The 72,089-nt window shown below is 35.0% G+C and overlaps 1 long non-coding RNA gene across 1 annotated transcript; it reads left to right on the forward strand.

Annotated features, from left to right (window-relative positions):
- Window positions 1–27,346: 27,346 nt before the first annotated feature.
- Window positions 27,347–49,696, forward strand: LOC108395397 (uncharacterized). The gene is made up of 3 exons (XR_001852653.3): window positions 27,347–27,583; window positions 45,110–45,187; window positions 45,798–49,696. It is a non-coding gene; the product is annotated as an uncharacterized lncRNA (long non-coding RNA).
- The last annotated feature ends 22,393 nt before the right edge of the window (window positions 49,697–72,089 follow it).

Consider the following 72,089-nt stretch of genomic DNA (forward strand, 5'->3'; position numbering starts at 1 on the left):
AAATGCTCAGAAACATTATGCTTTGAATACAAGAGTTAAAAGCTTTAAACACTAGGCTATGGTAACTTAGGTGATGAACACAGAAATATAGTAGCAGTGCTATATGTAATGTTGATGGATGATCTTGTGAATCAAAATATTTTGCTAACAAATATATTACATAAAATCCTATTTTAAGAATCTACTACTACATATCCAGCAAAGGACAGGAAATAAACAAATGCATGTGATAAGGCTATTTTCAACTTCATTACTCATTTGATGCCATCACTTGTGTCAGCTGTAATGTCACCACATACATTTGTAAAAATATATTTCAGTATTTTGTTGGTCTCCCATTATCTAGACAGTATCAAAGAAAGAAAGAATTATAGATAAAATTACATTTTCTCATCCAAACACTGATAACTAATAATGTATCTTTGGAGGGAAGAGACAAAATTCTGATGAAAAGCAATAGTGTTAAGCCTGTTTGATTCTAGAGTAGAGACTAAAGGAATGAAATGTCAAGCACTACTTTCATAGGTTCATGACAGCCTGTTTCTTAAACTCACCAATGTGTACTTTAAGCTGAGTTAGGAAAATGCCACACTAAGGTACCAAGTGATAGTAATAACTTGCTATTAATGACATGTGAGGTCAACATTATATTTAGAATTACAAGAGTTGTGGTATTTGATAAATATATTTTAACATAAATGATATCCTCCTACTAGGAGATACAAATAGGATGTATCCAAATCAGTAGTAGCATCAAATATTCATATAATGAATGAAGCAGTGGGGATGTGCTGGTCCTGTCTTCAGGAAATTCAGAATACATTTGGAAAGAAGGCATGCATTCATGGAAAAATAAATCACATATAATAAGCAAAAAAATACAAGTATTCAAGTAGAGGACAGCAAATGATTCAAAACAGATATATTTTGATACAAGAATAAACTTTGTAATTACTTTATAACTAATGAAATTAGAAGAGGTCAGTTCAGAAAAAGGGTGATGACATAAACAAAAGTATAAATGCCAATATACATCAGAAAGTAAGCTATCACAATATGTTTACATAACTTCGCTTTGTTAATATGAAAAATTGTCAAGTAGATGTTTTAAATAGCTAATAGATATTACATTGCATCCAAGAGGTAAATGATAATTAGGGTAAGTAAATATTGTATAAGCCAAGGGAATAAGGAATGTCAGGAGGAGGATAAGAACGAGGATACAGTCATGGAGCTGAGTTCAGACATACTCGGTCTCTCTAACTCCAAGAGACACTAGCTGTGTAATCGTGATGTTTGTGGATATCTAATTTTACATATTTATAAGTATGTATCATATGACTATTATATATAATATGTAACATCACTTTGAATGCAAAGTTTTATTGGGATAAAAAGTATTTTATTGAACTATTTATACTGAAGATGTTTACTTAATGAAACATTATCTCAGAAGCTGATGATCATTGTATAAAGAATACAGTTAAAAGGTCGACACTACACAATTCTTCCTTTGACACTGATGCAGAGAAAGATAAATAGTTTGAAGTGCATAAATACAATTATATTCTAGTAAAAAGAAAAACGTGTTGTATTATGTCAACTCTCTCAGGATTGTGGAAAACAAGATCATCACCTCAATGTACAGGTCTATAGTGCAAACAACTTTGGCTGTTCTGTGAAACAAATATTCCCAACATGTCAGTGGCTTAAAACCACAAAATTTCCTTTCTTGTTCAGAAAAATGTGATCTGCTCACTCTCCATGTCAGCTGGCCTCTGTGCCTCTTTGACAATTCAGGCTGATGGAAGTGCACCACCTTGGAGCTTCATGTTTTGAGGAACTCAGAATCCATTTACACTCAGAACCCTCTAGCCCTACCTAACATATAGGAGGTGGAGGAGTAAAACCATCCTTGTGGGAGAGAACTGAACCACATGAACCAAATGTGAGCTATGCACTAGGAGTCAACCACAGAGCATAAAGTGGGGTCTTACATTTGTTAAGAATGGTACATGTATGACACTGTTACTGGGAAATACGAAAGAGTCATGAGAAGTCTAATAAAAGCATGGTCGAGTCATACTGAAGGTCCAATCAGAGATTCCAGATTTACGATAGTTTCAGTCCTCACGCTACTGATTTTTGCAGTGTACAAGGATAAAGATTATGGATTGACATAGTTGGGACTTAAGTGGTAAAAATCACACTGCACTCATAGGGAGAATTTAAATAATTTTCTCATACAATATCAAGTCTGGGCTCAAAGTTATGTGAAGCCAGAAGGGGCTAAAAGCCTGGGCCAAAAAGATTTCAGTGGTGTCTCTTAATGTAGGTGCCTAGACATATGAGTGGGTAAATTACAGTTACACAATCAGAAGAGCCATTTTCAGCATCAGCATCTTTTCTGACCAAGGGTCGGTAGCATCTCTGAACTCTTAAATTTAGAAATAAAATTGTCCCATGGGATGAATGGGCAGTGATAAAGAAGCTGTGTACTCATTGCCTATCCATATGAGCCTAAAAATGACCTTTGGCCTAAACTGCCTCTCTTGAGTAATGCCTTACTTTTTGCATGACAGGCTACTTCAGATCCCACTGCTAAAGCTCGTCATATCAGGGATGAATTTGTGGTAGTATTTCACAGGCCACTAAAAAGGAACAGATCACACTAGAAGTAGATATTTATACGAACAGAGTATTGTGCCAGAAAATGCATCTTCTAAATTAATGAAAATAGCAGAACTTCTAGGACCATTTTCTGCTACTTGTATGTTAGCCTCTGATGTGTAAAAAAAAAAATCACCATCATCATATAAGAAAGGAAGAAAAAGAGAAAAACTTGATAGCCTCATAGTCATGATGAGGATGGTAGGGAATATTCATTAGTATCAGTGATGTTGCTCTTTTGCCTCCATTTTGTCGAAAAGAATGACGTCCATTTATTAACCTGAATTATGATCTTAGAGTTAATCACATAAAACCACATACAATATTGGCTGCCATTGTCAGTTGACAATCACTGCCATTTGTGGACAAATATTAATATGTACTCACTAAAAATACTGATTTAAGTGTTCGATTATATGTTCAGATTAAACTACTCAAAGTCAATTATCATCAAAAGTGTACCTTTGTGATTTCTTAAGTCAAAAGCATTTAATCTTGGGTGTTCAAGCTATGATTATGTATCCCTACCCATCTTGAAACTTTCCCAACAGATGCCTAATCAGTGTCCATCTCAACATATAAACAGCTCTGTCTATTGTAACCATGTTTGGATCTGATATCTAATTTCATTATTAGTTATTCAGTGATTTAAACCAAATTCAAAGTCAGTAATTGGCGAGTGTACCTGTTTGATCCTTAAACTGTCCTCAGTCTGTTCAATATTTGTAATAATAAAAACCTACAGAAGCCTCTGGATCATATGTACAAAATATTACATTATTACAAAAAATAACAAACTAATAAAATTAATATAGTTGTCATTAAAACTGAACTGAAAGTAAATTCATTTATGATTTAATCTTTAGAAAAATACATTGAAGGATGCAAAACTTTCCATTTAACATTTGACTAAAGAGTCTGCAGTGAATGGATGCTCTAAAGGATGAGTGAACAACTGGGCTACGTATGTCTTTCTGTCCTGTTTCCTTATAGGGGCTGAAAATGTACCCTGTTTCTCTACCTCTCTAGCCCTTATAATGCAATTGATACTAAATAAATGTTGGTTAAATAACCTATCACATTAATTACACAATTCTGCTAGACATCTTTCTACATATTAGTAACCAAAAGGCAATTTAAGTATTAAATTTATACTGTAAAACATTTTCTTTTCATTCCATATTTTAGTGTACTCTTATAACACAGTACATTCTTTCTGCTTCTACCATAATTTATACAACATATTCAATGGATTTGTATTAAACTACTATTATTGAGATTTTTTAAAAATCAAAGACTTGGCCACCTTGCTTTCCTTTCATATACATTGAGATCTTATTGTGAACCTTGTTTTCCTTTATATTTTTAATATCTAGCACACTTAACCCATAATATATATGATACATGTTTGTTTAATGAAAAAAGTGAATGAATACATAAATTTACTAATTGGTCATCTGAAGCAGTCGCAAATAGGAGGAGGCATTTAGGACTTGGGAATTTTGGATTGAAATGCATTGCTAAGGAGGGAGTAATACAAATGTCATATAGCCTTTCATGCGTATAGTAATCCTTGAACATGTTAGGGTCACAAGAAAAATATTTAACAAACATTCCCCATTGAGTAATCAATTATTTTCAGATGACTTGTATGAGTAAATGGGTTGTTAACAACTTAATCCCTCTTTATTACATGTGATGTTAGTTGATTTCAAATTTTAACAATAGGTTGTGCTCTTGCATTCATTCTTAAATAAAAATGAGACTAATAAAAAATAAAAATTTAAAAACATAATTTACCTTAAATAAATGAAACAAAGAATTTTATAAATGTTTCCAAAGATTTTGGCTACCTAGAAAGGCTATCTCTATGAAAATAATGAAGACATTTGAAAGAGACAATTCACGTTTTGAGGAAATGCACGCAGTGTGAGCCTGAGTCCCAAACACGCGGCCACAGGAGAGGGACTGCTGCGCGGTTCTCAGGAGGGCGTCGCCGCAGACTCTTCAGCACAGGACGCCAACGCTGTGCTATGCTCTCAGGGTCCCTTCAGCCAAAAGATCACTCACACTAGGATGTTACATAAACACTGGCTTCATTTTGGATTTTATATCCTTTCAGGTAAAAATCTTCCCCCCAAGTTTTTACGTTCCTGTATGTTTTGTTTGTTTGTTTGTTTAAGCCTCTGAGGCTGCTTGAAAAAACTCCCTGAGGACTGTTCAAACTATAATGTTTCTTTAAGAAAAATAAATTAAACGCTAAGTTCCCCCTACAGACACAGACACACATACACTAATTAGAAAACTTGGGGATTTCTTTTAGCTTATTTTTCTATAAGTAAGTATTCCCTTATTTGCATTTGTAAGACATCAAAAAACTTTACATATGACAAGATCTAAGTTTAGATTCTAAATATAACAGATCATTTGGCGACTCAATATTTAGACATTGATACTGATATTGTGAACGCAGCATAATTGATCTTGACTAAAACTACAAAATATGCAATAGCTTTACATGTTAACGTGTATAATATGCAGAGCATTAAGAGTTAACAGCTTAAACCAGGTCTAAGTCAGTATTACGTTCACACATCTTCTCTTTTTCCAAAATCAATATCTGCAAATAATAAATGAGATCCCAGAGGGTTGAGTTAAGCTCCAGCCACCACAGAGCAGCTCCGCAATTGGTCATTGACTCAATAATGCAGGTGAGTGCCACACTGTAGAACATCTTTAGCACACCATAATAGAAAATTAATAGCTTTCAAATCAGCGCTAGGGTTACCCTAAGGATTACCTAATAGCTTGGGTTAGAACAATCACCGAACTCCAAGAAGTATAAAATGCCATAAAACTGAGAAAGATATGAGAGCTCAGACATTATGCTTAATTTGTTCCATGTACACTGTATTCGGCCCAGACAACAAAAGGCTGATGATTTAAAAGTGTCTTGTTGAAAACAATGTGCTAATAAGCCGCACTGCAGTGATGTCCACGGTGTCACTGTGAAGTTCACGTATCACTGTACAGGGATTTACCTATCAGAATCGGGAGCCTGTGCATTGTGAACATTCTTCCTCAAAATTACTAATAAATTAAACATTCCACATGTGTCCTCATACAACCTTAACACTTAGAGTTAAAAGATTCCCCCTGAGAAGCAAAAGCTGTCATGTGATCTTTCTTTCACCCATGGGATAGAGAACGATGATGACCTGACTAGATTCTCAAACAAAATTCAGGAAGGCGACCATAAGAAATAAACAAAGGGTAATTTACTTGTTTATACAGACAATGGTTTACAGACCTGAAAACCGAAGGCACCAATGACTAATAAGCACTCACAGTCAAGAACTTGAATTGCTACCACCCAAAAGCGATGTCAGAAAACTCATGAGCTGCACAGCATAAAACATCCTTCTGTAAGGAGACAATAGCATGTGATAGAATATCAATTATTCATTTATCCATTTTTTAGTGCCAGAGAAATCTGTGGATACAGAAGGGCCCCAAAATACAATTAGGAGGGTTTACATTTCCACAATGAAGATGTTGAAGACAGGCAGAGAGTAAACAAAGTGTTTCTAAAGCTTTATAAAGTTATTCTGTTTCCTTCCATTACTTGACATTTTGAGAACAGATCAGTTCACATCTTTTCCAAACATTTCTTTTCACCTCAAAGAAAAGCCACAAAAAAAGTCAGATTGTTAAGGGAGCAGATACATCTCCCAATGCTTTTTATGAAATAAGGTATGTGGCTTCAATGCATATTTTTAAGTATTGGATATGGAATCCAATTATCATACCTATTTTTCAAAGTCTAAAATGAGCAATTAGACTTAAGTAATAAACCCAAACCAAATCCGACAGAAAAAAACATAATATTCCTGAGAAAGCATAGATGCTAAAAGATAGCAGAGACTTACCCACAGGCTGCCAATATCCAGTCATTTGCTAAAGCTAAAAAAGCATATGGCATTTTCTCACAGGCTACTTGTCTTTTACTTTTCAAAGGAGTTTCATCACCTAATTTAGCACTATCTGCAGAGATTGGGGAAAGCAAGTAAAATCTTCCTTCCTGGTTTTTTCCTTCTAGTTCTTTCTCTTAGTGGTTTGTGCCACGCACACAAAATGGCACCTTTCTTTCAATGCAGAAGCAAGCTTTATATACCAGGCATGTGTGAGTATGCCACAAACCCGATTCCTTAGCATGCGCTTGTTAGCTTGTCCAATCTATGGCAATCACTTCAGTCCCAGGGGTGGAAAGACACAAGATGCAGGGAAAAAGGGAAGCAAAAGCTGAAGAAAGATCAATACTGCACTGTGAAACAAGAAGTGTAGGCTATTTACTTTTCATTGATCTGATGATGCAGGAGAAACACCTCAAACTGGCATTAAATTGAAGGAATACATCTTCTGTGTTTTTTTACCTCAAGGTCAGAAAGGAGCAGAAAAGAAATTAGAGCAAACAGAAACTAATCACAAGAGTACGATAAAACTATTAATCCACATTACAAACCCATAAAGTAACATAATTAAATTTCAGATTGAATGAGATTCACAAAATACAGAGACTATTACTGGATGTTTTGTTTTTCTGTGTTGTTTTAACTTGTACCTGGGACAATTAACAAAACAATGGCACATGAGGACTGAATCAGACCAACTTTTAATTCCTGGCTAGAGGCCCAGTACTATTTTGCAATAATCCCAAAGCAAAATAAATACCAAGAAAATAATTAGAAATTGACTCTATTACAGCCAGAGAAAAGTACTGAACTTTAAGTCCTAAGTTTTAAAGTAAAGCTTGTCTTAAAAGATCACAATGGCTTTCAGAAGAGTTTATCTTAGAATTCTGTGCCATTTTTCCCTCGGGTTAGAAAACCCCAATATATTTAGATATTTAAATGTACGCAAATAAGCAATAGACTTAAAACACCTGAAGCTGCTATACTGATATGGTGTGACCGGATTAAGAAATTGGACATACTCTTTGACAATATTATGTAAAGAAAATTCTGAGTTCCATTCATTTATTTGTTCATTCATATGAGTTTCTGTCACTGAATGCACATATACAGACACAAACACAATTTTTTACTAGAATTCCTAAGAATAACCTGATTTCATCTGGCTCAAAACTTCAGAAGTAAAGAAACCAAGGTATTGAAATTAAATTTTAAAGTTTATCTTTTATGTATCTAGTATGGGTTTTTCCTTTGTGATTACCTTGAGGCTTACATAAAACATTCTTACTGTTGCTATTTTAAGCTGATAACTTTGATCACATCCAAAAATCTACACTTTTACTCCCATCTCTTACATTTTGTTATCACAATTTACATTTTTTTAATATTGTGTATTCATTAACAAATTATTGTAACTAGAGTTATTTGTAATGCTTTTGTCTTTTAACCTTCATACTAGAGTAAAGTGATATGCCCACCATTACAGTATTATTCTTTATTTGGCTATATATTTGCCTTTACCAGTGTGTCTTATATTTTCATATTACTAGTTAGCATTTCATTTCATTTCAACTTGAAGACCTCACATTAGTATTTTATGAAAAGTAGGTGTAGTGGTGATGTACTCCCTTACCTTTATTTGGCTAGAAAAGACTTTATCTTTCCTTCATTACTGAAGGACAGTTTTGCCAGATAAGGTATTATTGGTTGACAGTTTTTTTCTTTCTGCACTTTGAATATATCAACCCACTCTCTCCAGGTCTACAGAGTTTCTGCTGGGAAATCTGATCGTCTTCTGGGGTTCTCTTGTATGAAATGAGGTTTCATTTCTTTTCTCCTGATGCTTTCAAATTTTTCTGTCTTTTATTTTTGATAGTTGATTATAGAATCCCTGCAAAACTATGAGTTTTGTATACCTGAATGTCCACATCTCCCACCAGACTTGGGAAGTTCTTAGTATAGTAAATATTTCACAATGTATATCAAGAAATAGGTTGTACAGTAAAAATTTATGGAACTGTATTTGTGATTTATGCCTCAATAAAGCTGTGGGGGGGGGGAAGGATAAAAAAAACCATCTAGTGATAGAATAAAACAAAGTTTATCAAGTTCACCTAGAATCATCCAATAGGGATATTTGTTCTGTGTGCTCTGAATTCATGTACTTCAGTATTTAATCACAATTATGACTCATATACCCTCTGAAAAAAATATCTTGCTTTGAATTTGCTTAGTGAGGATCTTGGCCATTTTCGAAGAAATCAATGACAAGAACACAGGGCCAGCTGTGACAACTATAAAATTCCATGCACAAGACAAAGGCATCATTCTTACCTACTCTAACAGCACTGCTTCATTCTCATCAAGTTTGCCACCATTATTTTTAAGGCAAAAATTCCTCAATACAAGTATGATTCCTTTTCCTATGATCCACAGCCAGAGATAATACATTCCTTAAAATTAAGTGAAATTATAGTGAACATTCCTTTTTCTAAAATGTCGCCCTAGGTTTCCTTTAAAGTGCTAAAACATATAGTATTTTCTCCTTAACATATCTTAACCCTAAGGCTTAAATTTTATATCTAGAAATATTAATGACATTCATTTTATTAACTCCCAAAGTAATCATTTCTAGAGATTCTAGTATTTGTCCCTATTTTAAACAAACTGAATTTTTAAATTTGAAATAATTTCTGCCATTGCTAAGTTTTCAAAAAATGAACAAGTATAGAGACAAATGAAGATACTTTTTTTGAAAGCTATAAATAAGTTTTAGAAACTAATGGCTTATATGCAATGGACATCTCAAGCATTCTTTTAATATTTTAAATCATTTTTGTAAAGATACTTTGTGTTCTTATAACATCTTAATTTTGTACCTACTCTACTACAAGGACATTGAAGAGATTTCTCATATATTGCCTCTCTCCCTCCCTTCACTGTTACCTGCTTGTATTTTAATACTTTGAAAAGTTAACACTCTTTAAACTGCCCATCATTTAAACTTTCATTTAAATGTTCTTGAATTATCAAAATTTAGAGTAGTAATTGAATAAATCCAAAGGTAAAGTTTTATGAAGCTCTTTTACTGAAGACATGGGAATTATTACTTTTAAAGCTCAGATTACTTAGAAACTAATTATGGATTGATCTTTTAAAAAACAAAAATTTTTGTATAAACACACAACTTCACTTTAAATTGAATGGTTTCATGGATATGTCACTATTTTGCCCATTTGGCAGAAGTCTAGAAAGCTTCTCTGCTAGATCAATCTGCTAAGAGCATTCTTGGCCAAGAAGCAACTCTTCTTGGTAAGGAACAAACTTGATGTAGTAAGAACAAAAAGGATGGTACTGTCAACTGCAGCCCAGCCCAGCCTCATTCTCAGAAACTAAGGGCTAATCATGGCTGTCAGAAACGCCAAGTGGCTGTACAGCATGATGATGATTTCTTAGGTAGAATGTGAGGGGCAGCAGTTGTTTCACCATAGGTTATACCTCTTATTATAATTCAGTTGGAGGGGTAATAACTGACGAGGTTACATAATCAAAACTAACAATCAGAAACTGTTCAGTGTTTGCATTTGGGGAGAAGTGAAGGAGAAAGTTCCATTCCATCTATGCAATCTAGATTATTCAGTTCCATCTTTGTTTCTGAAATAGTAGTCCTACAGATTTGAAGAGTTTTAAAGAATCTGCATAACTTTTGTAATTGCAGTTTTCCTATAAAACATTTTAAAAGTTGAAGCATGTTAATTTTTAAAACTATGTTAATCTGTTATTTAAAAATGATCTAAGATTCACTTATAATACTGAATGAATCTAAAGGTATAAAAATATTTTAGATTGTTTATTATTCTCAATCTTCACATACTTTTTAAATTTCTTGATTAAAGATGACCTGTTTTAAGCATACTTAAGTATTAAAATACTTATAAGAATATAATGATTTCTTTTAACAAAATTTCCAGGAAATAAGAATCAAAATTTATTATAGATTAGCATTTTAGGCTAAGATGAGGATCATTTCTATGTTATATTTCCTAACATTACATAGACTATGATACCAAGTCTTAGTCATATTTAATCACCTAATTGAAGCATGATATATATTGATTAATTTCACCATCAATTGCAGGATCTTTAGACAGTAGGAGTTATTGCAGATCATTTTGCTTATGGTCAGACTCTTCAGGCAATAAGAAATAAGGAGGCTTCTTCAAGAAAAGATTAGAAAGTAACTTTTTAAATTTAACATTTCACATAATAGCATGTGTTATTATTATTATTGCCGTCATTTAAAATGGTAACAAACAAAAATTTTAGTGGAGAATGTTTGTATACATTCATACCTTTTTTCCCTTAACACCTACGCTTCTAAACTCCCTAACTCTGGTCTACATCTACTATAACCATGTCATAAACTGCTGTCAAAACCACGTTTATTAACCAAATGTTTATTAACTAGAATTACACTATTTGCATTTTTAAAGAAGCAAAAGAGAAATTCTAGGGCCTTAAAATGTGTAATGACATCGTGGAACAAAGAAGACATGTTTCTGAAAAAGGGTAAAAGACAAAGAAATCTAGATAGCTACCAAAAAAAATTAAATGTTAAGTAATTATTCATTATCTATTATATAGTTTTCAAAGATTTTATCATCTCTTCATTAAACCCATTCATCAGCTCATCCCAATCCAGCAGGCAGATTGTTGAGCAAGGGGGAAACAGCCCTAATAACTCATCACTGGATTGCTGCTCAAAGTTCTGGGGAAATTGCTCATTATCTTTCATTGCCTAAAATCTCTGTAAAGAATAAAGACACACTTTTTGTAATTTAGCATTTCCATGATATTTTCTATTTAAATGGTGACATGTATCTTTTTGAGGGGACTCATCTTGACATGCCTGTCAAGCTTGCCTTTTCCATTTTTAATAGGGTGAATAATAGGTGATAAAGGTTGATTAAAATGAACCTCGAGATGCATTTCATTAAAGTTTTGCTTCCTTTTATATAAAGCATGGAATGTAACTTCTTACCACTAAAAAAGTCGCATGAAAGGAAAATATTGCTTCTTTAGAATATATATTAAGACATGTTACATTAGATCAAATATAAGATGATCTTGAAAGTAAGGTGGTCTTTTTGTAAAGTAAATATATATTGAAAATAGTAAAATTAATCTGTCAGTAATTTCTTGCTTTGCAATTAGGAAATAGATTTTTCCATTGAGATTGAAAGTCTTACTTCGGATTGTTCCGATATAATAAAGCAAGCAAGCATTTATGAGCCTTAAAAACTCTTTCCATTTACATGACTTCAGAATTTTAGAATTTATTTATATTTCTTGGTTATCAGTAAGATCCCAGATATTTGATAAATATATTTAAGTATTTTTAAAAACGGAATTTTGTAAGTAGATCAGTGAAATCTGACCCTTCCTCCTACAAGCTTTTTCTCTGATTCTTTAACTGAAACATTGTTACTTCTGGAAGCAGAGTCTATGTGATGTCCTCTTTAGTACCTAAGTGGAAGGCAGTAATTTCAACTCCAGAAGAAATCTGTCTTTATCCTGGCATAAATTAAATTATGGAACTCTACTTTCATTCCCAGAGAATGGGGAATAATATGGCCCTAAATTTGGAGTTAGATGCTGCATAGGCTAACTGTACTGGACAAGAAAATAAAAGACTTAAGAATGTTCTTGCTCCTAAGTGAGAAGGGCAGCAATGAGCAAGGAGATACTAGAACTATGGTAAATAACAGGATAAAGAGCAGGAAAAGGAGAAGACCAAAGAACTGTTTATTAAAAGTGTTTTTCTTAACAGAGATGACTGACCAAATTTTAGTTTGTATTGTTGCCCAATGTGTCCCCAAACTCTCAGTAAATTCTGCCATTTATATAGGTACATAGAATGAGAGTATCTATATGTTTATAAATCCTGCAAAGAGAAGATATTCCACATAACGTTCAAGAGTGAAGAAGAATAGCCACATGAAACAAAAGGATATATTCATAAAGAAATTCTACTGCAGCACAGTTTAGAGTGAGTAGGCATTAGATTTCAAGTTTATTTTATGTAGACCTTAACAGGCTGACAGCAACTATTATCTGGAATAAAGAGACAATATAAATCTCTACTGTCATTAGCCATGAATAACCTGACGGTATTAGATCTTAATTTTATTCATATAAGAACATACAGTGATACCTCTGCCCCTACTTTCATAGGATAAGAAGCAGAAATCTGCAAAGGGAGGGGGACCTGAGTGTGATATAGATTTCTAGCAACCATTCACATCTGAGTATTTTCTCCTTCTGAGCGCAAAAGAAGATTGCACTTGCTTTCTCCCCTGCAGACGGTCAGAGCTATGTGACAAGGGGTAAGTTCTGGCTGTGGGACTGTGAAAGGAAGATTTCTTTGCACCTTCTATGGGTAGAAGCATTTCATTGTAATGTGAGACTTTTCAGCTCTCTTTTTCCTTCTCATGACAAACTTTGAGGTTAAATGTTCCAGATGGTGGAATGAAAGAATAGTGGGGACTCTGGTTATCCTCAATTACTTAACTGCTGCATGTAAGACAGTTTCCTTGGAAACTCGCCCAGGCCTGCAGTGGACCCTGCAGAAACAAGAAATAGATTTTTGTCGTCTTAAGCTGTAAGATTTTAGGGCTATTTGTAATTATAACATTTCATTTTGTCCTACTGTAGAAATTAATCCCAGAAGTTGACAGCCTCTGAAACAAATAATTAAAATATGGGTCTTTGCTTTACTGACAAGGTAGAGACACTGAATATTACCATTTGGAAAGTTGGGGATCTTTCTATTGTTTGTGATGACAAAGCATGATTTAGATCCTAGACCATGGACCTAATGAATTTGTAGACCTAGGAAAAGAAATTGGAAAAGTACATGTTACTCATATAATTGCAGTTATCTGCTTTTGACATTGCATTAAAAAATTGGTAAACTCAGTTAAGAATTTGGAGGTTAACATGAAAGAAAATGAAGAAATAAGGAATTTTGGAATTTGCAATGTGGGGCAAACCAACTGCTCTGAGATCATGAACACAGGAGGTAAAACCAAGCAAGTGTTTAAGTGATCAAGAATTAAAACAGCTTTTTCAATGAAGAAGGAAATATGGATCTGGCTTTCATACCTACTATTAAAGTTTCTCAAAAATTAAAGAAGCTCAGAACAAGGTTATATTACAGATGTGGTAAATATGAAGTTTTTCCTGGATATAATAACTCAGAGGAAATATCCTGCTAAGGGCCAATAGTCATTAAATAGGAAGCCTACTAGGTTTTTGAGAGAGCTGGATCAACAAAGGAACCACAAAGCCAGACTGGAATTGCCAAGGCTCGCAATACAGCTTGGCTCCCCAAACTGCACTGGGTAGGAACAGTACAGAGCTGCTCAGCCCCAAAAAGGACATGTTCTTGATCTCCCACTTGAAGATGTGACTTAAAAGAACTATGGACAAGGAAAATGTCTGAGAGAGAGGAGCTAACAACCATACAAAAAATAAATGAAGGAATGAGGGAGTCCCTCGCTAAGAACACAAATGCACTAGTAACAATTTATTAAAATATCTTAATCAAACACTAAGTCAAAATTAGAGAGAAAAGCAGGTATATAAAATCACTGGTTTTGTGACTTAAGAAGTGTTCAGCCCCAGTCTTTGTCTAGGGAACATCTCGAAGAGGATTGAATTATCTGAGAGAGTGGTTATTTGGCTGTAATGAGAAAGACCAAGACAGGAAAGGAGGAGAGAAGAGATGCAAAGAGAAGAGATCCTAGCAATGCGAAGGACATGATTGTCTTGAGTGGGATCTGACTTCATCCACACCCTCCTCCCCAGCCTAACCTCTCCATTCCTGTAGAATCCATAGGTAGTCACCTAGGTAACTGGTAATGAACATAAAAGGTTCAGATAAAAGTGGACAACTTGAAGGGGAGGTAACCAAAGAGGTTATGGAGATAGGCAGCATATAGGAGAAGGGAAGAAAAGGAAATACACAGTGACAGTTCAATCTATTTCAGATTTTAAAAAGCAACTAGGCAGTGAAGTTTGGTTGAGTGAAATGAACAAAAATGCTCTGGATCCCTAACTCCACGAGTATTCTGCAGGTTAGAAGACGTGGCTTGAATAAGAAGCAATTGGCCTGTAGCATATTTTAGGTTTCTTGAGGGCCCTTAATCAGATGTTATAATTAAGGGGTTTTAGTAGTACATTATACAGTTAATTTTACAATTTAAGGCAAAATACTTGAGTTCCAAATTTAAAAAGGAGGAGAGGAAGAAGAAAGGCATTTGTAATGTGATTTGGAAATTTAAGGAGGTAGATTAAATGAAAAATGAAGCTCCTGACTGGAAATCATGAAATAGTAATGTTTTTAAGGGTTGTTTTAGCATTAAAGAAATTAAGGTTATGGAAGGATGGGGAAACTGGATATTTTAACTTTTTTTCATATTCTGTATTAAATATAGAGGCCATATTCTTATTCCAAACTCACATAAACTATGTATTTCCTAATTTGTTATTCCAGCTTCCCACTCTGTTATTTAATCTAGCTATTTATCTGACTATAATCTTTTAAAGAAACTATTTCCTACACTAAGTCCTAATAAGATTCATATTTACTAGCTTTGATATCCAAAAATAAAGGAGTTAAAATGTATTTAAAATAAGGTTATTTACTTTATTCTCACAAAGATTTGGCACCGCTGTTTTATCTTGTTAACAGTCAAATTTCAATTTGTTCAATTTGTTCCAATGTGTTCAACTGGCAAAATCACAAAGTTTCCATAATGAAGCTTATCTAAATAGTATTTATTGCATTCACCATAATTCTCTATGTTCTTCCCTATATTTTCTATTGCACTTGTAGACACACTAAGTTCTCTCTCTCCTTGTCTCCCTCTCTCTAGTCTAGCTTTGCACCTGGCAAACTGTGGTCACTTTGCTAGCCTTTGTTATTTTTAAAGTAATAAAATGCTAAATTCACAGATAGGATCTCTGCCATATAACTTCAGTTTGGTTCCAGACCACAATGTTGGTCAGCTAACTTATTATGCTGTAACACATGAGAAAGAGAAATTAATCAATTTAAAATAGTTAAAAGACAATTAGCAGTATATATTCTACTATTAGTGATAATAGACTACTTCAGTATTCAAATCTTGATAAGCTAGAGAGTTACTTACTAGTCTGTTTGTTGTATTTTTTTCTATATTCAGTATTAGAAATAGGAGACTTTAAAACTAATACTACTGCTAGTTATATATTTTCTTCTTAGGAAATTTTGAGGCAACTCAAATTAAAAATCAAAGCACAAGACGAACATCTGACAGGGAATGAATTGGTAGAGCAGAATTAGTTATGTTCATCAGATCACTTGCCCATTCAGGTGCTTTGGGTTAGTGCTTTGAGTTAGTATTATTAGCTAATTTAGTATACATTTATAAAAGAAAAATCACATGTTTATTTTTTAAGAAATAAGTTAATAAAAGTGAACTAGACTGGATATTTGTGAAAGCCCTCCACTTTTAAAATGTGACTAATTCTACAGATGATATATGAACCTATCACCATTAATCAATTAATGAATCTACTACTTTGCTTGATTATGAGATGCAATTAAAGGAACACAGATTCCAAAGTTTCCCCATATTTGTCTTCATCTTGATGACTGGGCAGCCATAAAACAAAGAGGCTGGGACTATAACTTTGAGTTTAAATTTATCATGAGGATGGGATGAACACACACAGAATGATAAACTCATTTCAAATGTGGTTCAGACTGGAATATAATTATCTCTAGCCCTAGAAGGCAGGAATTGAGTTAGAAGCTTTGCAGCAGATAAAACTATGTAGAAAAACAAAGCTCAAAGCTTTAAGAGAATTTTAAGACAGGCTTAAAGAACACCAAGGTGACAGATATAGATAGTTGCCTATATAACATACATTCTAAAATGCTTTAGTAATAAATCCACAATTTTATTTGGAGAAGCTCTATGCCTAGTTCAATAATACTTGCTTCTCCAGATTGCTTCTAGAGTATCCATGTAATAGATTTTTGGATTCTGCAACAGGCATTTCCCCTTCATATCCCTTTCTACATGATCTAAATTCTACAAAATCTACAAATCTAAATTTGATTTCTACATGGCTTATGGATGGAATGCCCGGACATGAAGCAGCCATCTTGTGCCTATCCTAACAGAGGGCCCAGCAGACAGACAGTATCAACCAACAAATGTGTGAGTAAAGAGACCTTCAGATGAAGGTGGCACTCAGCCTAAGAGTCGTCCAGCTGGGGCCCCCACGTATTATAAAGCAGAAGTAAATTATATCTTCTATGTCTTATCTGATTTCCTGATTCACGGAAGTCATTATCATAATAATAGATATTTTGCACTATTAGATTTGGGATAAATTCTACACAGCCACAGTAAGTCACTGAATATACAAATTAAGTTAATAGAAATCATATAGGTCCAGAAGAAATCAATAAACAAATATTTAATATGTCTTAAGAAAACTTGTTCACAAGGGTTCTTGTCCAGATTAGAAGTTCTTGTCCATATCTGGAAGCTTTATATTAATGTATTTGAAACATTGTTGCACATGTACATAAATTTTCTTGAATATGTAGTATTTAACTGGACTTAAAACCTACAATTTCAAAGAGGAGGCCAATTTCATTAAATGGCCTTATCATTTAGAAGTTCTTGTCCATATCTGGAAGCTTTATATTAATGTATTTGAAACATTGTTGCACATGTACATAAATTTTCTTGAATATGTAGTATTTAACTGGACTTAAAACCTACAATTTCAAAGAGGAGGCCAATTTCATTAAATGGTGCTTCCAGTTAGTGATCACTCATTTGAACACATTTCTGGAACCAAATAAAGAATCTGAAGGACTGTGCAGATAAATAAAACCTATTAAACAGGTCCATAAAATATATTTTCAGTATTTTGGGAAAAAGAGAAACAAAATTTTTGTGGCATGGGAAGTTTGGGAATAAATCTACATATGAGATTTCACTAAACACAGTTGTACAGGAAAATGGATCAAACACACAGCTTTGTAGAATGTACTATCTCTACACCGAATGCCACCCCAAATTAAGACTCATGCAGAAAAGAAGACTGATACATGAAAGCTGTTCCTGTATATGTGCTTCCTCCCTATGGACATTAATTTCTATCCTTCTGTCCTAGAGAACCCTTTCCTTCTAGCTAGTAGCCAAGTGCATCTACCGAAGATACCTCTTTTTCACCTCTATTATATAATTGCTGAATTAAACTTTAAAAATTTTCCCATGCAAGAGGGGAAATAGTCCTTAAACAAGGGGAAAAGTATAAACTTTGCAAATACTCACTTTAAAGCAGATTATTTTGATTTACCTTTTTGTTATAGAAATCTAAACAGGGCAACAACAAAGACATTGCAGAAAAAGAGGAAGCATAAAAGTTGTGCTACTTTTAAACAAATCTGTGAATGACACAAATTCACAACAAAAAATAGAATCAGAATTGTCTAATTTAATGACCAAATATGATTGGGACTATTTGTTAGTAAAGACCACTTTGTATAATAATAAAGAAACAAAAATTATTTTCCCATTATGCTTATATATAAAACATTACATAAACTCGATAAAAAATACTTTAACTTGAAGAAATATATCTTCTGCTTAATTTTGCTCTCACCTAATCAATAATAGATGTAAATAGTTGACAAGGTTTAGTCTGAAGAGTTTGTTTTTGTCCTCTACTCTGCCTTCACTATTAGAGTTGAAATCTGAAAAATAAGGATAATCTAACCTTCTAATAATAGATAAGCTCCTCTGTTCTATATTTCTTATAAATGAACACTAACATGGTGTCTTGAAAATCTTATTGCCAATGCCAACAGCCATGTTTAAATAGTTAAGCACTGAAAAACAAAGGTAAGTGGACTGCATTTGGTAAGGCAGCACTGTAATTCTGACCTTCAAATGAAAGCTGGAATTCACAGGATTTGGAAATGCAGATAATTATCTTTGCAGTAACTTTTAGCTGCAGATGAAAAAAGAGAAGAGCTCAGTAACTTTGACTTCTGTAACATTCAATTTCATTAATTTGATTGATGCAGATACAAGTCAGAATCACTGTGGATTTCTCGAAAATAAATCACTCTGTATGAGAAATGTTTGTTGAAATGGAAATCAATGAACAACATATTGAAGATAGGGAACAAAGTTTCTTCTTTCAGAGAAATAACATAAAAAGTCAGAGTAATAAAAGAACAGATAAAAATAATCACAGTAAGTTAAACTAAGTATTACTTTGTCCTCCAAAAAGTATCCGAAATAAATACTATCTACGAAAATTTGGGCAGAAATAAAATAAGCCAAACACCTTCATCAGCCAGAATTTTAGTTGGCAAGATAACAATTGAAAACTAGAGGTAAAAATGTCCTTCCATTAACTCTGAGGTGATCGTGACAAAAGAGCCAGTGATACAGAATCTGTACATACAACAAAGAGGCAGCAATGGTCTGCTGGCAGTGAAAATGACTGAGGTGAATACTGGCTGTTTTCAGCTGCATTTAAATCTTACCTCAACTCCAGCAATCTCTTCTTGGTCGCAGTACTGGATATGGGCTGCGAGTACATGGAATAGGAGCAATTTGAAAGTCTCGATCATATGTTCCTATAATCAGATTCATTCAAATGAGGAATAAAACTGGAAGTCATCCACTGTGCACAATTAATTGGATGAAGATACTCTGGCAACTTTGGTTAAAAGTCCTTGTGATTCCAGTTGGAATGGCTAATGCAGAAGGATTTAGAAGCTTTGTCCAGGTGGAAATGAAATTAGTTACAACTGATACAAGAAAATCTACCTGGAATACACATTGGAGGAAGTACAATTTAGAAAGTATATTTCTTAGTCAAAGTCACCTACTTGAACAAAAATTGTGAGGTCTTTTATTCATACTTCAGTGCATTAGTTGACTAATGAACTCATTCTATCTTTTGTTTCATTAAAAAATGTAGTTTTGATACTTCTGGTTTCCAGCCTGTCATGTAAGTGGGGTAGGAGTTGCCACTCGATTCTATGACAAACATGGGGGAGGGATAAACAAATCTTAGATCTATTGGACAAGTGACGTCACAAGGCAAACTGATGTATTCAAAATTGGACAGACAGAACAGAGAGAAACAAAACTTAGTGGAGAAGAAACTCTCAACAGAAACCTCTGCAGAAACCAGCACGAGGAGAGGAAAACCTAAGCTGTAATTGACAAGTTCCTGGAGGCTCAATGTGGAAAAGTTAGAGTTAAAAATCAGGAGAGGGCACAGTCATAGAAATGTCTCCATATTATTGTGAATTTTACCTCCAGGAACTTTACCAGATTCTTATAGTGAATATCAGAAAAATTCCCTTATACTTCCCTAGGGGAAGGGGAAAAAATAACCATTTTGAAATATGCCATAGAATTCTGTTCCTTTTAACCAGGACTATCCTCAGGAGACCTATTGTACCAGAGCCTAACATGCCAGGGCTTTAACAGAGCCTGACCTACCTGGGGTAAGGGAAACACAGGCGCACCTCAGAGATATGGCAGGTTGTGTTCCAGACCATGGCAATAAAGTGCATGTCACAATAAAGTGAGTCAAATGAATCTTTTAATTTCCTAGTGCATATAAAAGTTATGTTTACACAATACTGTAGTCTATTAGTGTGCAATAGCATTATGTGTAAAAAATGTATATACTTAATTTAAAAATAGTTTGTTAAAAATTCTAACCATTGTCTGAGTTTTCAATAAATCAATCTTCTCTCTGGTGAAAGATCTTCCTTGACATAAATAGCTGTTGACTAATCAGGATGGTGGCTAATAAAGGCTGGGGTGGCTGTGGCAATTTCTTAAAATAAGACAACACTCATCCAGGCTTTGTTGTCCCATTTATAGAGCACAGGTGGAATAGATTTAAAATCCTTGAGGGATTAAGGGATTTTGGAATGGCCAATTAACATTAGCTTCAACTTAAAGTCACCAGCTATATTTGCCCCTAACAGGAGAGTCAACCTGTCCTTTGAAGATTTGAAGCCAGGAGTTCACTTTCTCCCTATGAAGGTGCAAGATGACATCTCAATAGAAGACTGTTTCATTTACACCAAAAATCTGTTGTTTAGTATAGCCATCTCCATGAATTATCCCTTCTAGATCTTCTAGATCACTTGTTGTAATTTCTACATCAGCAATTGTTGCTTCATTTTGTACTTTTATGTTATGGAGATGCTTCAGAAAGTTTAAGGAAAGAAGCCAACCTCTGTTAACTTCAAACTTTTCTTCTGCAGCTTCCTCACCTGTCTTAGCCTTTATATAATTGATAAAAGTTAGGGTCTTGCTCTGGCTTAGGCTTTGGCTTAAGGGAATGCTGTGGTTTGTTTGCTCTTCTATTTAGGCCACTACAACATAAAAAATTGCTTTAAACATCAATGGTCTAGTAGAGTAGTCCCTACTTATCTATAGGGGATATGTTCCAAGACTCCAGTGGATGCCTGAAGCTGCATATACCAAAAAACCCTATATATACTGAGTTTTTACCTATACAGATATGTCTATGGTAAAATATAATAAATTAGGCACAGTAAGAGATTAATAGTAACTAACAATAAAATAGGACAATTATAATATACTATAATAAAAGTTGTTAATGAGGTCTCTCAAAATACCTTATTGTACTATATTCACCTTTTGTGCTGATATGAGATGATAAAATTCTCATGTCACGAGATGAAGTGAGGTGAATAATGTAGGTGAATGACTGTGACATAAGGTTAGGATACTATATTGTCCTTCTGGTGATATAGCAGAAGGCAGATCATCTGCTTCCACACAGTTGACCTTGGGTAGCTGAAACAGATACCACCTGTGCAACAATTTAAAGACAATGACAGGGTCGATCAAAACACAAGACCCAAATATATGTTGCCTATAAGAAACTCACTTTAAGGCACCTATATACAAAAACATATAGATTAAAAGTAACAGCATAAAGATACACTATACTAACACTAATCAAAACAAAAGGGGAGTAGCTATATTCATTTAAGGCAAAACAGAATACAGAGCAAAGTAAGTTATCAGAGATAAAGGTGGCCATTACATAATGACACATTCAACACTCCAAGAAGATGTAACAATCCTTAATATACATGCACTATCAACAAAGCAAACTACATGACAAAACCTAACAGATTGCCAAGGAGAAATAGCTGAATCAACACTATTACAGTTGGAGACTTGGATATCCCTCTATGAGGAATGTACAGACCCAGAAGGCAGAAAATTAGTAAGTATATACTTGAACTGAATACACCAATCAGATAAAATTAACACTTACAGAATACTTCATCTAACAGAAGAATATTGTTCTCAATCTTTTATGAACTAGTCACCAACACAGACCATATTCTGTGCCAAAAAAACACATCTTAATAAATTTAAAAGCATAGAAATCATATCAAATCTGCTTTTATACCATAATGGAATCAAACTAGAAATCATTAACAAATAGTTAGAAGATCCAAAATATTGGGAGAGTAAACAACATGCTTCTAAGTAGCAAATGTCAAAAAAAGATGTTTTAACATATTTTGTGCTAAATGAAAATTAAAAAACAACTCATCAAAATTTGTGGAACATGAGCAAGATGAAGATGGCTAAATAGGAGGATCCCACTTATATCCTCTATTAGCAATACTAATTTAGCAGTCATCCACAGACAAAAATGCCTTTTTGAGAGCTTTGGGATCAAGGTAGGAGCTTGTAAAAACCCCAGGGGAGCCTGAGATAGCAAAGGGCCATTTTGCATTTTGAGCCCAGATGGCAGGCCTTCACCAACTGTAGTCTTGACTATAAACCTAGAAATAGCCCCATCTCCTGTAAGAGTTAGCTACAACCCTATTTGGCCTTGATTCTGCCACCAGAAAGATCTGCCAAGGGACAAAGGAGGAGTCTCATTCACTGATACTTTGAGTAACAGGTCCAACAACCTTGATTCTTACTGTATATCCTGTAGGAGCCTGTGAACTAGCATCCCCTCTGAGCTGTGGCTTGAGAGCAGGCCTGCCCATCCAGGGAACCAAGCAAGAAATCTCTGTCTCTGCCCCCAGAGGCAAGCATGCAGACCGCAGTCCCATCTGTGGGCCCTGAAAAAGCCCTAGGACTTGGTCCTGGCCTCACCCGGCCACATTGCTGGGCCAGTCCTGACTGCCCATTAACCCACCCAGTGACCTAGTAGGAGCCCTCCCAGGGAACTGGCAGAAACCACACCCATCCATGTACCTAGTAAAAGGCTAGCCATCTGCAAAGCCAACTGCAGATCCTGAAGTGAGCCTTCATCCCAGCACCAGCCCTACTGACCAAAGTACTGGAGGCAGTTCCATATGCCCAGAGGCCTGACAGGATCCATGCCTACCCAAGCCCCCTGGTAACAGGTCCAACAGTGATAGACTCTGATGTGGGAGGAACAGTATCCATGTGACTAGATGCCACCCACCATTTGAGCAGGACACCAGAGACAATCTCATCAGCTCAGGAACCTCATAGGAGAAGTTCCTTACCTGCCCAAACCAGTCTGTGAGGATTATAAGAGGTAGACAAATGCACAGGCACCACTGCAAGGCTACAGTGAATGTGGAGAACCAGGCAAACCAGCACCACCAGAAGAAATTAATAAAGCTCTGATACCTGACTCCAAAGAAATGGGATCTGACGAAGAAATCCAATGTGATGCAAGAGAACACAGGCAACTAAATGAAATCAGAAAACAATCTATGGATACAATAATGTTTAATTTTTAAAAAACAGAAATTTTTTAAAAAGAGCCAAACAAATTCTGGAGCTGGAGAATACAATGAAACTGAAAAAATCTAGTTAGCTTCAACAGAAGACTCAGTCATAAAAGGCTGGCCATCTGCAAAGCCAACTGTTGGCTATTCTGTGTCTTTTGCCTCTCCGTATAAAATTTATAATTTTTGTCAATAATCACAAAATAACTTGTTGGGATTTTGATTAGGATTGCATTAAGTCAAGGTGGAATAACTGTCTTTGTATAAAGACTGCTTGCTTTCCTCCAAAGATGCTTTCAGTTTCCTCATCCAAATGGAGGTCTAATGTTGGTTCCTAGTTGCACCTACATTGAGGGATATTGGGAGTATCACACATATGGATTCTGTTTCCCACCAAGCAGTAGTGTACCTCAGGGCTGTCTGCAGCTGTACTCTGAGCCCAGCACACTGAAGCTTCAGCCCTAGTGTTGTTGGGCAGCTGCATCTGGGGAAGTCTCTCCCTGTGCACTAGGTGAAACCTCAACCTGGACAGGAAAGGATTCTCAACTCTGTTGGAGAAAAAATTCTCAACCAGGTTGGATGAGTGTAGGTAAGGAAGGAATTCATTAAAGCAAGAATAGCAGTGAATGGCAGCAGCTGTGCAGGCAGTAGAGCACAAGGACAAGCAGAGGGAGGAAAGGGAAGTTCACTGAACTGCCTGGCATAGGGCAGATCCCTTGCCAACTACTAAAGCCAGGATCACCTGGCAGCCAGAGTCTGCTTGAATCTGCACAACATGGGAACTAAGTCATTACCACCCCAGGATTTGGGGGAGTCACAGAGCACTGGATGGAGTGAGGTTATGTTCAAAAAACTTCTACTTCCTTACCCATCTGAAAATAAAACAGGCAGAGAGAAAAGAATTGTGTTAAGACTAGAAAGCTGCATGAAATAGCAAAATGACAAAGACATTTACCACCAGAGGCAGAGGTTGGAGAGTTCTTGTCTTTATCACGGAGAAGAACTCAAAGACAAGTGCAATAGGCTTATGCAACAAGAAAGTTTATTTGATATAAGACAGTACACAGTCAGATGGAAGTGAGGGCAAGCTCAGAGTGGAGAAGGTATGCTTAAGGGTTTAGGATTTGGAGTTTTATAGGGCCTTTTGGGTAGGGGTCAGCATAAGGAGTAATGTATACAGGTGATTCATAATTCTTTTGAAGTTTTGTCTTAAGAATAGGGTTAGGTTATTAGGTGACAGTGTTGATGCAGATCTCTGCATTCTTTACCTACATTGGTTCATTTACACTTCAGAGGTCTAGCTCTTACCCTGGTTACAAAGTTACTTAATTAAGGAGCTGGAAGAAGAGGAAGAACAGCATATAGAGTAAATTAAAGAATAAACTGAGCCTTTTTCCCTGGCTATGTAGCTTTTACAATGACATGACCCTTGTTCCATTTTCCTGCTCTACCTCACTAACAGTCACAGTAGGCCTTCTATTTGATCCACAGAAATTCTTATTTTTGAGAAAAGTTATCACTTTTTAATTGTATATTTTATATGATTTACCATTGTTATGAGTTTGACATTGTGGAGTGGCTTCAGATTTGGACATTATCAATATTTTTTTGTAATGGAAGATTCCAGAAAATGGAATATGTATGCATCTGTTCATACATGTAAATTAGGAAAGCTGTCATTTAGAAGTTAGGTTGAAACTGAGAAGTGGCTGCTCCTTTTGCATATTTGATTACTCATGAGTGTAAGCTGAGATGGAAATGTTTTCTTGTACTATATGTGGGAGTCACAAAAACAGGTACTGAAAGTAGACAATTTCAGGTGTAGCTAAGTCACAATGGACAAATGCCATCTCAATGCAGAGATCCAGGCAAGGGGCTATACACACCCACACCAAATGAAGACCTAACCAGAAACCCAGCTAGGCAGTGTATGTGGTCAAGGACAGGCAGGCACACTATTAAACACACTGCTTTGTATTGATTGCTTTTCATTTAAAATGAGTAAAGGAAGAACATGTGGAAGGAAGGTGGAAAGGTAGGAAATAAAGGACACAAATATAAGGCTACCGTATGCAAATTGATTGCAAACAAGCAAGGAAGTTTTTCTCTATGATCTAGAAGGAGAAAAGATCTCTGAACATTGTTACCATTGCAAAGAAGGTTTTAGAAAATGCTTTGAGGCTTCAGGATTTAATTGGTAGGGGTAACCTATCTCTGTAATATTGTTCCTACCAGTAACCAATTAAAGTATTCATGAAGATTCAACAGTAACCTAGAGTGAACTTAAAAAATGCTGTAGGCCTAAATCCAGGTAGATGTCTGCTTAATAAATCATGACCCATTCTTGTGCTAGAAATGTCCACATTTTGGACCAAAATAAATCCCCCAAAAAAGACTGGACACAAAAAATCAGAACAGCCCTACGTCCAACACATACTGGCTTCACTCCCTCTTATATCTAAGTAGAATTATGTTGATCCAAATGTTATACTCAAAAGTATAGAATGCAAGACAGCAAGGAGCAGTATTAGGCAAGAAGTAAAGATATAGCATTTCATATTCAAAGAAGAATTCCAACAGTAAGTGAATATTGGAACAGGAAAATCATAGCATTGAAGCAGATAATGGAGGATCCGTTTACAGAACTACATTACAAATTGCAAATCAAGCTTAGGGTGGTACTTCAGGCTGAGATATGAGAAGATAAACCACCTACCATTCAAGTAAATAGTGACAGGAGTTGTGAAAAGTGGCATCTACCCTGAGGGCAACCACTTTACCCAGTTAAGACAAAAATACATCTATGAATTACTGCCCCAACTTGAAGAAAAAGGAAATTATACTTAATAATCACAGGGAAAAAAAATTGAAAATAATCTTCACAAGTGAAATATATATGTGTACTTTTTTTTTTTTAAGCAAGCAGAAGCTTGTCTCAAAATAATACAGGAGGAAATGAGTTATAGGAAGCAAAAACAAGAAGTCTTAAAGATAAAACCGACTGAATTAAGATGGAAAAGGAGGCTGGCAGGTAGTCATAATTGGATTTAACTACAAAAAACCAAGTCAGTGTTATGGGGGGGAAATCTGAGAAATCTGTCCAGAATGCAGATAGAGATTAAAAATTAAATAAGATAATATATAAAAAGTATAAAAATCCGGTCTAAGAATTATAAGTTAGTTTTCCAGAAGAAGCAAAAGCATCACTATTCATAATGATGTAGTCAGAATTGTTTGATTAAACCTGCCCCCCCAAAAAAACCAATGTTTATATAAATAAGCTCATTAAATTGAGGGTGTGCTACAGTTCCCCTTTGACAGGCATTTATTTGGTATCCAATTATTTTGCTTTTGAAAATAACCTATATGAAAAACTTTGTGCATATTTTGCTTCATATTTATTTAGATTTACCTTAAGGATGGATTCCAGTCAGTGGAATTCCTCAGACTAAGGGAAAATCCATGTTATTTTTTTGATAGTGCCAAATAGTCATCCTCTAATGAATTTGTGTAATTTTTCATGCATGTAGGTAAAACTGCAATATTTCCAGAATCTCTCGTGCAGCTTTAGTGTATCTCCATACAATGGGTATTTCCAGGGAATGGAGAGGAGTAGTCCATCTCCATATCAATAGGTAATTACTGTAAGGTTGAAGGTACTGGTGGGAGGGGTGAGCACGTCAGACACTGATGACGTGCCAAAGTCCCCGGCTGCTGCCCCCTCCCAACCTGAAAAATGTGCCTTAGGCTAGCCAATCCTCACGCTGCTGTAAATCTAAGCTCTGCCTCCCACTGCCTTTAAAAACTCACTGCCTGTCTACTTCTATGTGACTTCCCCAGTCTGTGACAGCCAGGCTGAGGAACCTCGCCTGGGGCATTCAAATAAATTACTTGGCCCTTTGTTGCCTCTCTTTGCCTGCTTATTTCGGCTAGAATTTATCTTACATTTGGTGCCAAAATTCCAGAAAGGAGCGTGACCGCGGGGCCCCGACCGGCCATCAGTGGCCCTGCCCCCTCCTTCCCCAACCGGGAAACTCAGCCTGCTCTCTGCTGCGTGGACTATTTTCCGGTGAGTCCCTCAGTTTCTCCCGGTCTGCTTCCCTTCCTAACTCCATTTTACCTGGTCCATTATAAATCGTGCATACGTCCAGGTCTGGGCATTCAGCCCATCTGTTGCGAGTATCCAGGATACCTGCCCCTGGCCCTACAGTGGGGGAGACGTCCCTCACTCAGGCTCCCAGGCTGTCTCCCCTGACTTGGTGCTCTTGGGACACTGGGCATTCCTCTCAGTGGGATTAGTTGGGAAGTGGCGCAGACATGAGGAACCAGCCCTCAAAAGCAGAGGCTCAGACCCCGCTGCAGTGTCTAATTTCTAATTTGGCTGTAGGCAAAGGAAGTGTCCCGGGAAGTTTGCAAACGGAAGCTAGTCTTTGCTCTGAGGCCGGGCCTCAGTATTGCTTGGACAACAATCTTGCTGGCTCCCTGAGGGAACTTTCGATTTTGGCCTCCTCACCGACTTAACTAATTATTGCCACCAGAGCGGAGAGTAGAGTGACATCCCATATGTGCAGGCTTTTTGGACTTTGCACTCCTGCCCAGACCTTTATGTTAACTGTTCAATGACTCAGTTTCTCCTGGCCCAATCTCCAGTTAAAGATTGTCAGCCTCTTACTCTGCCCAGTCCTTCCTTTTCAGACCTGCCAGAAAACCTCAGTCACCTGCCTCCCTCAGCTCGTGATCCCCTCCCCCTCTCTCCACCACCATCTTTAAGTCCTTTGTTTTTACACGTGTCACCGCCATCTTAAAGTCCTACATTCTCAACCATTCCATTGTCCTGCTCTCCTCTTCCGGTGGCTGCACCACCCCCTCCCCCTCTCCATCCACCTTCACCGCCCTCTTCCCCCACCAGAACATGCTCCTCCCACCCTCTAGTTCCAGAAGCCACAAACAAGAAGCTGAAGAAAAACAATTAGATATCAGTAACTCAAGTCTTTATATCAATTTGTGTATCTGTGTATATGTTTTTATGTAAAAAGTGTTGCTGACTGTAGTCGTTGTGTCTCAGGTTTGTATGTTTGTGTGTCTAGGTGTGTAAATGAGAAATATTTTCCTACCTCTGGATGCTATTAATAAAAATTGATTTAAAAACAAGCACTTGTGAAAATTAGGCATTCTAAAACTTCCAGAAAATCTGATAAAAAATGTTAAGCATTAATGCTAATTTAAGTTTAGCTGAGGTGGGCATGTCCTTGTTATCAGCTGCCTAAGTTTACCTAATGTCATTTAAGTTGATGTTATCTGCTAAATCTTTTAAGAATAAATGCCTAAAGGCTTGGCTTTGTCTAATATTCAGTAAAGGTCTTATAAATAACCTAGCATAGTTAAAAATAAGTGAACTAAATAAGTGTAGCAAATAAATTTCAGTATCAAGTACACAGCAAAATTAAAATTTTGTTTTCAGTTAAAAAGACAAAGTTTTCTTAACTGTTAATATGCTCTTAATATTAAAAAATTGCAATGAGTTCTCTAATTGTTTTATCAAAGCAATTTCTCAAGCTTAAAGTCTCAATAAGTTGTCAGAATATTTAAGAAAAATGAGATCTTAATATTAAAAGGACTAAAAGCTAAAATTTGCTAACAACTGTGTAACCTTCTTTATTTTCCTTTGAGGTATTTTATTGTCATTCTGGTTAAATAGATAAGTATTGCTTCATAGCAACCTATAATCCTATTTAAGCAAGTGCCTTAAAACTTTTAACAGCTTCCCAAAATCAAATTCAAAAAAGTACTTTTTACCTCTAGTTCACTCTATTTTCCAAAGGACCCCTAGAACATGTCAGAAAAATTTCTTCTCATTGAGGAAAATATTTGGCTAATTTGGCTTATTTACCTGCTTAATTACCTAGAAGGCACTGTCACAGAGAATGATGCTAAACTTTGTTACTGAATGTTTTGTATTACAAAAATATCCAAATTTCCTTATGACAACTGTCTTACAGTAAGCTCTCATCAGATCTTTAACCATTGTCATTTGTAAGTCTTTCGTCATCTATACTCAGTTTCATTACTCCTAAACTAGTAAAAAACTAGATTTCAGCAGAACAAGTATTAGTTACATAAAATTGAGTAAACTAAAGAAAATGATTTTGTGACTTTTTGTTTCAAATGTTCTTGATAAAGTGTTTAAGCTTTTTCTCTTAAACTGACAACAGTTTAGTAAATGACTGCCTTTATAAGCAGAATTGAAACTTTATCTTTCTCTCTACCTGATCCCTCCAGAATTTAAAAACTCTCAGTGACTATTTTTATATTTCATGGCAGTATATTTATTTGTACAAGTTCAATAAGAATCTGCTTTTCTTGTAAGAGGATCAATTAAAAACACTACTTATATTACCAAAGCTTTGACTGGAATGTCATACCTGAGAAACACGTGTGTAAACTCATATATGAATAGACAGCTTTAAGGAACTAAGATTGACTTTATAAAGTCAACAAAGCCCCTTAGAAGAACTAGCCTGGTACCTTGCTTACAGAGTTCCCAGCAGCCTTACCAGGTGAGTAAAGAAGGTCACTTCCTGGCAAGTATAGGAACCTCAGGAATGTCTTGGGAACCTCAAGAAGAAAAGAGTTCACCCAAATCTACAGGTACTGCAGGCACAACCTGATGGCAAGTTTTACTTGGCTTTCTGGCCTCGAGAGGCCTTTACAAGTTCAATCTGAAATTCCTTACAAAAAGTTCCAGCAAAGCACATTTAAAAGAGCCTATGTAATCAATTGCTCTTCTTGCTGCACTTATGCAAATAATAAAGCCAAGTGTTAATTATTTTCTTAATCTAGTTACTTCTAATAAAAATAAGGGTAATTTTAGAGAAAAGTATTGTTTCAATAATGCAGTCTTATCTATACTAAATCCTAATACAAGTCATTGAGATGTAAACTCAATCCAAAATTTTAATTTCCCCATAATACCTGGCTATAATTCTCAATTAAACTCTTCATATTTCTAATTCTCATATTCAGCCATGCATTCTTAATCTCATCAAATTTGTCCTTCCAGAATCAAAGTGCCAACTTTCTGAAGCCCTCTCAACTGACCAGTGATAAAAAAACTAGCTGCACCCTTTACTGCACCCCTTCTCAGCATGAAGCAGCCAGAGCGGTCGTTGCCCCTTTTCCCTGACAGCAGCTAGAATCTCTATCTGTAGAAGAGAAAGTGAAACAGAAACCATAAGCGTAGACCGGGTGAAATGAAAGCCTCTAAAGAAAGCAGGGTGAGATGTTTGCTGTCAGAGCAATGTAACTACTTGCTATGAAACTTCGCCCCAGCAATGCCCCTTGTCAGCCAGAAGTAGCCAGATCAAGTTGTTGCCCATTATGACCAAAAGGCTGAAATGTAAGGTTGAAGGCATTGGGGGTAGGGGTGAGCACGTCAGACACTGAAGACATGCCAAAATACCGAGCTGCTGCCCCTCCCAACCTGAAAAATATGCCTTAGGCTAGCCAATCCTCATGCCGCTGTAAATCTAAGCTCTGCCTCCCCCTACCTTTAAAAACTTGCTGCCTGTCTATTTTCGTGTGACTTCCCCAGCCTGTGACAGCCAGGCTGCGGAACCTCACCCGGAGCCATTTAAATAAATTACCTGGCCCTTTGTTGCCTCTCTTTGCCTGCTTATTTCGGCTAGAATTTATCTTACAATTACTAGGGCAAGTGAGGGCTTATCTGGACCTCAAGGTTGGGTGGGGGCTGCTTCTGCAGCCTGGTCACCAGAAACACAGAGGAAGTGGACGACTGCTTATAAGAAATAAACTTTATTTCTCTCTTTGACTGATTTCAGTTCAAAGGTATTTTCCTGGGATTTTACCCACAAAGTTACAATGCATATCAACAATACATGAGAATGGTTGCTCTCCAAAGCTTTGCCAACTAAGTGTATGGTCAAACTTTTGGATCTTTGCCAATGTTGTAATAGTAAGTGGTATTTCATTGTAATTGACATATCTCTCTTCACATAAGTGACACTGAGCATGTGTTCATATTTTTATGGATCATTTTCTTATTTTCAAATTGATCCTCATTTATCACCCTGTTATCTATGAATATATGGTCTTCTCAAATTTTAAGAGCTATTTGGAGACATCCCTTTAGGAAAAAATATTTTTATGGGTCATTTTCTTATCTTTGAATTGATCCTCATTTATCTCCCTGTTATCTATGAATATATAGTCTTCTCAAATTTTAAGAGCTATTTGGAGACATCCCTTTGGGAAAAAAACTGGAAATATTTTCTTCTAGTTCATCATTTTGATTTTGCTTACAGAGCTTCTCTTAAATATTCACATAGACTTTTTAAAAATTGTATTTAAATTTATCAGTCTGATCTGTTACTAATTCTGAATTCTGAATCATATTAGAAAGAGTTTCCAATGTTCCAAAGACATTAAACCTTGTTTTACACTAGTAAATCTAGGGCTTCATTTATTTTAAATACTTATTTCTGACCCATTTGTATACCCAGTTACATTTTTAAAAAGTAAAATGTACCATCCCATGCTTATTTTAGAAGCCAATTTTGTCAAGCACTATATTTTATATTTTAGGATTTCTAGATTCCCAATATATTTCACTGATCTATCTATTCATGTGCCAAATATGCACTGTTTTAAATAAAAAATATTTGAGATTTTATATATTATGTTGTAATATCTGGCAGAGTTATTCCTTACCTCTCCTACTTTTCCAAGGTTTTCTTTTCTATTCATGATTTATTTTTCTATAGAAACTTTTTATTGGGATTGCATTTAATTTACATGCTAACTTGAGAGCTATATCTTTATGATGCTGGATTATCCTAAGAACACAAAAATCTATTTATTACAATCAATTTTTGTGGTATTGAGGTATTAGGCAGGAAAATAGATATGAGCAGGGTGAAGAGGGAATTAAAGCCAGTAAAGCCCACTACAAGGGACTCAAAGAATTAACCAGTAAAAACTAGAGAGCCAGAAAAGACTCACAGAGTTAATGAGCTAATCAGTTAAAGCTCAAAAGGCCAGGAACAACTTGGCCAGGAAATGTTTGAATATTCCCTAGATAAAGGAGGGTATCTCAGCATAGCCCATGTCTTTATTGTGTTAATCATACAGACCCAGCTTATTTTTTAACTTTGTCTATATGCTGTTTTTCCTCCTTCAGCCCGAATCAAGTAATTTGCAGCCTGGGCAACTAATTTAGCATGCAGGCATAGCTGTAAACAACACAAAAAAAGGCAGGAAGGATTCCACCTTAAAGACAAGATTGCATTTTAAAATCCAGGAAGAAGTAAGATTCTTAACTTACTCTTTAGCAAACAGACAATAACTCAGCCCACCTTGGGGGCTGGGCAGGCAGCTTTGTTTGATATGCTCCTAGATGAAGTCTGCCAGTATTTCAGGGAGAAATCAGGGCAGTAAATTTCTTGTGTTAATTTTAAATATTCAGAAACCACTTAACAAGTCTGCACCCCCAGCCCTTGGTCACATTCCTGAAAAATCCTTAAAAGGGGGAATCCCCAACCTTTCAGCACACACTTCTCTCTGAGGTTGCCCACACTTTGTAAGTGCATAGCTTTGACTTTTTCCCAGTCTTTTAGGGGCACCTCTTCTCTGGGGTAGCCCACACTCCCCTTTCTCCTAGTGTGCTTCTTTTTGCCTTAAATAAACTTCTCACAGCTCAACCTAATCGTTTTATCTCTGTGCTTTTACAGTTGTGTCTTTGTTACTTTGCTTTTTCATTCTAATCCTCCAGGTTTCAGCTCAAACCTTCACTCTCTGTTCTAGCTCAGACAAGTAGGGAGGGGCTACTGAGAGCTCAGATGTGGGCTTGCAAACTACCGTCCTCTAGGTGACCGGGAACTGCAGTTTACAGTTACTCTTTAGTAACCTGCCTGAAAGACTCCTTTCTTTACCTCTAGGAAGTTCACAGAACATAATATCACCCCATGCAGTGCTCTGTGGCTCCCCCAAATCCTGGGGTCGTAGGGACTCAGTTCCCACACTGTGCAGATCCACGTGGACCCTGAATGCCAGGTGACACTGACTTACAGAGTTAGCAGGGGATGTGCCCCATGCTGAGCAGCAGTTCAATGAACTTCCCCTATTATTCTGTCATTCCCTAACACTCTAGCTTCAATGAATTCTCTCCTCACCTTATACTTCCCCGTGTCTCCCAACCAAACTCCCTCAACAGAGGTAATTGTTTTTAAAGTTTATAATTTTCTTATTTCTTTCCAAAGTTACCTGCCCCTCCTCTTAAAATCATCTGTTCCATTTTATCTTCAAATAGGTTATGGTTTGCTCATGAAGGCTACTGGACTTTATATATTAATTTTATATTTGTTACCCCAATAAAAACTTATCATTGATTCTCTTAGTTTTGATCAGGTATACTAACTACATCACATGCCAGTACATATAACCTTATCTCCTTTTCCAGTGCTCATGCTTCTTTTAATTTCTCTTGCCTTATGACATTTACTAATATCTGTAGTACCTCCAATAAAACCATATTGCCAATAGTACGCATACTTTCATTTTTCATGACTTGTGGAAAAATGGCTGTTTCATTTTAAAAAAGATGCTGATTTTGGAATGAGGTACATACACTACACTTCACCATATTAAGGAACTATCCATTGATGTTTCTTCCATTATTTTTTTTCTTAAATCAAAAGTAGGTACTGAATTTTCCTGAATGACTTTTCAGCATTGATGGTGGTAATCATACTATTCACATATTAATTCATACAAAAAATCTTTATTTCATATTATTTGACGATCTTCACATTCCTACAATAAACTTGGTCATGCTAAAATTCTGTACGATGAAAAATTCTAAATAAAATACTTGTAGTCATTTTTACATGACATTAACACCGTACATAGGTATCAATGTTTCCTTCTTTCAGAACATTTGCAGGCTTTTTTTGTGTGTGTGTGATGCTCTGAAACAATTTAAGTAATATTGAGATTACCTGATTTTTGCTGAATTGGTAGAACTTTCTTGTGCTACCATTTTGCTCTGCTGCTTTTTTGGGAGCTTTGGGGCTGGAATGGGAATGTGGTCATAGGTCTCTGGAAGTAAGTCTGGTTTAATTTTGGATTTGGAGTCTGTTTTACTATATTTTCCTGAAATTATGTAATTCACTTACTTTTTTGGTATTTGTTATATATGTAAAGTAGTTTCATGTTCTCATTTTTAATTTCCTGGGTTTCAATGTTCATTAGGCCTTGTAAATTCTTATTTTGTATATATATATTTTATTTTTTTGATTAAATTAGTTAATAGTTGGTCTGTTTCATCTAATCTTCTCAAAGAACCAGCATTTGACTCATCTCTATTGTTTTATTGTTCCTAATTGTTTCCTATTTATATTTTTAGTTCTTTTAATATTATGAATTAAGTCTTCATTTTCAGCCTTTTATATTGATTCAGCATTTAGATTGTGAATGTTCTCCTTAGTGTTTTAATTGTATTCTGCTGAGTCAGATATGCAGTGTTTTATTACTTTAGAATACTGTCATATTCTACTTAATATCTTAAAATTTTTATTTCCAGGTCAAAGAGATTTGTGAGGATTTTCAAATTATTTTTAATTTTAATACTTCTTCAGTCATTAGATACTATCATTTGCATTATTTTTACCTTATTGAATCTACTGAGTTTTTCCTTTATAAACTCATGTTTATCAAAATTTTTTCTATGTATATTATCAGTGATGCAAATATTTAATTTTACAATTTCTTATGTTTCTTGGGTTTCCTATACTGTTACTTACACTTTGGTCACTTGATCTTTCCATAATTGAAATTGTGTCACAGTTCTATTTTGTGTTTCTGGGTTTTTTTTTCCACATTCAGAAGTTTCTGTTTCATGTAGATTGGTACAATGTTCTTTAATGCATAAATGTCCACAATTGTTTATCTTCATTTTAAATTATGACATTAACTCTGGGAGTATATGTCTTTGCTTTATTCAAAGACCTATTTTTGTGTGAAATGTTAGAAAATAAGAAAGCAGGGTTCATATTTGCCAGTTTTTTCCTGGTATATTTCCTCATTTTTATCCTTTCTGAACTTGTATTCAGCTTATAGTTCAGTTTTGCTCTGTGATCCAATCTGAAAATATGTTTTAATATGTGAAATGAGCCTGACTTAATCACTTTAATTGAGAAATATAGTTGTAAGAATGCATTGGAAAAAAAAGGGTAACAATAAGATTAAAAACAGTAATAATACTAGTCATTGGATAATTGGGAAGAAATTAAACCACACCCCCTATGTAGCAAAAGGAGTTTCAGGATCTAAAAATCAAACAGAAGGATTCTAATCTACCACTTCGTATCCAAGTACTTGGTCATTTAACTACATCTAAAATCCTCATCTCTAAATGGAGATGACAATAGTATGTATATAACAGTGTTTTGAAGGGCTTAAAATGAGATGATAGTGTAATAGTACTTTGCACCTGGTATGTGTTTATTTTTAATAAAGGATAATAACTTGATAATAGAAATTCAACTTGATCAGTTATGATAATAAAAATGTATTAAGCAGTAGTCAGATTGAATTCACAGTGTATCATATGCTGTTTACAAGAATTTCAAATGAAATTGCAATGAAAAAAGTCTAACAAAGATTGCCTATAAATTAAGGAAAATTTTTAAGTCTAAGGAAATGAGCAGAAGAATCCCATTAATATGTGAGATTAACAGTCTTTTCTCAGTCTTTGGTGGACTAGAGAGACATGAATACAGAAATAGAGTTTTAGACAAACATTAAATGGCAAAATAATAAATGAACTTTTCATTTTACAAATATTGTTTAACAGTGTGGGGCAATACTAAAATTTATAAGAACACCCTCAAATTCCTCAAACCAAAACTTTAACAAATATTTTGAATACATATTAATTTAGTAATTAAAGTTCAAGTAAACCAAAACATCTCAACAACTTATCACTATCAAAGTAATCTCCTAATAATCCTACAGTCCATGGCTAAGTCATTAAAACATTTCTCTGAGTATAGTAAACATTGGAAGATATTTAGTCAAACCTGAAGTATGGTAGAAATTCATAACATTTGTGGATAAATATGAAAGAGTAAGAATAAATGGATATAATTTTATTCTAAAAATAAATAAAGAGGTGCTAAGAACAGAGATGTTAAAAAGAAAAAATTAAAGAAAATGATATATTTGATCATCAAATATTTGACTTTCAAATCAAAGAAACCAATAAAATAGAATGTACAGCAATGAAATCTTTTTTTAATCAGAAACAAATCAAATAAAGAGGGGAAAAAAATTAAAAAGTAGAAAGAAATAGCCACAAGGTGAGAGTAGATTTATAGGGTTAAAGTGTATTGGCTATATATCTATGCTAATAATCCAGATCCTTTCAAAACAAATGGAAAAATCAGAATTGAAACAGAAAAATTTAAAGAGATGAACAGTCATGAAGTAAACCTCAAAAATTAACAGATTGTCTAAAAAGGTGAAATAGACAAGGACCTGAAGTAGTAATAGCTAAAAACACTTACAGAGATGGAAACAAATGGCTGATTTGTGGATATTTGGGTAGATTACTATTCTGGTTCTTCAGCATTGATCATTTAGGTGGAAAATACACTATCTGAGATAATTAAATTTGTAACACAGAAAGCTTTGCCTCAGGCGATTAACCATTAAAAAAAAACAGACATACCATATATTACCCTTCCAAATAAATCTCCCCTTCACAGCTGCCATATACACATACTTCTCACTTAGAAATAAGATGTGGCCTTGTAAAATTTCCAAAAGCCCATTTTATTACCATGTGCACTCTTTCAACAAACTTAACTATTAATTTTTACAAGGTCTTAGAGGGGGTCTGGAGATTTCTTTTTGATTCAGGACTACCAATATTAAGAGTTGTCATTTCAAGTCATATGACTTGAGAAGCATTTGCCCCAGGTGTATTTTTCAATATACAATTTCTATATTAGGAAGTAAATTTCTCAGTAGCAGAAGGAGAACGAGTACCAATTATCTTTTAGCTGATCAGAAATAGTCTGATAAATTTCTGGTCCAATGATTAAGACACACACCCAGTAGTATGCATATATAGATTTTATTAAGATCAGTGAGTTACTAACTAGCTTCATAATATTTATCTTCCTGGCTGTGCATGCTGTGAAAATATCTATTCACCAAGAACCTACAAAACATATCCTTAAGTTTCAATATCAAACAATTTAGCCTTTTTCTTCTTGTAGAAAATACTTCCCCAACAGTGAAATTTAGGCTTTATGGTACAGAACTTGCCACATGCAAATTTGTATGTGTGATTTTACTGTTTCCTCATTATTGCTTTCTTCAACTATTCAGAGTCAACTCCTCTGAAACTTTTGTGTATTCATACCCTTCTCTTGGGCCTTATCTTTGCTCCTACTTTACCACATTACCAAAAAAAAAATCCATTCTCCATCACTTTCACTAAATCTCAGTTCATAGGTCAAAGCTCACTGCAGTCTTTGCAAAGATCCCACTCGGCTGCCAGTATTTCAGGTAAAGTGCCAAAGAATGGGACAGCCTCCTTCCCTCAAACTCCAAATATGGGATTTTATGATATGTCTGAGTCTGCATATTTAAGTTATTTTCAGTGTGAGGTACAAATTCCAAAAAAAAATGTATTAAATTGTAATCAGATAGAGGAAGCTCTCAGGATGTGTTAATGTGTTAATCATTGTATGGATAAGAAATTAGTCCTTTCAGGAAGGGATAACAAATTACCCAAGTAAGACATTAACCAGGATTAATGGCTCAGCTAAGCTATGGAGACACACTTTCTTAGGAAATTCAGAAATGAAAAGATCAATCAAAGCAAATGATGGAAGGACTTGACTGTTTATTTTAATGAAGAGGAGAGTACTGGAGACCCTTAAGTCACATTACACAAGTGTCTCCTTAGAATGCCTCCATCTCATGGGAGTCTGAAGTGTCCTGGAAAAGTATCCATTTTTCATGCTTTTTATTTCCTCCAATTTTACTTTATAGTTAGGATTCTAAGTTTAAACCTCTCATAATGAAAACATATTAAGTTGGTAATATGTCCTCTAATAGTATTATTTTGCAGTTTCTAGGAGCCAAATTTTTGTCCAGTTATGCTTTTCCAAAATATAAACATACTAGAGAAGACTATTTCCTTTCTAAAGTACAAAATTTCACAGTATAACATTCTCTTGGATTTAATTAACTATTTCATTTACTTAAGGCTACCTTACTAAGTCAATTAACACTGCTTTATACTATTCTAAGAAAAAATCGTTTCTATAAAGCTGCCAAATTAATAGCAAATGTAAGAAAAATGATCACTTTGATTTCTATATTTATATTTAACACAGCTATAAATAAATTGATGTAGAACAATGCATATAAAAATTCACTCTACCCTTATGAGTAACTAATTGTTTACCTATCAAAGTGCTTCTGTACTTGTATGTAATATGTGCTACTGTGTTGTTTTTACTTTAAATTCAGATTTTTAAACAGAGTATCATTAGGTTTGAAAACTTTAAAAGCAATTTTTGTGAACAGCACTAGTATTCAATACAAGTTGAGTCAAGAGAATTTAAAAATGTTAGTGATAATATAATTAAGAATTAAGGAAGTCTCAAAGTAGAGTGAAACTCAGGTGTAAAATGAATTCAGGAATTGGATGAAATTTGAAGTAAATTTCAAAAGTCTACAAATATTAGAATTCTAACATTTAAAGTCACTTAGATACCTTAATTTTTATATTAGTGAAGAGTGTTAGTACAATAAATATGTGAAAATTAAAAATAACCTCTATTTCTGTTATGCTTAATATCTCAAGAAATACTGTTACCCAGAATATGTATCTAATCATGGTAATAGTAGAAAAAACTCACTTTGAAGTGTAGTGGGTGGCATATTGGTATTAACACTGAAATGGCCCCAAATGATTATTTCCTTTTAAGTAATACCTGTACATACAAACATAATTATAAAAAGTCTCGCATTTATTAGGTTCTGATCATTTACCAGTCACTAGGCTAAATGTTCCATGCATTATCTTAGTTAACCAAGTATCTAAATACAAATGTCTATCTATAAAATTCACGAATACTATGAGCAAAACTGTAAGCATATTGATGCTTGACACTCCTAGCATATGATGTATTCTTAGTCTGAGTCCAGCAAATTCTGTAACCAGCATGTTACAATTTCAGTTTTGCATTTGGTGATATGATTAACATCTCCATCTCCTGATAGGCTGTCGGCTCCACGGGGACAGGGACTGTGTCTTGTTTTGCTCAGCACTGTAGCTCCAGTGCCCTTACCTAGTGATTTAGTAGATGGCAGGTACCCATTAAATACTGATTTAATAAACACATGAATCAGCAAGCAAATATATGAATAGCTATAGTGAGCTCTAAAAGAAAAGATTGAATTAACTGCATTTTAAGCATGGTTTCTCATGAATGTTCTTTAAAAATTATCCTAAGCTTTCTGTTAATCATTTAAATAAATCAGAGCACAAGAACAGAAGTAGAAAATAAAATCAAGAATATTACTGAAAGGAAATTTTATTATATAGTAGCTGAAATTTATTAAGTACCTTTAATATTTACTTGAGTTAACTACTGTTCAAGAAATTTCTCATTTAAGCTGCACAACCTCCTTGTGAAATACTGTTATTATCTCTATTTTGCTGATGACTACACTGAGTGTTACAGTATCCCTCAGCTACTACTCCCAAATCCTCTAGCTATAAGCAATTAAACCAGGATTCAAATCCGAGATGCACAACTCTAGTCCTGGATATTTTTTATTCTATATTTTTTCATTTTCTCATGCAAGACTATAAAACATGTAACTATATATGCTTGACATTTTTTTATTAAATATTTAGGAAGTGTCAATTTTTCCTAAAGAAAATAAAGAAGGAAAAGTCTTAATATTTAATTAACAGTATATTCTTTTTAAGATTTTTCTCTGTGTCATGATTAAAGACCTTATGAATTCTGTGTAAGTTTCTAGACAATTATTAGGTTCATTGTTTAACTGACCTTATTTGTGTGCATGCCATTGTCACATCCATATTAAAGAGCTGACTCAATGATGTAAAGTACTTCAAGACCAAAAGTTTACAGTTCTGGTTTGATACAGGACAGTCACTTAACAATGTTTTTGTTCAACAGCAAAGAATGTAGTTCATCCTTTTTTGAGGTTCACATACTCCAATCTTCGAGAACAGAGTATATTGGTAAAGTGCCAACATACTCTGTAAAATATACAAGACAATGGATACCATCTGAGTTCTCTTAAAGAAACTATAAAGTTTCAGGCCAATTTTGTTATCGTTACTTGACAGCATAGTAACACTTTACTTGATTCTATTACAAACATCATTTAAAGTAAAGATATAGTGACTAACAGGCACAATTTAACAATGAACTTATTACTTGCCCGGAAATTCATATTTTCATTCATTATTTCTACATCTGGAGAACGTAGGTTTAGCAGGAGGTGCATGCAAGGATGTATGTGTGCTTCAATTTTCTGGTCAGAGTTGACACCATTCCACACCTGGGTGCTCACCTAAGGCTAGGGTCTCTGGAATTCTGTCTCATTCTTACACACTTTTTATGTCCACGTAATGAAGCTGGCTAAAGTTACTCTAATTCCTATAAGAACGAAGGAATGAAAATGAAGGTGTGCAATAAACAGACAATTATTTACTGCTTAACAGTTTCTTGGAATATGAATCACCTATTATCCATTATCTGAGACCTTATTATTAACAGAGGCTTATCTATAGAATAGAAAATCTTTTATCCTATCAGTGTCCTTCCATGACTTTTTGTAGTATCATCCTCTTTGCTCTGATATACTTTTGATCCCCTTTTAGCATATTATATCCAATTAACACTAGCTTTTATTTACCTTCCTAGTAGCTGTTGTATCATGTCATTCTATTTTCACAACTACTGAGCCTTTGTTCAACTTTTTGTCACTTTTCTATAATAGTTTCCTAACCATTTGCTGTATTGCAAATCTATTCTTTGCTTTGTTGCCAGCGTGTTCTTTCTAAAAACAAAGCAGATCAGGATTATTTTCAATACCTCCCCCAATTTTAAGGATAAATTTCAAACCCAAGTTTAACATATATAGGTAGGTAGCAGCCAAGAACCTCATAAGCCTCATTTCCCACCCTTCCTCTTCCTAGAGACGGTATTCTAGCTTTAACAATCAACCGGCAGTTTATTTGCCAGCCTCCTTACATACTCCCCTTCCACAAATGCTCTTTTTCACCCTCGCACATATGCTGCTGGCCACTGCTCTTTCTAAACTTTTTGTGATCATCTTTTCCACTGTAAAGCCCACCTAGAACACTCAGTCAAGAGATCCTTCTTGGGTGTCATTACTTCCAAGTGCACTCTGTGCACACTCACTGTGACCCGGTGTCCTGCTCTTCTGGTTCACACTCTGCCTTGTTGGCTGGGCCATAAGCTCTGGGGGCGGCAGCCTCTGAAAAGGGCCCACAGTGCACCCCCGTCAGTCCTCTCCCCTCAGTGTGCTTGACATAACAACCCACTTCTAACAAAAGAACCTGGCACAAGCAGTGGGATGTTGCTTCTGATAGTGGGTTATATAAAAACAGTAGCTTCCATCTTGGGTGGTCACTGTCTCTTGCCTCCAGTCAAGGGAAACTAGTTGCCGTGTTGTCAGCTGCCTTACAGAGGGGTCCACTCGGCAAAGAACTGAGGCAGACCTGTGGTCAAAACCCAGCAAGAAACTGGACTTTGCCGAAAGCCATATGAGTGAGTTGGGAGAAGGACAAGACTTTAGGGGGCACTAGAGTCCCTTGCGGCAGGTTGGGTCTCCTTGAACCGGAGAAACTCAGCTAAGCTGTTCCCAGATTCCTGACCCACAGAAACTATGAGATAAGAAATGTTTGCTATGTTAAGTTGCCAAGTTCTAGGCTAATTTGTTATGCATTAAGAGATATCTAATACAAGTAACAGTATTCTTTTTTTATTGAAGTGTAGTTGATATACAATCTCATATTGGTTTTGCATGTACAATACAGTGGTTAAACTTTTACTTTTAAGCCCACCCATGTAGTTAAGGCATTAAAATTTCAAGCATTCTGAAAAATAGCTTATAACTTCTTTTTTTATAGGAGTGAATGCTTTTCAAGACAGGAAGTAAAGTCTTCTAATCATGTAAATGTGTTGTAAATCAACATTTGAATGTTCATATCCAAGGGCATATATATTTAATTTTACAAAGATAAAAGTACAAAAATGCATGGAATGTTTTTCTTTAGGATATTTTCCACTCAGCCATATAGTGACATCATGTAAGGTGAAAGTTTTTTCTCATTTTAGGTTTTAGAAATCAAACGACTCATGTAGGTGGCACCATAACTACATATAAGAATGTCCTATTTCCCTAGGCATTAATTTGACTTCTTAGGCTGATAAAACCCATCTTTTTCCTAGAAAGAGAACCCCACCAATTATCCTTTTATTATATTTTCATAACAAATATTGCCTCGTGCAAGATTTCCCCATTAGTGTTTTATATTTAAGTGCACAGTCTGTTTAATCCTTCAACTTTATCATACTTCACTGATTAATCTAGTTTAAATACCATAAAAGTCCATAATCATTGCTATAAAAACTTATGCTTGCTTATGAAACTAGCTACATTGGCACTGTCAAATACAAGCAATAAAATTGTGCATAAATATAATGGAAGCAAATATTTTTGCAATAGCTAAATAGATTACATCTTGTGCATATGAATGCCTTCAACTTAATTCAAACCTGCATGATGAGTACCAAAATATGTTTTGTATAAATATACTTTAACATTTAAACTGTGCCTCTGGCTATCTATATGGGTGCCTCTTCATTGAATAGTTCATGTGACATATTTTTAAGACACACAGAAGCCTGTCCTTAAGATGTTTGAAGATACTAATAGCGTAAAAATGTTTCAAACTCAGAGAAATCTAGGTAAAATGTGCCAGATTTTTACTGCATATCACTTACATACTTGTTATTTGACCCTTAAGTTGTCATGGCTGATACACTGAAAGAGATTTTTCAGGAAGGCTGGAAAAAGGAGGTGGGAAAGAAAAATAACTTGAAACTTGAAAGTAATGACACCCTGATTCCAAATCGGTTTGTAATTGTTTCCTACAGTTGCTGCCAAAATCTTTTTGTTATCAAAGAACATTAGCCATCTTTCCAAAAACTTTAACTTATGCCATATTGTCAGTAGAGCTTTGAACACAGAGCACTTTAGGGAAAAAGTCACAGAACTGAAGGATTGAATAAGATCGCCTCAAAGTCCACCCAAGGAAACGCTCTTATAAATAACAGCAATAGGTTGTATCATTAGGTTGGACTGGGGCTTGCTCATCACCATGACAGACTGCTTTAAAAATTACCTGGCACTGGATTGAGATGAATGGGCTGTTTGGCTTCTTAGTCAGCAGTACTATATACATATATATATATATTTTATTTTCTTGGTTTATCACTGTATTCTTTTCACATAATTAAGGGAGATTAGTGTTGTCTGGGAAATAGAAAGTGTTAATACACATCCATTAACAGAGAACAGAATGAACAGAGATAAACACAAAGAAGAACACATTTCATTTTTCATCAGATTCAGAGAGAAAATGATGTCTTTTTCATTCAATCAATGGATGGCTAAAAGTATCCTGGACTTACTATTCCTACTTGTGTCTAAACACAATTCATAAGTCTTAATTCATTAGACTAATGTGTTTATAAGGCAGTTGAAATGTCAAAGCTCTGCTGGATTTAGTATAAACTTAAATTCCATTACCTGGCAGGCATTAATTGCTTATGGAGCATAGGGATTCTTCCCAAGGGTCTTATATGTTTCCTTTTGTCATTTTGCTAACTATTCTGTCTAGACGAACTTAAAGCCCTTAATCCACCATAGGGATCAATAAACTGCACAATAATTCAGTCCTAATAATTAGCTTTCACTTAAACACAAATGGTCATTTCATTGTGAACTGCAGTACAAAATGATAATGAAATAATTAAAAAGACAGATGAAAGAGTGACTTAATAGGGAAGAAGCCTTACTGTTCAATTAGAGGCATTACCATTCAACCTTTTTATTACTGCCACAACCTTTCAATTTTTTAAAAAAATAATACTTCAAGCTCTGCTCATTTAACCCATGGCAGGATCACTTTTACACACACAGTATTACAATATGAGCCTATGCTGCACCCTGCTCTGAAGCAGTTGTCTCCCTGAAATTATTAAAATGGTGAATATTTGATTCAAAGGTCTATAATTTGTATATAAATCAGAATACTATATTGTCCTCATTTCTAACATAAGGGATTTCCTTGAGTCTTCCCAATTTCTTGTTAAACAGGATTAGCTCTACATAGTTCCTCTGAAATGGCATCAAAATCATGTAGAACAGTTTTAAGATACTGGATGTTCTGAAATAAATCGTAAAGGCATCTCATTTTTTCCCCCAGGGAATTTCCAAGGATCGTCTACAGTACAAAAATTCTTCATATTTGCTGACCTGACAACTTCGTTATAAGTCCAAAAAGGTACAAAACTTCATTAACCTTTTAATACATTCTCACAGATGTAGGGTGATAGATACGTTTGAATCTTTATGATCAAAGCACTAGCCTAATAGCAAAATCTTTCACTTTACCTTTGCCATGTCTGGCTTTCATTTTAATTTTTACTCTATCCTCACATGGATATGGACAGGCTGTACTTCAGTTTTGCCAGTAGCTGGGGACATTCATAATCAATTTCAACAAAACCTGCTACTGCTCTTGCTACTGGCACAGGAGATGGGGCCCTTGGGCTTTCCTAGTCTTTTTAAAACTAAGGTAAAAGTCTCCAGGAAAAGTCTCAGCTCATTAATCCTGATCAAACTTGGAAAGACATACCACAAAACGGACATCCCAGAGGAGACATAGCTGTATTTTCCCAAATAATAAGGGAATACATTTTCAAGTTCAAAAAAAAAATCACATCATGTCAATAATAAAAGGAAGACCATGACCTTAGTCTTCACATTGAATCCCTAGCACAAAGAAGGAATAGGGATTCAAAGATTCGATTATTGAATGAATGAACGAAACTTTGAAAACTTTAAGGCACTCACTCATTTCACTCCTCTTATCCTCTCTTACTATTATATAGGTGACAGTGTGTAAGCTGATATTCCAAAGGGGAAAAGAAAAGTAAAGAACACAAGATTCTTCAAGGTTGACACAGCAGACTTACTCAGCAAGAACCTGACCTACAACAGGAAGGCATGCATGTATATACATGTGCATGTGCACATGCACACAATTTTCTCCACTTATTATGGAGCAGAGGCCCAACCACACTCAGTATGTGATGTATTATGCAGCACATGTTCCATTTTTCTTTTTTAAAAATCTGAATCATTCTTAATTTTGAAATACATAAATAGCAGGGTTTTGCATAAGCTATTGCGTGTGTGCAGTTAACTAATTATAAACTATAATGCAATACAGCGTGTACTTAGGCATGAACCAGACAATTTCACCTTTGAAATTTAAGTGGCTAGTGTCTACCCAAAATAAATCAGAGCATTGTCTGTAAAATAACCCAGCAGTAAGGGAGTGGGCCTAGAGATCAAGTTTCTATTAATCAAGAGTTATACTTATTTCTCAGATAATTATAGCAGCTAAGATGTGCCCTCAGGAATGACCTTTAATTCATGTAAATTCTAACCCTAATAACCTAGCAACAGAAGTAAAAAGGAAAAGGAGAATTAAGGAGCAAGTGGTGATTTATCATATCAGTGTTTCCAGAACTCATCTCATAAGAATCACCTGAGACACTGTTGTAAGATTTCTAGTTCCCCCCATGGAACTCCTCAGTCACTGTATCTGCAAAAGGCCTCAGGAATTCTATCAATATTGGGTATCTAGAAACAATTATCTTTAGACTACAGAATGGTATCTTGTCCAGTTAACCTACTTTGAAAGCAATTTAAACTCATCTATTTTGCTTAGATGCAAAGCACACAGTATCCTGTTATGTAAATTTTCTCCCTTGTAGTTTTGAGCAAAAAGGAACATATGTAATTCACTAGTATTTTGTGAATATTTGAACACCATGGTTTATAATTTCGTGTTTTATGAGTTTAATTGCTTACAACAAAACTCGGGTCAGACCTCAAGAAGTTAATAATTGAGTAATTTTTCATTGAATTTCTGGAAATGTTAAGAATCTAAATCTAGATTGTTTTAAAGACATTAGGAACTTGCTGATCTTCTCATTTCTATCCAAAGTAGACAGCTAGACTACTTTGAAAAATCTGCTTTGACAATATTTTTACAAAATTTTATTCCATTTCTTGTTAGCATTGTATGAGGATAGCATGAGATATTTACAGTATTAATACTGACTCTGGTTATATTAACATAAGTAAACATGAAATAAGCCACATAATCGTGAAGGCTAACTTAATATAGAAGCTTAAGACTAACTATGGATACCAATTTCTATGTGACTATTCCTGCATTCCTAAAATAAAATGAACAATTTAAGAAAACAGCAAAGCTAAAGATTCAAAGCATTTATGTTCAAAAATTACAAACAGGTGCTTTAAAGTTATATAATACTTTCTTCTGATCATTTATCATTTTCATAACTCATTTTATGAATTTAACTTGATTTCAAGTGAGCCTTTAACTTTATTGAGCTTAATCAATTAGTAAAGACCTTTCATACCATGTTCTTTTTATTGCATTTACATCATTCTCGGTTTGCATGTACTCTCATAAGCTGAAAAACTGAGAAAGATAATGGACTAGAACCCTAAGACTCAAGTATATTTGCTGTTTTCTTTGATCATAACTATCATTTATGTGCCATAACTATCTTAAAACTTCTGAGCATAGCGTGATTTTTAATACCATCATGATCTGTTACAGATTTTTCCCTTTGCCAGGACTACTCTTCACTATAGCCACTTGCTTTTTTTGTGCAGTCAGCTAAGAACCTCCAGTCTCTGAAGCCTCCCTTGTTTACATCATGAACCTTGACAGAATAATCCCACTCTTCATCTCTGCTAAGAATGACTGATTTTTCCCCATGTTCCCCGGCTCATCCAACCTCATTATACTTAGCCATCCAAGCTAGAACTTCTTTCTAAATCCTTACTTGTCACCTTCCACAGCTGGTCTGATTTTGTTGGTTCTGCCTCCTTCCCCACATACCCTAAATTTACTTTGTAAATTCCTTCCACTACTATTATTTCTCAGCCCTTAACTTACCGCTACTCCTTGTCTATGCCTTCCTCCACTCTATAGCCAAGGTCATGTTTGTAGAAATGTATTTCTGGTCATGGGTAAATCAAAATGCTTTACGAAGTTACATGGGTAATTTCATAATCTGGCAGCATTTTTTTCATTCTTATTTTATCTCCTCCTATCCACTACACAGTTTATAGTCTTCACTCCGACCACACCAAATCCCCCAGTTCCCTAAATGCCTGTGATAGTTTGTTATTGTTCACAATTATTCCCTCCCTTTCTTCCCATAGATTATAATCCTTATTCTTCTCCATGTGACCTCTAGTATGTCTTTTGAAAGAGAAGTATGTAGTATATTTTTGACCTTCAGCTCATTGATTTTAGGCTTGGCCATGAGATTTCCTTTAACAGAATGCAGAGATGTGGCACATGCCAGATCTGAAGAGAAGCCGAAGGTTTAGTTTCCCCTCTTGCTCTTCCTGTCTGCGCGAGAGTGGGAACGTCCCACACTGTGCTGCTCGTCTAACTTGGAGCCTGCAAGAGAAAGCATGAGAGCGCGCGAAAGCAGGGTCAGGCCCACCCATCCTCTCCGTTGGCATTACTGAAGATAATATTTTCTTCTGTCTCTCTGAAAGTATTTCTATTAATATTTCAAGCACTACTGTAACTGCTTTGTGATGCCTTCTTTCAGGTTAACATTTAGAACTTTTCCAGCACGATTCCTAGCACAGTCACACTGTATTTTATTTATTTACATGTATGTGTGTTTCAATCGCCTCCACTAGAATGTTACTCTGGAGGCACAGGCTATCTTTTCTTTAATAATCTCCACTGACTAGCCTTAATTCTGGCAAATGCTAAGGGTCCCACAATTTGAATTAACAATGGCACATCCAATACTGAATGAAAGATAAATGTTTATTATCTCCGGCAGCTCCCTTGGTTGGCAATCTTTCAAAGGAAGAGTATAGATTTTGAATGCGTTAACACAATTAAATGATTTACTTTGTAAACACTTGTATGGCACTGATTATGTACTATGCATTGTTCTAAGTTATTTTAAAAACTAACTTGTCTTAATCAATACAAAACCCTATGAGATACTCAAGATCATCATCCTTATTTTCACATGAACTAGCCAAGATGCTGAGAGGTTAAATACTTCGTCCAAGTATTCAGTGATAGAGCAGACATTTAAACTTCAATATTTCCATGTCAGAGCCCATTAGTTCAATCACAAGTCTAGCAATATTAATAAGTAATTTAGGGCCTCAATTTCCTCATCTTTAAAAAGAAGGTGTAAAATCAGATACTGACTATGTAAAATATGTTACCCAAAGACCAAAAGTGAAATATATTCCAGAAGCTAAAATTTTAATTTTCTGTATTAAATTTTAGTTCTGTGATAAGTCTGAGGTAGGCCTACCATTTAATGGGATCATATACCTCTGTATGAGGTTAGATGGTGACCCCCAGCACCCCATGGGCCAAATCACTTTGTCTCCTTGAGTTCACATGGCTTCCAGGACCAAAGAAAGAGCCTCAGAAAAAAAAAAGTGTTTCTTTTTAATTGATGAAAAATATCATACAACTAGTTAATGAATATGAAGAATGTTATTCAATTTCTTGATGGAATAACAAAGGTTGAATGACAAATGATAATCTAACAACATATGTGATCTTCAAGTTTGCCTCTTCACAGATGAATTTCTTGTTCATATGGGACTATCCCTACATTCCTAAAATGACTGTAAGATGTGTTTCTTTTTCAACATATTTTGAAATAAAGTATAATTGCATTTTATATGAACCCAGAACATTTGAAAAGTCCTATGCATTAAAAGAAATATAATGCATATTGAAATTAATATTTCTGGTACTGAAATTAATATTATTGCCTCATAGAAAATTAAAAATGTATTTAAGGAAAAAAGAGGAAATATCTTGATATTAAGAGTGCTAAAAAGGAAACCAATTTGATTTACTTAAATGAGTTTAGATACCAGTTTTGCTCATTGTATAAATGTGGGTTTTAAGCACATAGTTCTGCATATTATAAAGAGCATCATATATTTGAGGGAAAAAAGAATTAACTTATTTTATTAACTAAAACTCATCTTAAATGACCTGTCATTTCATTGTCTGCAGTCTATTTTCCCCATCTACCAATGCGTGAGCTATCTTCCTTCACTACCCAGAAATTTTGCAGGTTATTAAAAGGAACATCATCTATGAAAGCTAAAAAGTTGAATGAGTCAAATCAATGCTCTTTTACCCCTAAGGACTCTAATTCATATTCAGAGGGAGTTATTAGATAAATTTTTCAGCAGAAATTTTCTATCTTATTCTATACTATAAATCCATCTTACAATTTGAAACCCTCCCATTATAAGAGCTACCCAAACTGAAAACATCTTTTAAAGTTTATTCTTTATCCAAAAGGGAGACCAATTAGTAGTCTTATTTAGGGTCATGGAAATTACTGAAAACTTGTATTGAAAATATATGTGTGTGTATGTATATATATATATATATATATACATACACACACACACTTGCACACATCCATATAAAAGCTACAAGTCTATTGGTATGCCTGTATTTTTTTCTTCCTAAATCCTTAAAGAGGTGTATCAAATAGAAATAGTTTGCTTTTCTGTAAATCATCTTTTCCGCATTGCCCCCATAAATGATCCATAATTACATATGGTAGTAAAGGACTAATCTTGAGACAAATATAATTAATAACTGGAAGAATGGGTTGTTCTGGAAAACTTTTTATGAAGGTCAATTGCTATCATTGGAATTTTCTGCCTTTTTGTCCAAGGACCATTGGAAGACAGATTTTGTATTTCCCTGTCAGCACATGTTTGACTTTTGCCATTTATATAAATACAATGTAAAAAGTCATAGAAGAGGTAATGGGTGCTTCCAGCCTTTCTAGTAACAGAAGAAAGATGCAAGGGCTCTAATATTCTTAGTCATTGACATTTACAACTATGGGTTTGTTTTTAATACAGGGCAGCAAGCAACGTACTTAAGGCCGCAGAAAATGCTTTATGGCATACACTAAAGGTGAATCACTTTTTACTAGATTTATTAGCTAGAGGAATTGCAATCTCAAGAGAAAATTCAGTCAGTTTTAACCCAAGTAGCGTTTCTTATAGTTATTTCCTCTCCAATTCTCAGCAGGACTCAGGCATTCTAAATGTCCTATTCAGGGATCCTGATTTCTTTCCCCAGCTGGTTTCTGCCACCTTGGGTACTGACAGAGTACTCATTAACAAACTAATTGATTTTTATTAATTATCTGTGGCATAATCTTTTCACTGTTTTCCCCCCTAGTATCTAAGCTTATTAACTCCAAACACACACACACACACACACACACACACACACACACACGCACGCACACAGTCATAATTAGTCCTAAAGAAACTTTGGAATGAGAATGAATTCAAATATACAGACTGATTGCACAAACCAAAATGTTTTTTCAAGAAAAGACTAGATGCTCTATTTTTAAAATGCCATTTGACAAAAATTATATTAGAAATATTAAGTTAAAAACAGAATTGAGGAGAAAATCTATTAAAGTGACTTTACAAACAGTTCAAATATTAGTGAGCATGGAATATACAGTTCTGTGTTAACTGTAATTATACTACTACTCAAATGAAAGCTTAGTTGAAGGCAAACTCTCAACAATGCGAGAGAACAGATACACTTGTGTATTGTCTCTCTGAAGGGGGCTGGATGTCATCTTTAATATCAAGATTTGTAAGTCAACATAAATACATTAAAATGTCAAAATCATAAAAATAAGTAGAACTGTAGAAATATCAATCTAATAGCCTAAAAGGGAAACAACATAATGGTACTAATTGAAAACATGGAGGTTGGGATAGAAATTCCATATCCAAGTCCCTGCTCCGCTTTTCTAGTTAATGTTATCTGGGGCGAGGTGCTTAACCTCTGAAAACCTCGGATTCCTCACTTGTATAATTTGGATAATAACAGTACCTATCTCATCAGGTCATTATGCATTAAAGGAGATTATGCTTAGTACCATTCTGGGCATACCATAAAGGCTCAATAAATGATACATGTGTGATGACTATCACATTAACCTACTATTTAGTCTTAGATTTACTGATGTTCATGTATCAACTTTGTCACTTATTTTCATTTTAAAACAAGTTACTCAGAGTTTCTAATTTGTATCCAATATTTTGAGTCTTTCACAGGGTCCAAAAAAGGTCCCATCATGCCGGCTCCTACCTCCCTCAGGCACGCAAGTGCTTCCTCCTGCACCCGAATACCATGGGCACTGCAGGGGAATTGATGGTGGTATCATCTCCAGTTTGCCCATCAGTTCTCACATCCAACCACCACTGGTGGTTTTCTTTATGTAAATCATCTGTTCTTCACCGTCCCCATAAACAGTCCATAATTACACATCACGGAAAGTTGGGACTTAAAACAAGGACTTTTCCTTGTAAATGTCTAGGCACTGTGTTATCTTCATCATTTCCATGGCTTTACTACAGGCTAACAATCCTTATTCCTGTATTACTACAGTATTTTCTTTATTGGTTTTCAAATCACTTATGGATAACTTTCAAAAAATGTTTTCTTTAACAAGTAGTATATAGCGCAGTTAATAAAATCTATTTGTGGAATGATAGAGGATTAAAACAAATGGCAGGGAATCCAACCAGAGCACAGTTATCTTCTTCCACTAGTTAACTGATGATTATTGTTTTTCCCACACAGAAAATATATAATCAAGCTGAGCCTCAAACTTATAAACTCAAGAATTTATTTCTTTACCTAAAATACATTTTCTCCCGCTAAACTCCCCTATGCTTTACTTCCCCCACCCTACCATTTGAATTAATGTTAGAAATATGTTCTTGGTTAAGAAATAGCCTTCAAATTTCTTTTATATTCATTAATTGATTTAATTAACATACTGAGCAACTTTTAAGCATTAGACAATCTACTAAGCAAAGGGCTGAAGATTTTTTTTTATAAGATGTGCTAATCGCTCATCAGAAAAGCAGGGTTAATGGGAATAATCATAGAGTTGTAGAAGATAAGAGTTATACCATACACTTAGCAAAGTACAACTTCAAAACTAGACAAAAAATTAATAAGAGAGAGAGAATCTAGTGACAAACATGCCTGGAGCTCCTCATAGGAATAGTCTGATTAATCTCCACAATGCATAGAATGTTATGTAACAGCATCTACAAATGCTCTTAAAAATATTTAGTAAGAGGTGAAGAGTTTAATGTGCCTGAAAGATGATTCATCTTATGGGGAGGAGGAGGAAGAGAAGCTAATAAGTAAAAGATGGCCTTTACAACTGCATGTACAGACCATAAGAAGCATGTGTTGTATAAAGTAGGTTGGTGCTACTTTGTGTATCTGATGACCCTATTCCAGAAATGCACACATATATACGTACACCCACAGTTTATTATTTATTTTCATGGGATTTCATGGACTCTGAAAACCCATCCACTGTCCCAGATTATGAGTTTCTGTTTAGGGGATAGCGCCAGAAGATATTTTCAACCAGTGGAACAAAAATGATTACACTGTTTCTTTGGAAAAATAGTTGCAATATGAAGGATGATGTACAAGAGGAGATTTGCTAGTAGGGAGCAAAGTGACGAATCTACAATAGCTCAGATTAGTAAAAATAGGAGAGCTTGGTAAATGTCCTTACCTATCCCTCCAAGGTACCTTGTGTCACCTATCCACACAATAGGTACCAATAATATGTATGTTTCCTTAACTAAGATGCAAATGAGTAGTAGGTTCTCTATATAGAATGCTTAATGAGATTTAAGGCATCAACAATGAATTAAAGAATGAGCTATTGGGGACATTTCTATGGTGGCAGTAGAACTTGGCAACTGGTCGAATGCAGGGAGTAAAGGAGAAAACTGAGCTAAGAATGATCCCAGTATTTTTAGCCTAGACGATACATCATGAGGATTAAATTTTGTGAGGGAATATAATTTTATTTTTCAAGTAAAGGATTTACACCTGTCCTGGCTGATGTATTCAGGAGAGAAGTTGATTCAAGAGCAATAGAACCTGGCATCACTAGCAAATGGATGGTAGATGATACATTGCCACTGGACAAGATCCCACAGGGAAACCATGCATGAGAAGAGAAGCACTGACGAAACCCCAGAAATGATCTGTAAACAGCAGATGGAAAAGAGAACCAGCAAGAGAAGAAAAGAAAGGACGGTCAGAAGACTAGAAAGGGAAAAGGATGACAAGAAACCAAAGAAAGTGAGAGTCCCATGTAGTAGGAAGAGGTGAAGACTACAGAGACAGCAGGGGAGATAAGGCAGAAACACGATTGCCAATTGGGAGACACGTGTTATTTTGTGAGAGCTTTCTCAGAAGTAATGACAGCATAAGCCTAATAGTGCTAATATGTCATCTGTTGGTGGGAAGGAAAAAATCAGAATATATAGAACACCTTCAATCAATTTTCACTGATGGTAAAGGATGACCTTGATATAATGGTCTTCGGGTAGGATGGTAGGGCCAAGAAATTGTGGTTTGTAAAGTTTGGTTTTGTTTTAAGGATCTGTTTGGAAACTTAGATGAAGGAAATGGCCTGAAGACACAAGAAAGAGTAAATGTATAAAACAATTCTGGAGTCAGTGGAACATGGGGAATCCAGTGTGTGGCACCTCTCTGAGAATGGAGGGAAGAAAGGCACCTATATAAGGAAGCACTGTGCACATGTCAAAACATGCATTAGCCTATATTCCTTTGTACGCATTTGGAGTTTTGTGATATTTGCATTTCTTTGAACCACATCAGATAGTGAGAACCATCAAATGGACAATACATCTTTTCTATTTCCTTAAGTATTTATCTCTGACAAATAAATGAGAAGCAAATCTCAAGATAGAAATAGGTGAAGATTTTACTATAGTTCTTCTTAGTGTCCTGTTTATTTTACATGTCGAATGAACTCTTATTTTTGAAATCATTTCAGAATTTTCCCTTTTAACTAAGAACGCAGACTCTTTGTGTTCTCCTTTTCCTGACCAAAGTTTAAAGTGATCTCTATATCCACACCTAAAGACTGAAATCTTCCCTCTTCTTTGATAAATGTCCTATTTCCTCAGTGCTCTCATTTTTGCTTGTCAAGAAGGAAAAAATAAACTACCAAATTCATTTTTAGTAACATATTACTGATTAATAATTTAATGAAACACTAGTGAGGAACAGTGTTTTAACAGAGTGATTCTTCAGTAGTGAAGTTACAGGCAGTATGAGATAATGAGAAAAGCACAAGAGCAGTCTCTGTATTTCCCAAATAACACATGAAATCCGAGTCTATTTACATAGAAAGTTGGACCTAAATGCAGTTACATTTCAATTTAAGTCTTTAAAGTGTTACAGCTGAGTATTTTTATAGGGCTATAAATATTAATAACTTCTTTATGTAAAACACATACAAAAAATAAGGTAACAAATCAGGAATACATATGCAACATGCAATGCATGCAATAAATTTGTAGTAGTAAAAATCTGAAAGTTGGATGAATGACTAGGTAAGAAGTTTTAAAAATTACTTTATATGATACACACCATTTAAAAATCAAGCTATTTAGTTATTCACACACATCTGCCATTTATGTGCACTGCAAGATCCTGTGAAATAACATTTAGAAGATTAAAAAACGACAGGCACTAAGATTTTGGCTGGTTATTTTTGAGGTTGAAGTGGATGATTTCTTTAGCTTTTCCATATTTTCAAAATGAATACAACTTATGATAAGAAATTTTTTTTCAGAAGAAAATTTAGAGAGTATTATAAACATTTAGTTGTACAGAAAAAGATGAGGCAAAGTAGTATGATAAAAAGGAACATCATTTTCAGGTAGTATATGCAGGTCTAACTTGAGGTTCAAATATTTTCACCAGTTCCATTTTCTGTCCCATTTCACATCAACTTACACTTTTACCTTTTCTTTGCAACATCTTCAGAGGACTGAATACCCGCCACCAAGCCTGCTCAGTTCCAGAAATCTTTTATCCTCTAGGAATAATCTATGGTAATAAACGATGCCAGGAAATACCATCGACAAGTTTTCCCATACATAGCTTTTATGTATGCTGGTTACAAATATTTGTCCTCTTTGGATCTACTTTAGCTAGAATTTAATACATTATATTTTATGATATACTTAACCAAAATAGTTTGTTGAGTCACAGTAAATGAAAAGCTATCATGCCCTATTTGGCCCTCTTCCCCAAAGAAACTGAAGATTGACTATTGGCTAAAGGATGAGAATAATTTTTATAAAAGGGGTGGGCTAAAACATCTCTTGTTTTTTTAGCCCTTTTCATAAAATCTCTCCTTGTCCTTTCGAACCTATATTGAACAATATACCAGAGAATTTTAGAAATTACACATAATTTTCACAGATTTTCCTCTGAATTTATACAACACACATTAAAATCCTTCAGCTGTAGTCTGGGTAGGCAAGTGGATTTCTTTCTTTGCTCAATGTGGATCACTGAAAGGGTCATGAAAATGGAGGTCTGCCCGGCTAGTTCCGCTGCCTCTGATGGAGCTGACAACACTATGCACCACATGCAGGACTGCATCCAGTCACAGCATCCAAAGCAGCTGAACTGAAATGATTTGTCTCATGGCAAAATCCTAAATACATTCCACATGCCGACCAATTCATATATGGCTTATTGATGACTTTTCACCTTATAAATAACTGTTTTTAAAGGTAAATCCTGAGAACTACAAACATTGGCAAATTTCTTAAAACACCTATGGTTTTCCCCCCATCATCTAGGAAACAAAAATCTATGATCTAAAAAGATGAAAACTACTGGCATTTTATTTCATTCTTAACTCCTAAATTCTAACTAATGAAGTTTGATATTTCTGGAGGAAAAAAAAATGAAAGTAAATGAAAAAGCAAATTTTTAAAAACTGGAGATAGTATAAAGAATGTGAATAGTTGTAAGATTCAACTTCATAAACCAATTTTTGATAGTATGTAAGGATAATCACAATATATATACTTTCTAATAAATAAAGTGGTAGAAAACAGTACAGCCACAGAAGATATATAAACAAAAAACAACTACGTTTTATGTTATGATGAGCTGCACTGGCGTTTTGCTTTCGCCTTTTTAAAAATGAATACAAATTCAAAGGCAATGATTTTAAAACAATCATACACACACACACACACACACACACACACACACACTCCCTCACTCACCTCCAAATGGTTCTATAATGTTCTCACTGAAAAGAGGAAAGAAAAGTCTTTAATGGCAAGAAAGAAAACAATAGAATTAGAGAGAGAAATGTTCTGTATTTAACAATGTACTATGATAATTTTTTCAGACTTAACAAACAAGATCACTAAAAAACTGCAAATTATGATTTGTGGTATTCCTGAACTTCTATTTACTTCCTTACTAGGCATGTTTCCTCTGTGATAAAAGGTAAAGTTTAATGAAGTCATGCTAATAAGAATAAACTCAAATCTTAGTGAAACCAAAGAAGAGCAGAGAGAAAAAAAAAATCAATGATTCTAACTAGTTAACTCTTTTGAAAAATGTTCACTTGGGCGGAGAGCAAGGGAATTAGATTATCTACCTTTCTGCTTTTGTCTTTGTAGGTCAGTTAATAGTCCTATCACAGGTTCCATAAGATATGATTCTGTTTTATACATCAACACGAGTCAGGTGATACATTGCTATTTAAATTCTGGTATCACATTCTTTTTTGTGCTTATTTTTCAAAGCAAATTTACTACTCATAAGAATAGGCTGTTGACAGTGATTGAACACCCACAAAAAGACTTCTCTATACCTGTTTATCTATGCATTCCCAGTTTTAGGCACTAACATAAATGAAAGGATATTCCAGTATTTGTAAATAAGTAGGTGTGTGTGTGTGTGTGTGTGTGTGTGTGCACATGCGCACACACGGTTAAAAAATGAGATCATTTACATGCTACTTAATACAAGCACTTTCAAGAACACTATTATTTCTTAGATATTTTTCTTATTCCATTTAATTTATTTTGATAATAAGCACCAAAAGAAATCAAAATATTCAGGAGACTTTTTGAAACTTCTTGAGCTAAGAGTGATAACTAAGTTATTTCTATAAAGAATTGCTAGGAGATGAAAACATTCTGACCCCAATACCAAAAGCCAGCTTAAGGAAACAAGAAGAATTAGCCTGAGATCTCCTTGACACTTGCAGGGCCCTTGTCTGTCTCCCAGCTCTTCAGCAGTTTGGTGGCTATGATCCAAACAGTGGAATCATTGTCCTGCACAGCTCATCTTCAGAGTAAAGATCACCAAGATGTAATTTCAGGCAACTAGGATGCCTGAGGAAATCCCAAATATCAGTTTCAGTACAATTTTAGGCACACTGCAGTTGCTCACTACTTTTGTTTTACTTCTCCGCAAAAATAAAAATAAAATGAAAATTTAAAAATTATATAAAACAAAATACTTTCAGTAAACAAATTGTTGTGAAATATCAGATTTTTTTTCCTAGAATATATCAGCCAGATCCTAATAGCCATTCCCTAGACATTCCACTTATAGCAACATATGTAAGAAAGAAATGGAATGATATAAAGTAGCCATGGGAAACTAAGCTCATATAGTAAAGTAAAATTGCGTTTAACTCATTCAACACATTTGCAAAACACATATTTATTGATCCCCTGTCACAGGCTATAATGTCCATATTTTTAAATGTAAAACAGAAAATTAAATGTAAATAATTGAGGGCATATCCTTACCAATTTAATAGAGCAATTAGAATTTTAAAAAATATCAAAATGCTCCAGAAATGTGAACTCTTAATAACTTGAAAATACTTAATTTCTAGACCTCTTAATAAATGTTAGAGAATGAGTTTATTTAGAATTAAGAGTATATTTTAATAGTATATTACAGAATTAAAGTATATTTACAGAGACCTACAAAAGCATATATTAGACACAATGCTATAAAAGGGAAAATGAACTGGGGGCCTGAAAGCTTATATCCGAATTTTGCTCTAGCTGCATGATCTTGGATAGATTACAACTTTCTTAAGAAGCATGGACTACTTTGTATTTAAGGATTTTTTTCTAGATGCATAGTTTCATATATGCTGAAACAACAGAGTGAGAAAAATTTACTTTTTAAAGCACTAACTTTTAAGAATTAACTTATAAATCTGTGTTCTACTTTCATATATATGGTTTTTCCTGATAATATCAAACTATTTTCAGTGGCACATTATCTCATTTAGGGAAAATCTGCAAAAACAATTTTCCAAGAAGAAATTTTCAAACATGAAAAAATACTTGTAAAAATGTCAATTTTTGCATATGACTTCTAAAAATGTGAAAAGTGATTTTTTTGCAAGTTTTAATTCCCAGTTTTCTCAACTGGCTAATGATAAACTAGTTGTATGTTAAGATGCATTTCTGCAGTTCTTTACGGTAAGACTATTTCTGGAAACAGATTGTCATTCAGGGTATCTTTATAGACAAACTGAAATAAAAGCAGACTGTATTTTCTTTTTAATAGGCTTTACAAAACTTAGCCATTTCAGTCCATAATGGAAGAGAAAGAATACCAAGTCTGATGCACTGAATCCCAAGAAAGTGAGTGTGATCTGTTACACATGGACGACATGAAGAGGGCAGATGAGGATATGGAGGTAGCTGGGAATGTGCTCGGGAAAGGAAAAAAGCAAGGAAGGGAAAGAACGAGAAGAAATTGTTTCATTATGGTAGATTCGTGAAATACCACCTTGATATGTTAGGCAAAAATATTCCTTTGTTTACCAAATTCTAAAATGATGATCTTGATTTGCATTCAGTAGCAATTCTGCTAAGAATTTGCCTCCTATATATCAAGAGTCAGATCAGTTTTAAAGAGGGCTCTGCGTAAACTGAATTGATTGTAGAGATTTGAGTCACTGCCCCTCTTAGTTTGAAACTACTGGACTGACCCTGACTTTTTTTTTTTTAAGTATTCCTAAATTTCCAATTAATTTTGCTATTATCAGGTAGGAAACACATTGACCCAAAACTGAAATAAATCCTTTGTGAACACTGTCAGTAGCCTTCTTCAAGAATTATGTAGCTAAACTTACTTTAATAAGGACTCGGCCAGAAACAGATTTGTTCCTTACAAATAAATCAAATAATCAAATAGGTGATTCCATCCATGTGATTCCATTTAGCAATTTGCCTTCTAGTAACATCAAAATTTGATTTTACTTAAATTTTATACTACTATGTTTATATTATCCTTTAATTGGCATATTTTCTTCCAAACATCACAGTTCAAAATGTACCAAGATATAAATCTTAGGATAATTCTTTTTAAACTGTTTGTAATTAAATATGTTGAAGAATTAGTATCAGATACTTTTATTAAATGTTCACATTCAAGTGTTCAGAGAACTTCTTTTCCCTCTTATAAAGAAGTATATTAGCTTTAATAAAAAAAAAATTATTTTTGGAGGCAATTATACATTTGATTTCTTAGTAAATTAAAATATACATGTAAGAATAAAATATAAATATAAGAATCAAGCATTCTTCTTTAAAATTTTCTGTAGTTTAAAAATGTTATCTCAAGTGAAATAGCCAGAGGAAAAAAAAACAATAAACATATTTGGAAAACATGTTTTAGAAGTACATTTTAAATCCTTCAAAGAATGTTATTTTCTAGTGATCATTTTGCCAGGCAATTTAGATATATTAAAAATATGACAGCATTTCTTAAAATGTAATAAAAATAGATGACATAGGAAAGTTGCAAAAGTCTTTTTTAACAAAAATAATGGGTGTGAATAATAAAGTCTACAGAAAATGAGAAAAGGCCAGAAAATTAAATGTCTCTTAGGAAATACCCTGGTCAAGTCGATTATATCTATATCTTGTTTTATAGTACAAGCCAGGCTGAAATTTTATAATGAAATGACCCTGACCTGAAGCCTCCTTTGTAAATGACTAGTGCCTTAATTATTTGCATCTGTGAACTCAAATGAACATACTTAAGGATATATCAATATGCTCATAAATCATCTGCAGGCGATAAGTAGTCCAACATAGATAATTAGAGAATTTACGGAAGGCTTACTCCCTCTGTTTATCTGCTTATGACATTTGCGGTACAGCCCTAACAGCAGGATAATTACTAGATTTATTCATCAAACAAAATCATGCCTTCTGGGAATGCACAGTGACTCTGGTTTTAGGACTAATAAAGACATTTTTCACCAAAACTCAAGTACTAATTTGCTCAATAACTAGCTGCAATAAGCTTTTATGGAAGCACTCAAAGAAAAGGCTTGGCACCAGAGGGCAGATAATTAAAGGTGCAGTATCCCTATACAAAAGGATCTGAACAATTCCCTGACCATATTAAAATTTAATTGTTGAATGCTAATTGAAAAAAAAAATAAGTCGCTTCTATGTTTCAGTAATTATTCTCCTCAGATCAAAAACTGTATGTGTATGTCTAAGTTAGCAACAAAAGAAAACCTAAAATATTCTTAGCACTTGCCATGGAGTAAAAAATGAAAATTTAGGGTTTTTCCACAGTACTTATCCTATCTAAAGCTAGCACGCATTTATTTTGAATTTCCTCTCTGTGTCTCTTCCTCCACCCCTCTTGCACACATAGAAGAGTTGTGGTCACTTAATTTGTTTTTCATTCAAAGTTTCAACAACTTTGTAGGTGATAATGGCCCAGAATATATTAGTGATTTGAAAACATCAGTATTCCTTAATTGCATTTTCCCCTCCATGTTTTTTTGTAGGTCTGTTTTTTTCTATTAGGATTTCTCTTCTATATTCATGAAAGGGAGACCCCATCACATAGGAAAGCATTCTTAACCACTCAGTGGGCATTAATCAGGTAAAGCGATCCATACATACAATGTTGTTTCTCAAAGAATTGTGGAGTAATCTCAAATTTTAAATGTTTATAGGACCATTCTGCTAAAAGAAATAATAATTATGAAGTACTATTTTTTAAATGCTTCTATATGAGACAGTTAGGTGTTTCCCCAGAAGGTAAGCTTTCAGTATACCAAAATCAGAAATCCTCAGGCCTTTGGGCTCACTTTCTGCTGCAGAGGAATGATGAACTACACAAAATGCATACTTTTAAACTCATATTTAATTGTTTAATGTCATGGCTCTTGGTAGAGCATTGTTGCTTGAAAAATAAATTGGGTAATTCAATTAAATGGCTACAGAAGATACATCATATCAGATGTAGAAAGGCACTAACCCCAGCTTGAACTTGACGTCCCACATCGCTTCACTTATTTGACAAATGGATTCTTGAAAATAATTGAAACACATGGCTGCCAGCATAGGTCAATAATACTTTTTTGCCATTCAGCCTCTTAACAGCTTCCATTTTTTCTTGCACTGTGCCATTCAGGGCAAAGATTGCATTTGCCTGGTAAATCATGCAGGCATTATTACTAAAATGGGACTAAATGCAATGAAAATGGACTACATAAAAGTAATGGCACTTAAGTAAAAGGAAGACCATCTACTAGGGCAAACACTAAATGTCAGAGTTAAATACTATATGACATTACTTCCATTACAAGCTCATATTATGCAAGTAAGAAAGCAAACTAACTACAGCTGCATACTACATTTTCATATTGTTAACTTAACCAACGTTTTTAAGACTACTGTTAATCCAGATTGAAAGCAGAGCTACGTATCTGCTGTTCCATGTGTTTTCTCCCATATCTTGGTAGATATAATATTACATTTAGGCAAACACTGAATCACTACTTGAATTTTCAATTGAACATTACTAACAGACTGATGCTTGGTTTATTTACAAACACTGGGGCAAAATACTAAACTATAAACAAAGAAAAGGGTATTGTCCAGATAAAAAGATTTTGAAAGGGGTTACAGGCAGTATAGGAAAGCAGGTATTTTAAGCTAGATTACACAGAATGAGAGGTATACGGAAAAATCATTAATTACTTCTTAAATATCAATTTATTATGTTGATATACTTTAAATAATTAAGAGGGAACTAGTAGATAAAGCATAATATGAAGCTCCAAATGGAAACAGATTTTTTTTTGTTTTCCATTTGAAACTAGAGACTACCAGTCTCAGGGATTTTGGCTTAGTTTGGTGTGGTTTTTGATAAGAAAAGTTGTCCTAGTTTCTTGATGTTCAAGCCTTCAACAATTATTTCACAAGTAGGCAATACTGCTAAGAGACAAGAATGCAATCAAAATGCCTAGGACTGTCTCCACCCATTCACCAGGAGCAAATTACTCCATGTTTACATGCCTCAGTTTTCACATCTATAAAATGAAGATAAAGATAGTTCTCACTCTCATGAGTTTAAGAGGATTAAGAAAGTGTTTAATGTAGTTCCTAATAATAAAGGCTCAGTAAATGTCTTCAGGCATTGTAAATAGAAACATGAATCAATCATAAGGTGTTTTTATGATGAGATATTCTTAAATTAATACACACACATTTTGACACTGGCATTCCACTTAAATATTCTCAGGTCATGTTTGATTTTTTTGGCCCTTTCTGAATCATAAACTCTAAACTTGTACTTCATTGATCAAACTGTCTTTCCTTTTGAAATGGTAACTCCTTACACTGCAACTATCAACGTCCACTGATCTTAAACGTCAGATGAACTGGGTTTGTCCTTTAGGAGCTAATTGTGCCACTTCAGGTTAGACAACTCTTCTCTGCCATCAAGGTTAGTTTACTAGGAAAGAGGAAAGCTACTTAGGAAAACAACTTCGGCTGCTTATAGAATGTGATTCTGGTCTACAAAGCTCTCATTTTTTTTAAAAAAAAACAAGTCACTGATTTGTTATTCTATCCCTTTTTAAAAACCACTCCCACCACCACCCATGCTACCATATTTAGCTCCAATACAGCCATCCCTTAAGTCTTTATGCAGCAGCTAAATGTCTGTATATCTGATGGGGGGGTGAGGGGTGGGGGAGGATTTAAGGGAGAGAAATCAGCATTACTGTTTTGCTGGTTTATGTTTTACAAGATTTTGGTTATAAAATTAAATGATTCAGTCAAGAGAAATTTAATAGATCTGTGGAAGTACATTTCAAAACTTTAGTTTTGCGTTGGCCTTTCTATGAGCTAAAGCTTTGTTAAAAAATGACACTCAAAACCCCAAAACACTGGAGTGGATGGAAAATGGAGGACTCTTATTTGGCAGAACTATTCTTCAAGCAATATAAAGAAAAAAATGTAAACATAGCTAAAACTGCAGAGAGAAAGGAAGTCACAGATCATAGACACAATGGCCTATTTCAAGCATCAGGATATGCTTGATGCATTATGGAGACCAATAAAAAAACTAAGATTCACAGACTCACATCCACAAGAGTGTTCAATGAAATCAAATTAGAATTAATCGAATCTTGCTGTATTTATCTTCATACATAAAATGTAGTAATTTAAGGATTATTAGCCTTGCATTGAAATATTACTATTTCTTTGCTATTCACTGTTTACTATGATGTAATTTTACTTTTAATATTCTTTTTGCAATGTATTCTTCAAATCTGAGGACCACAAAGGAAGGGTGTTTATATGCATACTCACAGAAATAAATATATTTAATTCTAAAATGACATTCATAGAAAAAATAGGTTGTGTATTGGAAAAGAGGGAAATTTGTTGGTCCAGGAACTGATTTAGACAGGGTATTTCAAAATTCTCAAGGCTTACTTTTCTCGATTAAGGACTGTGGAACTGTCCTGGTAAGCCTAAAGGGTTTTTAATTGTGCTTGTACAAATTAACCAAACATGGGTATCTCCAGATTGCCAATAAAGCCATGTGTATATAATTAGATCAATCAACAGGCACCATTAGAAGATACATGTCAAAGTCTCATAACAAGCAGCAGCCATATAAAAAGCATTATATCTATCTACCTAAGGCCTATTCCACTCAATACACAGACATTACCTAAATCTACAACCATATTAAATCTATTAATGGTGTGTGGGATTTTTTTAAAACCATGCAAAAAAGAAGAAAAAAAACATGAAAAAAAGCAAACATTGTTTCTATTTTAATATACTTTGTACTAATAATTGACAAAAGTATGGCGATTTTACGAGATAAATTAGGTGTTTTACAATGAAACCTTACTTTCTAAACAACACACCAAATGCTATCATTACTCCTTGGAAAAACAAAGACCTGAAAGTAGTTAAGTGATGTAGCATGGAAATAAGCTTGTATCTTAAACACTAATAAAAGGAAAAAAGACGCAACTACATCACCATGCCGAGAGCAACAAACTGCCCAAACTTTCTTTTGAGTCTTGTAGCTTATACACCCCGGTATATAACTAAACAATTACAATAATACTTTATATTATTTCTCTCAAATTTCACATTTGTGAGCTTTAATGAAGTTGCAAAGTAAACAACACTTTATAACAGCCCAAGGACCGCTTGAATCTATTTGAATCTAAACCCCAAAGTTCAGTGATTTAAATATTCACCTTTATTGACTTACTAGGGCTGCGACAACAAATGCCACAGACTGAACAGCTTAAACAACAGAAATTTATTTACTCACAGTTTCATAGGCTAGTCATCCAAACTCAAGGTGTCTGCATCTTTGATTTCTGCTGAGGCTTCTCTCCAGGCTTCCTTCCGTGGCTGGCAGACGACCCCTTCTTGCTGCATCCTCACGTGGTCTCTCCCCTATCAAACGTGCAAGTCTGCCTTCTAGTCTCTTCTTATAAGTACACCAGTCCTATGGAATGACAGCCCACCCAGGTGGTCTCATTTTGCCTTAATTATCTCTTTAAAGGCCTTTAACCAAATACAGAAAAGTTACAGAGTACTTGGAGGTTAACCAGCACATGCATTCTGGTGAGACACAATTGAATCCATAACAATACCTTGGACATTTCATCAGTCGTTTTTAAATGACATTTCTAACTTGAGTCCAGTTAAAGATATTTGCACTGATTATTGTAGTGAATCTTACGAACATCATCTAACAGGGTGATTGTTAGAATCACCTGGAAAGCTGAAACAGCTAGTGAGCCCCAAACCCAGAGTTCCTGATTCAGGGGCTGTGGGATGGGGCCTGAGAATCTGCATTTCTGACAAGTTCCCAGATTATGCTGACACTGTTAATTAGGGGACTACTGTTTCAGAACCAGGGACCTAGGATAAAGTTTCCAAAATTACTTGCATAGCATTAGTGTTCCATGAGATATTACTAGGGATTTTTACAGAAAAGTGACCATTATCATTTTATTTTGGTCATATGCTACATATGGACATATCCTCTTTTCAGAGATTTTAACATATTATGGACATATTAAATCAGATACATTTACTACATTATAACTTCTAATAATTTCTGCATAAGAGAAAATCATTTAACTGTTAATTTTATACAGGTAGAGAAAGTGGAAGTTCCTATTATGGCCAGGATTCTCACCTGACCCAGGTCCGTTTGCCCACTGCACACGTGTGGGCAATATACTATTACTGACTCTATATAAAGAGTTCCACCCAGGGCGCTGGGCTGCACAGCTGTAGGAGAGCAGAGGCTGGAGTGGTGGCAACACGGAGGATAGAGACTGAGACGGCTACGGGGCAGAGAGGCCCAAAGGCAGAGACCAGCTTGCTGCAGGCTGACTTGCCCTGGTTCAGACAGGATGCCTTCCACCACGGGAATAAAATTGGGTATAATCCCTTTCGCCCCAGGTACATCCCATTGTCATTTTTCTGTCTCACCAAATCAAGAGTGAACTTGCCTGGGGCTGACACCCACTGGCAAGACGTGTACATTAACTCATTTTTTCAAGGAACAACTTATAGCGTAACATACTTAACTGTGGAAACATTGGTTGAACATCTTTAATTATCTCATTTCAAACCAGCATCTCCCAAACTGTGTTCTATGGAATACCAATAGGTATTTTACAGAAGGTGCTTCAGAGATGGAAGATTTTCCATAGTTTGGAAAATTCTTCAGCAAAAAAGAGTTTACAATTTTACTTAATATTTGATTCTAAATTTTAAAAACTCATTTGAACAAGGAATGTATTTTGTAATCCATGTCCTGTGCTTCATGGAACACAAATGGTGCCCTGAAACTGAGCTTTATAGTCACTTCACTGAACTGTACTAAATTCCCAATTTAAACATTACATCTTTATGTTCATTTCCATAATTATTCCTGCAAACACATTTTTTTGGAAAGACTAGGAATACAAACATATAGGCACACACACACACACACACAATCTCACATCTATCATACCCCCATTGTGTTCGAGTCCCAGAAATTTGTTATCAGTAAATGAAAAAAATAGATGATTAGTGTGAATAGAACAGTGTTGCCATATGGAAAAAAAAAAAACTAAGAAAAGCTTGCAGCAGTTATTTGCATAAGCAAGGCAGGCCATTTTTGTTTAAAAGTTTTTACAAATAAAAATGAATGTTCTCATGATCTTTCTTTTCCACACAAGTACTTTTTCTCAAATTCTGAAGTAGGGAGTATTAAAGGAGGATGAACTAAACAGAACTAATTTAGCAGCAATTTTAGGAAACATATTGGTTATTTTACATACTTTATCTCAAACTGATACACTCACCAGTCTTGGATATGGATATAGTAATATTCATTTTACAGAGGAAAAAAGTAAAGCTCATACATGCAACTTACTTGCACTAGAATAATAGGATGATAAAGATACTGCCTCTGATATCATACACCCAAATCTTGTGAACTAAGAGTATTCAAGAACTTGAATAATCATAATACATGAACAATTCTATACTAGATTCAAGCCTGGAGATGGGATGAGGGGGAGGGCAGGTAAAAATAGAAAGCAGTAGTATATATCTCACTCTAGAAAAATGAAGGAAGGACTTATTTTTTATGTATATATTCATTTTATTATCATTAATCTACAATTACATGAAGAACACTATGGTCACAAGAATCCACCCCCACCAAGTCCCCCCCACAAACCCCACCACAGTCACTGGCCATCAGTGCAGCAAGATGCTGCAGACCCACTACTCATCTTCTCTGTGTTGCACATCCTTCCCTATGCACCCCCACATTATACATGCTAATCGTAAGGCCCCCTTTCTTTTTCCCTGCCTTTATCCCTCCATTCCCACCCCTCCTGCCCAGTCCCTTTCCCTTTGGTAACCATTAGTCCATTCTTGGGTTCTATGATTCTGCTGCTGTTTTGTTCCTTCAGTTTTTCTCTGTTTTTATACTCCACATATAAGTGAAATCATTTGCTATTTGTCTTTCTCTGCCTGGCTTATTTCACTGAGCATAATACCCTCCAGCTCCATCCATGTTGTTGCAAATGGTAGGATCTGTTTTGTTCTTATGGCTGAGTAATATTACATTGTGAATATGCACCACATCTTCTTTATCCATTCTTCCACTGATGGACATTTAGGTTGCTTGCATGTCTTGGCTATTGTAAATAGTGCAGCAATAAACATAGGGGTGCATCTGTCTTTTTCAAACTGGAGTGCTGCATTCTTAGGGTAAATTCCTAGAAGTGGAATTCCTGGGTCAAATGGTAAGTCTATTTTGAGCTTTTTGAGGAACCTCCATACTGCTTTCCACAATGGTTGAACTAATTTGCATTCCCACCAGGAGTGTACGAGGGTTCCCCTTTCTCCACAACCTCGCCAACATTTGTTGTTGTTTGTCTTTTGGATGGTGGTGATCCTTACTGGTGTGAGATGGTATCTCATTGTGGTTTTAATTTGCATTTCTCTGATGATGAGCGATGTGGAGCATCTTTTCATGTGTCTGTTGGCCATCAGAATTTCTTCTTTGGAGAACTGTCTGTTCAGCTCCTCTGCCCATTTTTTAATTGGATTATTTGATTTGTTTGTTTGCGTGAGCTCTTTATATATTTTGGATGTCAACCCTTTATCAGATCTGTCATTTATGAATATATTCTCCCATACTGGAGGGTACCTTTTTGTTCTATTGATGGTGTCCTTTGCTGTACAGAAGCTTTTCAGCTTGATATAGTCCCACTTTTTCATTTTTGCTTTTGTTTCCCTTGCCCGGGGAGATATGTTCATGAAGAAGTTGCTCATGTTTATGTCCAAGAGATTTTTGCCTATGTTTTTTCCTAAGAGTTTTATGGTTTCATGACTTACATTCAGGTCTTTGATCCATTTCAAATTTACTTTCATGTGTGGGGTTAGACAGTAATCCAGTTTCATTCTCTTACATGTAGCTGTCCAGTTTTGCCAGCACCATCTGTTTAAGAGACTGTCATTTCCCCATTGTATGTCTGTGGCTCCTTTATCATGTATTAATTGACCATAAATGTTTGGGTTAATATATGGAGTCTCTATTCTGTTCCACTGGTCTGTCCCTCTGTTCTTGTGCCAGTACCAAACTGTCTTGATTACTGTGGCTGTGTAGTAGAGCTTGAAGTTGGGTAGTGAGATCCCCCCAACTTTATTCTTTCTTCTCAGGATTGCTTTGGCTATTCGGGGTCTTTGGTGTTTCCATATGAATTTTTGAACTATTTGTTCTAGTTGGTTGAAGAATATTGTTGGTAATTTGATAGGGATTGTGTCAAATCTGTATATTGCTTTGGGCAGGATGGCCATTTTAATGATATTAATTCTTCCTAGCCAAGAGCATGGGATGAGTTTCCATTTGTTAGTGACCTCTTTAATTTCTCTTAAGAGTGTCTTATAGTTTTCACAGTACAGGTCTTTAACTTCCTTGGTTAGGTTTATTCCTAGGTATTTTATTCTTTTTGATGCTATTGTGAATGGAATTTTCTTCCTGATTCCTCTTTCTATTAGTTTATTGTTAGTGTATAGGAAAGCCACAGATTTCTGTGTGTTATTTTTGTATCCTGCAACTTTGCTGAATTCCAATATTAGCTCTAGTCGTTTTGGAGTGGTGTCTTCAGGGTTTTTTATGTCCAATATCATGTCATCTGCAAATAGTGACAGTTTAACTTATTCTTTACCAATCTGGATTCCTTGTATTTCTTTGTTTTGTCTAATTGCCATGACTAGGACCTCCAGTACTATGTTGAATAACAGTGGGGATAGTGGGCATCCCTGTCTAGTTCCCGATCTCAGAGGAAAAGCTTTCAGCTTTTCACTGTTCAGTATGATGTTGGCTGTGGGTTTATCATACATGGCCTTTATTATGTTGAGGTACCTATCCTCTATACCCATTTTGTTGAGAGTTTTTATCATGAATGGATGTTGAATTTTGTTGAATGCTTTTTCAGCATCTATGGAGATGATCATGTGGTTTTTGTCCTTCTTTTTGTTGATGTGGTGGATGATGTTGATGGATTTTCGAATGTTGTACCATCCTTGCATCTCTGGGATGAATCCCACTTGGTCACGGTGTATAATCCTTTTGATGTATTTTTGAATTCAGTGTGCTAATATTTTGTTGAGTATTTTTGCATCTATGTTCATCAGGGATATTGGTCTGTAATTTTCTTTTTTGGTGGGGTCTTTGCCTGGTTTTGGTATTAGGGTGATGTTGGCTTCATAGAATGAGTTTGGGAGTATTCCCTCCTCTTCTATTTTTTGGAAAACTTTAAGGAGAATGGGAATTATATCTTCTCTGTCTGTCTGATAAAATTACGAGGTGAAGCCATCTGGTCCAGGGGTTTTGTTCTTGGGTAGTTTTTTGATTACCGCTTCAATTTCTTTGCTCGTAATTGGTTTGTTTACATTTTGTGTTTCTTTCTTGGTCAGTCTTGGAAGGTTGTATTTTTCTATGAAGTTGTCCATTTCTTCTAGGTTTTCCAGCTTCTTAGCATATAAGTTTTCATAGTACTCTCTAATAATTCTTTGTATTTCTGTTGGGTCCGTCGTGATGTTTCCTTTCTCGTTTCTGATACTGTTGATGTGTGTTAATTCTCTTTTCCTCTTAATAAGTCTGGCTAGAGGCTTATCTATTTTGTTTATTTTCTCAAAGAACCAGCTGTTGGTTTCATTGATTTTTTTCTATTGTTTTATTCTTCTCAATTTTATTTATTTCTTCTCTGCTCTTTATTATGCCCCTCCTTCTGCTGACTTTAAGCCTCATTTGTTCTTCTTTTTCCAATTTTGATAACTGTGATGTTAGACTATTCATTGGGGTTTGTTCTTCTTTCTTTAAATATTCCTGGATTGCTATATACTTTCCTCTTAAGACTGCTGTTGCTGCATCCCACAGAAGTTGGGGCTTTGTGTTGTTGTTGTCATTTATTTCCATATATCGCTGGATCTCCATTTTAATTTGGTCACTGATCCATTGACTATTTAGGAGAGTGTTGTTAAGCCTCCATGTGTTTGTGAGCCTTTTTACTTTCTTTGTACAATTTATTTCTAGTTTTATGCCTTTGTGGTCTGAAAAGTTGGTTGGTAGAATTTCAATCTTTTGGAATTTACTGAGGCTCTTTTTGTGGCCTAGTATGTGGTCTATTCTGGAGAATACTCCATGTGCACTTGAGGAGAATGTGAATACTGTTGCTTTTGGGTGTAGAGTTCTATAGATGTCTATTAGGTCCATCTGTTCTAGTGTGTTGTTCTGTGCCTCTGTGTCCTTACTTATTTTCTGTCTGGTGGATCTGTCCTTTGGAGTGAATGGTGTGTTGAAGTCTCCCAGAATGAATGCATTGCATTCTATTTCCTCCTTTAGTTCTGTTAGGATTTGTTTCACATATGCTGGTGCTCCTGTGTTGGGTGCATATATATTTATAATGGTTATATCCTCTTGTTGGACTGACCCCTTTATCATTACATAATGTCCTTCTTTATCTCTTGTTACTTTCTTTGTTTTGAAGTCTATTTGGTCTGATACTAGTACTGCAACACCTGCTTTTTTTCTCCCTATTGTTGGCATGAAATATCTTTTTCCATCCCTTGACTTTTAGTCTGTGCATGTCTTTGGGTTTGAGGTGAGTCTCTTGTAAGCAGCATATAGATGGGTCTTTTTTTTTTATCCATTCAGTGACTCTGTGTCTTTTGATTGGTGCATTCAGTCCATTTACATTTAGGGTGATTATCAATAGGTATGTACTTATTGCCATTTCTGACTTTAGATTCGTGGTTACCAAAGG

Source organism: Manis javanica, chromosome 1 (assembly GCF_040802235.1).
Source record: "Manis javanica isolate MJ-LG chromosome 1, MJ_LKY, whole genome shotgun sequence".
Classification (NCBI taxonomy): domain Eukaryota; kingdom Metazoa; phylum Chordata; class Mammalia; order Pholidota; family Manidae; genus Manis; species Manis javanica.